The sequence below is a fragment of the Malania oleifera genome, chromosome 8, assembly GCF_029873635.1.
Source record: "Malania oleifera isolate guangnan ecotype guangnan chromosome 8, ASM2987363v1, whole genome shotgun sequence".
Lineage (NCBI taxonomy): Eukaryota > Viridiplantae > Streptophyta > Magnoliopsida > Santalales > Ximeniaceae > Malania > Malania oleifera.
Window position 1 is genome coordinate 21,715,326 of NC_080424.1, and position 72,089 is coordinate 21,787,414.

The 72,089-nt window shown below is 35.4% G+C and overlaps 1 protein-coding gene across 3 annotated transcripts; it reads left to right on the plus strand.

Annotated features, from left to right (window-relative positions):
• Positions 1 to 4,046: 4,046 nt before the first annotated feature.
• On the plus strand, positions 4,047 to 35,872 carry LOC131162051 (oxysterol-binding protein-related protein 1C-like). 3 transcript variants are annotated; one of them, XM_058118171.1, is made up of 11 exons: positions 4,047 to 4,984; positions 5,700 to 6,056; positions 9,017 to 9,116; positions 10,840 to 11,282; positions 16,509 to 16,664; positions 23,687 to 23,854; positions 23,927 to 24,067; positions 26,885 to 27,115; positions 27,379 to 27,492; positions 28,520 to 28,694; positions 35,508 to 35,872. In XM_058118171.1, the coding sequence occupies exons 1-10, from the start codon at positions 4,496 to 4,498 to the stop codon at positions 28,685 to 28,687; spliced, it is 2,367 nt and encodes a 788-aa protein (XP_057974154.1). In that variant the 5' UTR covers positions 4,047 to 4,495; the 3' UTR covers positions 28,688 to 28,694; positions 35,508 to 35,872. The 3 variants fall into 3 exon arrangements, with proteins under 3 accessions (XP_057974154.1, XP_057974155.1, XP_057974153.1); XM_058118172.1 differs by having other exon boundaries at positions 4,051 to 4,984; positions 10,843 to 11,282; XM_058118170.1 differs by lacking the exon at positions 35,508 to 35,872 and having other exon boundaries at positions 4,051 to 4,984; positions 28,520 to 28,978.
• Positions 35,873 to 72,089: the final 36,217 nt, after the last annotated feature.

The following is a 72,089-nucleotide window of genomic DNA, read 5'->3' on the forward strand; positions in this document are numbered from 1 at the left end:
CCAAGAAGTTCCTTGCAAGCCTTGCATACACCCTAAGATATTGCTTTCAAAACTCCTTGAACACCAGTGTACTCAGTTCCTGTTGGCCTAACAAAGCTTAATCTCAGGTTTTGATGATAACAAATCAATGATACTTAACATGTTTGTTTAAGTATAATTCAGGGCTCAAATGCTTTCATGTGATCAAGATCAAGTTTTGGAAGAAATTCAATAAAGCTTAAGCTAAAAAAGCCATAAGGAATAATGAAGTTTAAACATATTGAAGATGACAGTTCAAGCTAGATAAAAAGAGCAAGCCAAAGCTTGAAAACTTAAAGTTCTGATAGTTTAATTTTATAAAAGTCTCATATAAGTACTTCACAATTTCGATATGGACGTATGAAACTCTTAGGAAATTTCATTGAACTAGAGACCTGATTTAAAATTATTGAAAATGTTTTTATAAAGTCTCACTTACATTTTCCAAAATCAAAGTTAAAGTTTTGAAATCAAAATTTGAAGTACATATATGGTAGAAGTAGGATAGGTAACTGATGAAGTTGCATCAAGCGATTGACATTTTGTACTGATGTTTTTAAGCAAATAGAACCAAGACAGGCGACTGACCCCTTAATGTCCAGTCGATTGACTCCAGTTTTATGTGCCTAATTATCCCACACTTAAAACACCAAACGTCCTTCCTCTTCCTAGATTGCGACTGAGTTTTATCATTACTCAATTCACCTTAGAATTTGCCTCTCTCACGATCTTGATTACTTTCATCACGAGTCCTTCACCTTGTGAACTCTTATCACCGACCTTCTTCCTCTGATGGAACCCCAACAATCCACTTGTGATATACTCCAACTCCAGGGTTTTTGTTCCCCATTTTAGAGTCATAACCAGATTCTCGTATGTAGGAGATGTAGGTAGGGAATTCAGCAGCATCAATGCATTATCTTCGTCCTCGAACTTCACATCAACCTACTTCAGATTACTGATGATCTGATTGAATACGTTGATGTGTTGATTCATGTCTGAACCCTTTGCCATCTTAAGCTCATAGAGTCTTTTCTTAAGATACAACTTGTTCGTCAAAGACTTGGACATAAACCAACTTTCTAGTTTTAGCCAAACAGGTGCCAACAATTCCTCATCTTTAATATGATACATCACGTCATTGGCCAAACAAAGCTTGATAGTAGCCACAACCTTTGCTTCCAACTCCTTCCAACTCGTGTTGTCCAAGTCTTCCGACTTCCTTCCGTATAGTGCATTCACCATACCTTGTTGCACCAATATGTCCTTAACCCTTCTTTGCCAGAATTTGAAATTTCCCATTCCCTCAAACTTACCAATATCGAACTTCATAGAAGAAATCCCAATCATTGCAACCAATAGCTTTGATACCAATTTTTTTGTGCAGAGTGGTCTGAATGCCAATGCATAATGAAAAGCACAAATTGATTTCGAAACAAGCAATGCAAGCAACCAACAATGAATATACAGAAACACAATTAATCACAAAAAGAATAAAATAAAGCAATAAGAACACACGACACAAGAAATTACGTGGTTTGGCAATGTGCCTACATCCACGGGAGCAAGCAGCTGATTTTCACTATCAATTCATCAAGCTTACATCAAGGGTTACAAATATAGTTTATATATCAACCCTATGCGTATAGACGACTTAGACTATATCTAAAACATGACTATAGAAATCCCAAGAGGAAAATCCTCTGAAATCTCCCAATTTATTGATCTCCCAATTCAAAATCCGTGATCTTCGCCGAACAAAATCGTCGATAGTTTTAGCAAACCATCGATGATTATTTACTAAGGCTAAACCGTTGATCATACCGTGGACCAAACAGTCGACGGTTTCTTCTCGCAACCCCCTTCCTTGTTCTTTGTTTCACTATGTTTTCCCAGTGCATACATTCTACTCAATATGAACCACATATCCAACAACTTAGATATACCGATAGTTTGATAATCTATACTTATTTGATCTGAAAAGGTCATCAAATATTGGCAATTCAAATAGGTCTTCAAAATCCAATGTAGATACCTAGATTCAAGGCAGGAAAAACAAGCCCCCATGAATTTAAAGACTCTGATTATCGTACCTATAGGGGAGAATCATGGTAAGATCATTGCTTACCTGATTTTATTTACATCCCAACTAGAAGGAGTATGTTCTAGTAATAGTCTGGAATATTTGCTCTTAGCTACCCAATGTCACACATGTAAGCTACCCTTCCCCACTTTTTCAAAATTTTGATAGTTTTCAAAGTTTATTTTTTGGTTTATGGAAGCTAATTTTATGTTGATTAATTTAGGATTTGTTTGTTATCTTTGATGTTTTCTATTTTCTACTTCTATTTCTGCATAATGAATACACAAATTATAAAAATGCATTTGTTTATGTTGTCAATTTTCCATTTCTATTGCTGATTTTTAGTTATTTGCAAATAAATTGAAAACCAAAATTTATGGTTTTAGAAATTTTAATATCTAGAAATAGTTCTTTTCAATTAAATCAATCATTTTTATACACTTTAAAATATAATTAAAATAAAAGTATACATGAATTTCAAAAAATAATAATAAAGCTAATTATAAAATATTTTATTATTTTTCAGTTGTCGTGTCCAATAAAATTTTTGTTGTAAAGTGAGTTTTGAAATTATAACAATTAAGTAAAATAATTACAATAAATTTTTTTATTATAGTATTTTTTTAATATGTATTATTTTCTAATTTTATTATTTTAATCATATTTTTTTTATAATATTATTTGACTTAAAGGCACAAATGAGCATTTTTAATTAAGTTTTGAATTTTTTTTTAGTTTCATAAATATTAACGAAATAGGTTGTTGGTTTTTGTTTTTTCATTTGTATTTTTAAATTTTGGTTTCCGTTTTTTAATTTTTGTTTCTATAATTTTTGACTATGATACCAAACGACCCCTTAGGATTTAATTTGCAATTTTTCTTAATAAATTCTATAGCAACTTATTTCTTATTTATGACTACATTTGGATAGTCATATGACTTTTATTCCAATGGCCTATAAATAGTCTACCTCAAGCCCCTTCTAAAACAATCCATTCTCTCTTTAGTTATGTTCTTTCATTATCATTTTTCTTTGTTCCTTTTGTTTTAACCCAGTGACAACAATTGCATGCACACTTTCAGGCGACATATTTCCCAAAGCTTGTTTGTATTTTCTAGGGACTTTGCTAATATTGCTTTAGAAAATTGGTCGTTTTTGTTTTATCTGTCCCTGTTAGATAATTAAATACGTTTACTCTTATAGCTTTGATATTTGTTAGTTCAAATAAACCTGAGTCGATTGAATTTGAGATTTTTTCTCGAATTGAGAATTTAATTTTTGGTGTTCTTTTGAATCATATAGATTTTGAAGATTTTAAAAAAGTGTAATATAAGAAAGTATCATTCGAGATATTAGACACATTAATAATTCGATATATATTTAAATCAATTGTATATTTATTATATTTTGAAAATAATATTTAATTAGTTCTTATCTCATTATAGCTTTAATTTATGATGATTAGATTATAAGATATGTAAAATAATGTTAAATACATAAATGGTATTATTCCTATTTTTGCTCAATTTAAATGGAAGTGCTTTGTTGATCTTCAATTTTGCCTTCTCTCTCATAAAGTAGGGATCGAATAAAGAATAAGGTAAGTAATATTTTTGAGTGCTACTTTCCTTTAAATTAAATAATTCATCATCAATTCTTCTCAACAATATTTATAATTAGATATTTTTTTCTTAGAAAAAAGATTTGTAATTATCTTAAATTAAATAAAAAAGGAGAAGAATATATGCGTAACGCGTGAAGCGTGCGACTCTTTCTGACTAATGAGCCGCCCGCTAGCATTCTGCCGCTACGCGACAAATTGCAAGAAAACATTTAGGGACTTTGGGAAGAGAATCCACGTGTCACGATAATATTATGCAAGGTGGCAATATCGCATTGGTCATGTGTTCTTTGAGTTTCCTTCCTTTCACACGCGATCAAAATCTCCAGAGGGAAAAATTACCCGCTTCTCAGAGAGAGAGAGGGAGAGGAATTTTAGCAACCGCCGACTATAAAATCATCTCTTCCAGTTAGTTGCGTCTGCAGTCTTGACCGCGTTGTTGCTCAGCCACCGGATGCCGGTCCAAGCAGCCGTCGAACGCCGCCCTTTCAGCCGGATTCCTTCTCTTTCTGTCCACGCCATTCCTTCCGTGTGCCACCGGACTTCTCGCGGCTCCTTTCTCTCTCCTCTTGCCTATTCTCTTCTCGCTCTATTTTCTATTTTTATCACTAATTATCAGGTAAGTAGATTTTAATCATCATCCTATTCACGTAATCTTCGCCAGCAAAATCTTTTCCAAACCATGGAAAATCACCGGCGGCTTTCCCGCCCACTCGCCGCCGCCGCCGCCAACTATCATCTCGACTAGCGTTGCCGCGGTAGCTGAAATCCAATGCGCCAACCATTCTGCTGCGTCTCTATCGTCTCCCACAAGACTTCCGACATCTCCGACATGCCGCCTCTCCCGCCGCCACCTCCTCGCGCCACCAGCCAAGTCAACAACCACGCTACCGCCGACCACGGCTATCCGATGAAGAAAACTTTGTCGCCGATTACGGAGTCGGCCTTGCGGCCGTCTTCTGTGCGGGAGGCTCCGCTCGATCAACGTGAGGTCAAAATCAAGGACATAGTAGAAAATGGAGTCTCCGGGATCCTGTACAAGTGGGTGAATTACGGCAAGGGTTGGCGTCCTCGCTGGTTCGTGTTGCACGACGGCGTGTTGTCTTATTATAAGAGTCACGGCCCTCATAAAATTGTAGTCAATCAAGAGACCGAGAAGGGATTGAAAGTTATCGGCGAAGAGTCGATCCGGCTTATTTCTCGCCACAAGAACGGGTCCCCGCAGCTCAGGCGAAAGCCTCTTGGCGAAATTCATCTCAAGGTTTGGATCAATTGTACAGAAATTTGTTTATACCTCTGTGTATTTTGGCTGGTTTTTATTTATGAAGGAAATGACTACACATGAATAGACATTTGGTCCATTGGCAATTTTATATGAAGCTCTAATAGTTTTTCCGTCCTTTTTTGATTGCATTTTGAGTCATAGCTCGATTCAATTGTTGTTGCATTTTATATCTGCCATTCAGTGCAAGGTGTACATTTCTTTTTTGTCCCCCCGCCCCTGTTTAATTTTTAATTTTAGAGATGTGTGCGAATAACATTTTGATTTGTTGCAACTTGCAAGGTGCAAGCATTCTGGAAAAAGGAATTTATTATCATTTTTTTTTTCTAGCTAAAATTTTCGTTGATTGAAATTTGTTGTACCATCTGATTTTTATTCTTTACAATAAATCACATTGTCTCGTTCACTGATGTAATTTGACGAGCTTTCTTATAATCAAAATAAGATAGCAAATAGAACTACTGACCATGTCTAAAGTCTAATGCGGGAGTGGAGGCTCTGTAAACCAATATTGGAGTGAAAATTTTGATTGAGCAATTCTTCTTGAAAAAAAAAAAAATGAAAACCGGATTTAGAAGTTAGAACTCACATTTAGGATTTTTTTTTTTTTTTTTTAATTTCAGAAGAAAAAATATGCAAAATTCGAATATGTATGTATGAAATTTCTATTTGATTTGGTGGGGGTATTTGGTAGGTTTCTTCAGTTCGTGAGAGCAAATCTGATGATAAGAGGTTCTCAATTTTTACTGGCACAAAGAGGCTGCACTTGAGGGCTGACACACGTGAAGATCGAGTGGCATGGATGGACACACTGCAGGCTGTGAAGGAAATGTTCCCCCGGGTGTCTAACAGCGAACTAATGGCTCCTTTAGACAATGTTTCTGTGTCTACAGAAAAGTTGAGGCAGCGACTTCTAGCAGAGGGCATCAGTGAGACAGCAATCCAGGACAGTGAGCAGATAATGAGGAGTGAGTTTGCTGCCTTGCAGAGCCAGCTTGTGCTGTTGAAACAGAAGCAGTGGCTCCTCATGGACACGCTGCGGCAGTTAGAGGTACACGTAATGATTAGTAAAAAAAATCATGCCAATCGATTTCGCAACTTTTCTTCAGTTTCTCCTCAGAGTTCTGCAAACTCCAGTGCTTTCCAAAGCACTTAGTATAGGGGTAGTTGACTGGGGGTTTGTCATTCATGTGTCTTTTTTGGGTAGGCCTTATGCGTTTATATTTCAAAGAATTCGTTTAGTACAGAATAATAGGAATCAGATGGAAGTTGCTTTTGATAGTTTGTACATCCTCATTTAATTTTAATGTTTTTGTCTTTTTTTCATTTTTTTATTTTTTTTGAAATTTAGTTTAGCTCAATACTGTTTTTTCTAAAAAAGATATTTGATAAAGCAGTGACATATTAATCGATTTAGGGCGACTTCCTACTTGGTATGTACTTGACTCACCGTGGGCTGAATGCCTCCGTTTAGAACATACGTCTACAAAATAGACCAGCCTCCGAGCCTATAAACTCAGAGGTTGTACTGGTCTCATCTTGTTCTGCCCTTTCTGGGTTTCAAAAACTGTGGTGTAGACAATTGTCAATTAGTTGTTCTCATGATGGGCTTCCTATAAAAAAGTTTGGAGCAGTTCCTTTTGTTTTGGAAGCATTGATGAAATACTGTAGAGGGGTGTTTGTTTGTTACAGAAGCCCCTTTATGTTTATGTTCATGAGATCAATTATTCAATATACACGGTTGATGATTTAAGTTTTACATTTTAAAATTTGCTGATGTTTATACCCAAAATCAAAATATGAAAATTCTTTCTGGATGGACAGAAAAATCTGTACACTATTACACTCCGCATCTGTGATTGATTTATGATATAGTGTATGTCTTGTAACTCTTTTAAGACTTTGAAAGTGCTTTTATAAGTCATTGGTAACTTTATGGACGTAGAAGGTTTGATTCACACCAAGACAATGATGAAATGTTTTTTATCTTTTGCCAACCATTAATGGTTATTGGCGAATCCTTCTTCTTGAAGTGAGGAACAAAATGTGCTCCCTTCTTGTTTACCTTCGTATGGTATGCACGCATGCACATGTACAAACACATATCGTGATTTTAAATATAGTGGTAGTGGATAGCATGGCATAATGGTATGGATGCATTAGAAAGCGAGAGAGTATGTTACATAACGGGAAGTGGGCGTAATGGGCATGTCCTTTCTTTTTTTCCAAAGCATGCCCAACATTGTCTATATTAGTAGATTTGCTTGTTAAACCCCCTTGCCTTTCCTAATAAGAGTTTTAATGTATTTTAATTGAATCCTTTAGTTCAACTTACTAATGTCTAACATCATTTATTAGTTAACAAGTTATATTGTATACCATAAGTTATAAATTTATATTTACACTTGCAAATAAATTATTAACAACTTGAACATGACAAAAACTAGGAAAGAAAAAAAAAGTTAAAGCTGAACAATATAGAAAAGAAACGCCAAATGATTAATATTACCGAATCAAAATAAAAAGATAAAAAAAAAATTGATATCAAATTGGTAATTAATGAATTTCCTCTGAATATTAAAAAAAATATTTATCGTTATCATCCTCAATCTTCTTCTCTGTCTTCTCTTCAAATAGTGTCAAGTAGGATTGATTCACGAGAGGAAAAATGTGAGAAAATGAGAAGTGGAAAAAATGGTGCTCGAACAGTTGGTTGTTACTTAGCAGTAGTAGCTTACAGCGGCCTCTATGTCTATGATTTTATTCCCATCATTATAATGGTGTCTAATGGTATCAGGACCCCAAAATGTAGATGCTATTTAAAGTCATGTCTGTGTGTGCGATATTGCCTATCTCTTGGTCTTATTATCTCCCATGCATGCAGTGTATTTGTTTAGAGCATGTGCTTGTGAAAGCATTTGCATTGCTTTCTCTGTGCAGATCTATGGCTAGAGGTGAAGAACATTTTTTATTTTTTATTATCTGGAACAAGGACTTACATTTTCACTAAGTAAGCTGTCACCTTCTCTGCTCCATGTGGGTTCCGTGTGGCTGTCCATGTCCAAATCCAGAGAGAGGTCATATCAAGGATTATATTCCTGATGCCTCGAGCTCGGCCATATTTGTTATCTATTTGTCTACAGCCCATGATTCGACTCCTGTTGGTATCTTTCAGATGTCTGGGATATACATTACTGACTCCTGTTAGTCATTTTTCAACAAATCATTGATGCAGTGGATCTCTACCAGTCATCATCATTTATAAACCTGGCGGTCTTCAGTGAAATCATCTTGGTATGTGTCATCATTATAGTGGTCTAGGACTATATTGAGATGATTAATGATTGACTGGACTTAAAAAAAAGTGACTATTTGAAAGCGATTGACAAATTGTGGAGGTCCAAGACGTTATGTGTTATTGAGGCAAAAAATAGAGGATTTTCTAACTTTTTTAACTTCTCTAATTATGTTCCCTGATATATTTAAAAAGGAATTAGCAATCAAAGGAAAGCAAATTAAGGCAAATTATTCATCAAGTTTTGCATGGTTTGGATCATACTTTCTTGTGAGCAACATTTTAGAGTAATCAAAACCTAATTCTTGGTCTTTGTCTAATCATATCCAAATAATTTCATCCATTATTGGAATAGGCAATTTACCTGGAATATAACTTTTATCTGTTATCCAGCATTCAACATTCAGTGTGTGTTCTTGACTAATTTTTTCTATATTGTCCTATGGTGATGCCTTGTATATTATGTTTCATTTCTAATTTAGTTTCAACGCTTCATTTTGCTATTCTACACTTCATTCATTGACATATTACTGTCACAAGAAAATTCCATTTCCATATTAACATTGCCTTCTGAAGGTTTCTGTTTACTTTGGAATTTATGTGTCCATAATGTAGCATTAAAAGTTGATATTATGGACAGGTTGCTCTTATTTCTACTTTTTTTCTCCCCTCTTTTCTTCAGCTAAGAAACGGATACTTCATAATTATTTGTGTAGACAGAAAAAGTTGATCTGGAGGATACCGTGGTTGATGAGAGTCAAAGACAGTTGAAAGAGCGAGGGTTTTGCTCTAGATTAAGGCATGAAAAATACAGTGGTATGTTGTAACACAAACACAAGTGTTCGGTTGAATAAGGAACTTCATTATTGAGATGCTTTCTATTGGATTGTTGGTCTAAATATGCTACATATTTCTGGGTAACTGAAAGAACCTAAGTGGACTTGCATACTGTTTCATTATATTTTTGAAGTCTGATGTCATGGACTGCATTCCTTTATTTCATTATGTTTTTGAAGTCTGATATCATGAATTGCTTACCTTTACTCTGATCAGCTGCCATACTTGTTTTCTATTAGTATATGATCTTATCTGTTTTACATTTTTGTTAACGGTCTGACCAACACAAAAACGTATTGACAAAATCAGTTAAGAGGCTTGAAATGCAAGGATATTTGCTGGGTTCATGATTGTTTACAAACATGTGACTTTGGATATATTGTTTTAGTGTTTTGGGGTTGGGGCAGGGGGAATTCGAAGTGGGGAGTTTTAAAATTTTAAATTACAGTTTGTTAATCTTGTTGTCAGAAAGAAAAGTAATTCAAGCTTATGCATTCTATTTTTTGTTTTTTTAGGAGGAAATTAAGTATGGGAATCTAGTTAAGATCTCTAGATTTTTATGATACAGCAATGCATAAATGATGAGTTAAATGCACTTATATTTGGTGATTCCTTTTTTGATAATTTCTGTTTTGGTCACTGCAAGTTCTTTTCCTATTGTGATCACTGTACATTCTAAACTGTTGCAATTTTAGTCAATGTGCTTTCAAATTCGTTACAATTTTAGTACCATGTTTGCACTGAAATACGATGATTTAGAATGTCCAGTGTTCATATTAGGGAAAAAATTACACTGAACAAAATGGAAAATTTTAAAAATTAGTGACCAAAAGCGCATTTAACTCTATAAATGACCGTATTGTTAGTTTTATGACAGGACTTGATGATAAGAGGTGTAGACTAGATTCCATAAGTGGTGTGTGGTGCTTGAATGATTTTATTTCTTTGCAGTGCTTGAATGATTATTTCCTGAGACTTTTGCTAAATGTCCTTGTGATGCAATATTGAATATAGGATTTTTCACGAACATGGCAACAACCATTTATTCATTAAACTGCAGAGGATGGTTCACTGTGGTTTTGTAGAATCCAAGTTAGAGATACCATTTGTTGTTTTGCATTTTTATTTTTTTATTTTTATTTTAAAGAAGCAACAAAATTAAACAAAAAACTGAATGAAGAATTAAGAAGGCCTTCTATTATCAAGTGGGGGTGCTTATCTATACGATTAAGGGAACTAATTTTTAGTTTTTTCCTGCATTATTCCTAAAGCATCCGTGATATATATAGCTATCTATCTATCTATTTTTATAGTAAAAGATATTGTAAGCTAAATCTTTCAGGGTTTCACAATTTCACAAACGAACTCTTCCTTTTTTTTTTTTTGGGGGGGGGGGGGAGGGGGGTTATTCGACATTTAAATATATGTTTACAATTTTATTTGATATTGAAGGAGGAATGATAAAAATATCTGTGGCAATACTTTCATTGTAACTTTTGGTGTGCGAGGGCTCACCAAAATGGCCTCCTTTTTTAATAGAACGAGACTTCTCTATTTGTTGCTTTAGTTGCCTTTCATCGAATTTGGATTTTGTTTTGTGCTTTATTTTAACATCATGATCTTTTATTGAAATGCTTCTTATCTTTTCTTCTTCTTTTTCTTTTCTATATATATATATATATATATATATATTCTTTTTTAGAAGGAAGTGTTAGCGAATCTGATGATGACAATGAAAGAGTAGATGGTGCAGAGGAAGAAACTGATGATGATGACAATACTTTCTTTGATACTAGGGATTTTCTCTCATCAAGTTCTTTTAAGAGTAGTGGGTCTGATTTTCGGATATCTTCTTTTTCGTCTAACGATGAGGAATCTCTTGAATTTGAAGATGGTATTGATCCTTCAATTAGATCTGTTGGAACAAGCTACCCTCATGTTAAGAGGCGAAAGAAGTTGCCTGATCCAATTGAGAAAGAGAGAGGGGTTAGTTTGTGGTCGATGATTAAGGATAACATTGGGAAAGACCTCACAAAAGTTTGTCTTCCTGTTTACTTCAATGAGCCTCTTTCTTCTCTGCAAAAATGTTTTGAAGATTTGGAATATTCATATCTGATTGACCGGGCATATGAATGGGGAAAAAGGGTAAGACTGTCAATAAACTTGGTTTGTTTTTATTTTCATTATTTCATTATCCATGACTTTCATCAGTTATATATTCACAATTGATCAATGTTGTTGAGCAAGTTTAACAAGAAGCATGAGCTTTTGGGTTGCAGGCTAACAAGGGTATCAAACTTTGACTCCCCCCACCCAATTGCACATGGAGAGATGAACAAATAATAAATAACATCCATTATAGGAAATAAGATAATTTTTAACCAGCTCTGATACTAAGTTAAGCAACCTATTTACCTAAAAGGTTAAGTTGTGGGCTAACAATGTATATCAAACTGTAACAAATATCAACAGATTTTTTCAGGAATCACGTGTGTTTCTAATAAGAGCAGTTATAGTGAACTTATGCATTCAATTTCTTGGGGCTATATTGTATAATTTCATGCTTAGCTTATATTTAATGCTAAGGAATGGATCTTGTATCTGTATATTTGTGTGTACGTGTAATGGAAATTAAATCAGTTTGTTTTATGCACAGGAGCTGAATTATGTCCATTGTGTAGTTTATAGGCTACTGTTTTGGTTGAATTATGGTTGTTATGTTGCCTGTTTTTTCTTATGTTATTTTTGAACCTGGAATTCATAATTCAACCTGGAATCTCTCTCTTGCGCTTTGCCTGGGCTTATGACAAAGTGAACATCCTCCATCGATCTTTTGTCAAAGGATGACATTTCACATTGATGGAAAGAAATCCTCTGTGAAAGCAGCTTCAGATGGAAAGGAAATATTTTAATTTGATGCTAGAGAAACTTGGAGGAGTTGTTTGTGATTATTTACTAGAAGAATCAGATTTGGAATTGGTGGGTGAAAAATGTGTTGTCAGCTACTCAGTGGATTGTGACCTCAATTTGTGCTCTTTAGTAGCTTCATTTGTAGGAAAAGATTTGGTCAATTTGAGTGTCTAGTGGCAATTAGACCAACTCAAGCTGGAAAATTTCTAGAAGCAGGTTTTGTTATAGAGGTAAGGACTACTTGCTTCTTCCATGGGTCTGTAAACCGCAACGGCTTAGCTGGAGAAATTTTGTGGATGGACACAAGGGTTCTTAGCACCAAGGATTGAGCATCCCAGAATCGAAAAAAATTCTAACTAAATGTTGGAAGGATGTTCTGATGGGGTAAGATAATTTGAGGAAGGAGGATAAAGTTGTTTTGTGCTTCTTGTGGTGGAAAAGGGCTTATTCCAGGGATTAGTTTACCAAGCTGGCAGTGGAAATTAGCATGTGTTTGGCTGCCTTGATGAATAGAAAGGAGGAGGTGGTGGCATTGGATAATTTAGGATTAGCTACTTTGCAAGGGAGAAGGAAGAAGGGCTGGGCGGGCCCAAATTGGGTGGGCCACTGGTAACAAGTGATAGGCCATACTCCTGGTTACTAAAGATGGTCTAGGTGTACGGTGTTGGGCTTTTGTGGAGCCTAGTTGTGTTTTAATTTGGATGTCAACCTGACCTCTATTTAATTAGAGATTTATATCTTAAGGCTTAGTCCATGGAGCGAAGGCTTGGGCCGTAAGGCTCAAGGCTTTGCTCTATGGACTAAGCGGTACAAGCTGTACTCGTGGCATTGCCCCCGGGAAAATTTTGGAGCCCATTTGGAACGGAACCCTAGGCGCAATATATAAAAAGGATTGCTTTCGGGTGATTAGGGTTCGGGTGGTTGTACTTGCGAGAGAGCAAGAGGGAGAGCATTGTATCGCCGCACTCTCTGTGTTTTCTTCCTGATAATATTAAAATCCCTGCAACTCCGTGGACGTAGGCAAAATTGCCGAACCACGTAAATATTGTCTTGTGTGTGTGATTGATTTTTTTTCTTTGGCGTTATTTTTCTCTATTTTGTTTCTCACAGGTTTCGGGAATTTGTTCTTTATTCCCAACATGCCCGGTACACTTGAAGTGTCAACATGTTAAAAATAGAATCAACCATGGCAAGAGACTTATCAGCACAAGTCGGTCTCCTATGGAGATCCCAATGATTGAATGATTGTCTTTGTCATAACATTTGCAAATGCTAAGGTTTCCTTGACAAACTCCCCATCCTAGTACACTACCTCCAAGGTCTTAAATTTCGATTTTGACTCAAATTTCGAAGCTCCAAAAGTACGGAAATTTCGATGGAAATTTCAATTTCAATGTCAATTTCGATTTCGATTTGAAAAAATAACGGAAATTAGTAATAAAACATGGAATTCATTGTGAAGCTTTAGAAATAGTTAACAAACATAATAATATAAGTTTTAGGACTAATATATTAACATCTATGTTTTGTATAAGGTGGAAAAGTTGTAAAATAGTATATGTATCATATATATTTGTAAGATAATGTACATTAAACATAATTAGTTAATACAAATGAAATTCATAAATCATTTAAATATTATTTATTATAAAAATATCGATAATTTGACATGAATGGTTAAATAAAATGTTAATGTAAGTTTATTTTTTCATATAGTTTCAAAAGCATTTGTAATAATCTTTTGTCCCAACAAAATATATAAAATAAATTAAGATATAATTTCACTTCACTCCTAAATTTCTCTTTTGAATTCTGATAAAAATTTCATTGTATAGTTAAAATTTCAGCAAGTTTTGCTAAAATTTCGAGATTTCGATAAAATTCGGATGATTTGTTGAGATTTCAATGGAAATTATGCAAGACGGAAATCGAATGCCATTTCAATTTCGAGGGTGGCGGAAATCGGAAATTTCAACAATTTCGTGGAAATTTAAGACCATGACTACCTCTGCCACGACCACTATCCAAACCTCCTTCCTGTCTTTCACCCCTTTCCATCCACAGTTAGCTGTAGTGCTAAAACCTGGCTGAACTATTTTGGTAAGAAGCTTAGAAAAAGACTGAGAATCATTTTGGTGATATGTTGGATCCTAGCATATGCTTCATCATGTGTGGATTCACCACCAAGATTCCGACCATGGATGAATTGAAGCTTAGGACTTATCCAAGAAAGAAACTCGCCCCCAAGAACTCAGCTTGTTGCTTCTTGAACTCCTACATACCCTTCAGAGTGAATTAATACTCATTGATGGACCTACTTTCTTGGCCATACTAAAAAAAACTTCTCATGCAGGTCATGATATGAGTTTGATTTTTTATCTTGTGAGAAGATTTCATGAAGATCATCATCCCATATTGCCTTGGCTGTTCTAGGAAACATCATGTTTGCAGCAATTCGTGGCTCTATGCTTTTCGACAATCAAATGAGCACTATGTCAATTCTCTTTCATCCAACCTCTACAATCCTTGGAGTCTAGAGATGGAGGAGAGTACAAAAAATACTTGGAGATTCTTCTTGCATTAATACACATATGACTGCCTGAGACCACAACAAATAGTTGGCACATCCAATCAATTTAATGGCTGTGATCTGTATGTTAACAGTATCAGTCGAAGCACTCTCTGTAGAGGACATCAGAACCCTCAATACACTACAATCTGCACACACCAATATCAGGAGTGGCAACACAGCAACAAAGTTGGATAAGGCAGCACTCACTAACACAGAACAGCACTACAGAACTTCAAAGTTCCAGAACTTCAAGAGGCAGCTATGACCATGGAACTGAAGTTACTGTTTACTTGGAGGAATCACAGATCAGTAGTCTCCTGCACATCCTCTCAAAGTTGCTTTGATCACATGGAATAGAGCATGCCACACTTTTGACCACAGAGCAGGGAAAATCACAATGAAGCACTGCAGGCAATTAATAACCAACCTGGCAGAAGCTAGAAGCATATGCAGGCATGAAAACAGCCATCATGACATCATAACAGTATCATCACTCAAACAGCAGTCAGAGGAAACATCAGAACAGCAACAGCAGTCCGCGGGAAACAGTAGGGTGCTGTTGCAAACTACCATGAGCCACAATGGGAGTGGCTCATGGCTAAGAGGAGAAGGATAAGAAACCCTAAAAGACATTTTGAAAAAAAAAAAAGGTCCTCTTTTTTCAAATTTGACAAGAGAGAAAAAAAAGATGAAGAGAAGGGCTATAACTACATCAGATTAATCAGGTTCAGAGAAGTTTATTGCTCTGATACTATGTTGTAAATCTGAAATATTGAAGATTCAATTTCAAGAAAATACAGCACTTAGGGTGGAGAAGAATGAGATAAACCCCAGTTGGCAGTTTATTGGAGCTTATGTACAGATCTAGGTCTGCCTTCTTATATGTTAAGAAATAATAATAATAAAGACATACGGACAAAAATATCCCCATTCCCACCACTTAGTTATTAAAGTAACATATTGTCTTCTAAGTTCTAAATATATAGATAGATAGATAGATAGATAGATAGATAGATAGATAGATAGATATAGGAGAGAAGATTTTAGAATCTCTAGATGGATAGGGTTTGAATTTATGACAAACATGTAAATATGGAGACTGGTGTTTTAGAGTTTGAACTTTGTTCTAGTGTGGGAAAAAAATTGTATACATTGTGCATTTGGAGCCAAAAGATGTGCATTTTTTAGTGCTGAAAAGCATGATGATGAGAGAGAAAGAACAAAATAGTCTTCTTGAGCCTTTTTGGAATTTGAAATATTTGAAAATCTTTGGCATATAACCATTAACTGCTAATATCTTCAAAGGATTGCACAATAAGTCATTTATTAGAAAAATAAAGGGGCCTCATTAATTGCTCAAGCATTGTTACACAAATTTCCAAAAAAAAAAAAGAAGTGTGGGACCTTTAATGGGTACATAGAAAATAGTGCTTAAGCTAATGGATCTCGAAATGCACTTGAAACATAAGGGTGGATACCTGTGTCTTTATTCTTTCTTGTCCATGGAACTGAGTCCTCGAAGTCCTTCCTTTTCTGTTGTCAATTATATAATTTTATGTTCATAATTTCAACTTCTTGAAGATCCCCTCACCCTGAATCCCCCAACACACACAAGCAACCTGCACATACACACAAAAAGAGGGGGGGGGGGGGGGGGAGGGGGAAAGAAGTGGTGTTGCCAGTGGTGGGGATCCTTGGATCTACCTGAAGACAATTTTGATTGAATGAGTTCTTCAATATATAGGCATATCAACAAAACCATTTTGTAGTGAACTTAAAATTAGTGTGTGTTGATGGGTTAGCATTTCATCATTTGTCTTTTGATAAAACTTAAACTGGTACCATTCACTTTATCAACTTTTAATTTACACATTGATTATATCTTCCAGGGTAATAGCCTTATGAGAATACTTAATGTAGCTGCATTTGCTGTATCCGGATATGCTTCTACGGAAGGAAGAGCTTGCAAACCATTTAATCCATTATTGGGGGAGACATATGAGGCTGACTATCCAGATAAAGGCCTTCGTTTTTTCTCTGAGAAGGTTCAAATATTATTTTTAACACAGTCGGTTTTTCTTATCTATTTTGTAGATGTTTGCTTGTTGGATGTCTTTTATGTGAATATTTTTCAACATGGTTAAAATCAAGCTAAAATTTTCAAAGATTGGCCTGATTTGTTAAAAACAAGATAAACTTTGTCAAAGAGTGGCCTGATTTATTCCGGTTCATTCTCCTGTTCAACCTTATGTCACAACCTTCCCAAATAATTATTCAATGATGAACTTCATAAATGATTCTGTCATTATCTATGTTGAAAATCTTATATCCTAACATATCTCCAGGCAGCTGCGAAAAAACATGATCATAGTTTTTTTTCAGATGAAAAGAAGAAATTGCATTAGAATGAAAGAAACCAATACAACACAATGGAGGACAAGCAGTCCTCCTATAAAATCAAAAACAAAGAATCAAACAGGTAACCAAAAAAAAAAATTTTTTTAAAAAGAAAAGAAAAACAAATAAAAATAAAAAATTTCGTTTCACATGAATAAGCCGCACCTCTGAAACAAACCAGAAGCAAAATACCATAACGATGCCAAACATAAGACCCATACTCCACACAAAATCTGGTTCCATCATCCTTCCCATAAAAAATCTAGAGTTATGCTCCTACAAAATACACAATACCAAAAGCAGCATGTCTCCAAAGAATTTTTGCTTCTTTATGACTTCCAAACATAACTCTATTATATCTTTGATGGAAATAACCTTACAAAGAATCCTCAATCACACAAAAAAAACCTACATCAAATGCTCCAAGAAGAAGGACAATGAAGAAAATAAATGAGCATTTGTTTTTCTGCTTTCAAATTTTCTAACTTCAAGACAATCATTAGTATTGATCTTATCAAGATCAGAAGACCAAATAAAAGTCCAAATTTTGGATTGGGCCTTAGATTTCCATGTTGAGGGATGTATAGGAACATGAGAACTATTAGAACCTTTAGTCATCTGATAAAAAGGAAAAACAATTTGAGGAAAGCTCCCCCCAGCTCATCCAAAGGCTGAACACTAAATCAAGATGAGAACTAGGAATGATAATCAATCACCACAAGAGTTGGGTTTGCTCCATTGCTCCGATAGAGATGATAATATGAGGAAACATGAATGCAAAAGGGTTCTGCCCCAATCCAAAGGTCCTCTTAAAAATGAACTCTCTCCTCATTACCAACACCAAATCAAACCTGAGGAAGGAAAAAAGATATGCAAAATCAGAGAAGCAAACTCTCAATGACTCCCATGAGTACCATTCTTGTTAACTTTGGCATCCCGCCCGTTTTGTTGGATTCCAAATTTGCCAAAAACTACCATATGCCATAGGGATCCATGCTCCAAAGAAAATGCCATAACCATTTACCCGCCAGGGCAATGTTCTTGGAAACTACCCAAACCTAAACCATCCTCAAACTTTGGCTTACAAACCCTATCCCTGCTAATGAAATGGTCCCTTTTATCCTTATCCACCCTGACCACAAAATGTCTCTTGTCAACTTTTCTAATTTCTGAGCAACACTAGACGAACCCTAGAAAGAGAAGAAATAAAGAGGAGTAAACAAAAAAGAAGCCTCAATCAAAGTAATTCGCCATCGCCCACCTAAAATGAAAAACAACCATTTTTCAGAATCTAATCTCCTGGATAAACTTTCTTCCGAAAGGACACAAGTACCCAACTCTAGGATTACCATTTAAAGCTAAATAAGAAATGGGCCAACTTATGAATAAAACACGCTGCCAACTTTGAAAAAAGAAATCCTTGATTGGTTAATACCTGCTAAACTAGACTTACAAAGATTACCGTTTAAAAAAGGAAGAAAAACTTGCAAAAGAATGAGAAAACTAAAAAAAAGCCTAAGCTCCTAGGAAGGGGAAAAAAATAGTATTATCATCAGCAAACTGTAAATGAAAAGCAAACGCCTATTTAGAGTGCATCTTTAAGGTCCTCCTCTCTCTCTAGATCACAGCTAGTCATCCTACTAAGAACATTTACAACAATAGTGAAAGAAAAAAAGGAGATTATAGATCTCCTTGATGAACCTTCCTTTAAGTGCTAAACCATGATTTAGCTTCAATGTCATTGGTGTGGAGATCTAAATGGCCAAAAGGAATCACCCTTGCCAAGATCTACCTAAACTGCCAAGGATTCATGCCTGTGCATCGGCAAGACTACACCAAGTTCAGCCCAGCTGTACTCATCCTTATCCAAGGAAACACTCAAATATATAACCTAGAGGTCAGGTCTTACAGCTGGACAGCCCTTGATCCAACTAAAGTGATCACTTAGGAATCCAAACTTTAATGGTAAGGGAGATAAACTCGCATTTCACCAAAACTGAAGGTAACTATCATCCCCAGAGCACAACTAGGGTTTAGGATGACACCGCCTAAATATATAGTTGATGAACGAGAAGGGCGAATACCCAAACCTCCAAGTTGAGAGTATAAATGGATCATCCATGGGGTCCCCAATCCCAGACGGAAGCGCAGGTCACCCCTTGAGGATGTCAAGAGCTTTATCTTGAGACCTTTTTAGGATGCTCACTTAGTACCTAATAGGATAATTGCGGGGTTTTTTTTTTTTTTTTTTTGGTTGGGGGGGGGGGGGGTGGGGCTCACCTTGTGTTTCCCTATTTCCTTGAAGTATTCTCGTTCACATATGAGTAACTACTAAGGATCTAATGATCATACATCTTAGGTTTGAGAACATCACAATTAGCACTATTCGGACTAACCACAACATCACAAAAACATATCGGAACCATCCCCATGACAATTGCGCAGTTGAATCTAGGTTAACTGACCTTCCCTCCAAATTAGAAACATACACCAAAACCACATGTTAGGATTGCAAAAATTTTTAAGACCTTGACATTTTCCCCCACTCCATCTTATAAATGTTCTCGTTGATGATCATATACAATCCAATGTCCAAAACACTCCTAGAACCACAAAGCAGGAAGCTTCAAAAACCATCCACAATTTGGAGCTCTTCTCAACAACCAAACTTGTCTCTTATACCATGGTAGACTTAATTCCAATATGATCTGATGACGCTCATGGAACCATATCTCTAACCACAAGGTCTTCATCCAAATTTCAATTCCGAAACCAAATGCAGCTTCCTCTGATAACCACACTTAGATCTCTGACCCAACCTAGGACTTCTCATGTCCAAGACCGTAGCTCAACCATAAGCTGACTGCCAACCAACATACTAACAATTCTGAAGATGGTAGCGCCTTCTCGAAACTCAAAACTTATAATCCTTGATACAAATCCGTATTTCAACGTTGTCCCTCAAAACTCAAACTCTTACTTGAGCGCAAAGAGCATTTGCCACACATTCATTGATATCAAAACCTAATTTTGATACTCTTATAGTGATACCATTTTTTGATGATCAATATAGCTCCCTTTTCACAGTAGGAGGGTCATATTTGGAACCGCTTATCTAACCACAGGTCCATAGATCAATTGGAAGATTTTTTTTATTTCTCAAAACCTATAAAGGTTCTAATGTCCGAATACAAACTCAAGGTTTCATATCAACCTTACACTTCCAAGAATCGATTCCATCTCATAGGTTCTCCAAGTTTGACCAACAACCTGCTTTGTAGTTAACCAACAAGGTAAACATTCAAGCTCGAAATCAACATACCATTTCCAAAGTGAGTTCCCACGCATGAATCTAACAAAACACAACTCCAAAGATGAGTCTACACTCTAGAGTCTCTTCCAATATAGCCGATATTGAAACCATGGGGTTACCATGTCTAGCAAGACAACCAAGCACATTTTTGACACACCGTTCCAAAGGCGGGTCCCCACCCTAGGAGTCTCATGAAACACAACTCCAAGAATGAGTCCACATCAAAGGAAACTCCCAAAACACAAAAAATCTCAACATTTGGGGTTCACAACCCAATTCTTCATGGTGTATTTAACGTGTTCATGAATCCCGCAATTCTGAAGTTATAACCATTTGGTTTTAGATCTAGGTACACCATGACCACAAGAACTTCCTCAAGTTCTCAAGGCTCAAGCTCATATCACACCTCAAGTGACATTCTTTCCTATCCTTATACATTCCAAATCTTAACCTAAATCGATGCTCAAGATTCCCAATCACCTGTCTTTTAACAAACTGATCTCAACCATAGTTCGTCGTGGTTGACATTCTGATATCACTGCCCTCTAGCACAAACTCAAACTTTCATCTAAAAAGCGGTCCTCTGAATCAATTGTGCTACACGAACTTGCACAACAATAAAAAACTGGAAAGGCCCTCAGGGCATTGTGACTTGCTAGCATAGGTCTTAATAGGGCCAAAAGGACATGACGCAAGTGTGCTCTCGTCAATTCCACAATAGTGGTCTTCAACCTTGTTCCCCCTAGAACTCAAATCATTAAAACATCTTGGGTTCCAACGAAGTCTAATGAGCAACATTTGTGGTTCCATTCGAGTCCATACCCCACCAGGTAAACACTACCACTATGACCAACATAGAGCCACACTTGTGGCTCAAGGACTATGTGTCCAAGGTTCTCACAACTTATTCTTCTCCACAAATCCAAGGATATCACCTCTTTGTCTAGGTACGAACTTCCAAATTTTTGTGAAAGACACCCTTGGCAAGCTTCTCCAACTATCCACTTCCACTGGATCTAAGAGTACCACTTACGCATGTGGAACGAGGACACCACGAAGTCCCAACGGATAACCATCCAAACTCCAATGCAAACCACAATAGGACAATTCCCAAAGTGTAGTTACAATACCTGCCTCAAGGGCACAAGGTATTCTCATCTTCTTTTCCCTCATTCAATACTTATCCCTTGTCGAGGGCACAAGGCACAATCAAGTCTTTTGAGATTCACAAGTTAGACAACTATTCAAAGATAATTTGGTCCTTCCCTTACTCAATGTCACAAACGGAATTCCCACAATTGAGTTGATGCCAATAGTACCAATCTCATTTTCATGCAAGATCAAGAGATCAACTCTGATACCAAGTGTCATAGATGTGAAGATTCGAATGGCCAAAAAGAATCGCCCTTGCCAAGATACATCCAAAGTGTTAACGACTCATCCTTATCCAAGGAAACACCCAAATGTATAACCTAGAGGTCAAGTCTTACAACTCGACAACCCTTGATCCAACTAAGGTCATCACTGAGGAATTTGGACTTGAACAGTAAGGGAGATAAACTCACATTCTACCAGCACTACAGGTAACTCTCATTCCCACAACACAATTGAGGTCTATCCAACGGTATAGCGGATGACGAAGAAGGGCGAACACCCAAACCTTCAGGCTGGGAGTACCACGCAATATCATTCTCAAATGGATTGTCCATGGGGCTCCTAATCCCACATGTAAGCCCAAGACATTCCTCGAGGATGTCAAAAGCCTGCTCTTGAGTGCTCCTCAGGGTGCTCACTTAGTACCTAATAGGATGTTGGGGGAGGTAGGCCGCTCACCTGGTGTTCCCTCGAAAGTCATGTCTGCAAAGCATTCTTATTCATATATAAGTAACCACCAAGGATCTAATGATCATACATTGTAGGTTTGAGAATATCACCATGAATACTATCTGGACCAACCACAATGTCATATTGACATATTGAAACCATCCCAATGACAACCACATAGTTGAATCCAAGTTAACCGACCTACCCTCTAAGTCAAAAAACATATACTAAAATCATGTGTCAGGGTTGCAAAACCCTAAGACCTTCACACAGTATTAACTCACTGGAAAAAAATGGCGAAGGAAAGAAATCACCTAATCCAATTTTTTCAATCTAGGACCAAACCCTTTCCTTCCTAATGCTAGTCCTAAAACTCTAGCTCACCCTATCATTGCTTTTTTAAAACCCAGCTAAGTACAGTCCCCTTTCGATGACTATGCTTCACATCTAGGACAACTTCATTCACTATCCATGCTACTTTCAAAATCTGATGACCCCCCATATAAGGACACTTTGATAACAAGCAATAGTATCATCCAAAAACTCACTTAGAATATTATCCAATACCTTAGCTAAAATTTTACACACACTTGTACTAGGTTAATAGGTATAAAATCCTTTGCTTTAATGGATGGATTTATCTATATTAAGCACGAAGATAATAAACGACGCTCCTTTCCACATTCTTGTTATCGAAAAACGATCTAAAAAGCCTCAAAATATCTTCCTTTAATAATGTCCCAATAAGTCTGACAGAAACCCAAAGTAAATCCATGTAGCCTATATGCTTTCTCCTTATCTGTCTCAAAGAACACTCAACTAACCTTCCCCTCAAAAGATCTCTCTAACTAACATGCCTTTTCCACCAGTATAGGGGCGGATAAAGTCCTTCCACTATGGCTCGACCAAGAGCCTTCTCTGAATATAGATCCATAAAGAAGTGATCTCCTAAGCTTGATTCCCAAGTCCTAAACACTTTCCCTTCTTATCCTCAAATTGCTTAATGAAACTTTTGCATTTTATACCATTTGCAACTCTACAAAATAATCAAGAATTATAATCACCTTCTTTAACCCACTTAAATTAATTTCCTTCTTTCAAAGAACAAATTTTAACTCATTCAACAACTCCATCCTTGTAGCCTTCATTTCCTTGGACAAATTAACCTCTTCGTGCAGGAAAAATTCATCTTACATTGCATTAGGATCAAAGTTTGAATAATAAGGGTTAGTTTGTGGGTCAACCCATGATGGTACTGTTGGTAGGAAGGCCCAATTTCCAAAAGAGAATCTATTTTGGCAGAACTATAAATATATAGAGTAGCAATGCTTCACTGCATTTTGTTGGTCTCCTGTCCATTAACTACAAAAGATTTCTAGTCTTTGAAAATTTTTTTGAGGTGCATTTGATAATTTTTATATTTCTTGTCATTTTGTTTTATATATATATTTATAATATTCAAGTGTCAAATACCTAAGCCTCTTCTTCTTCTTCTTCTGTGTGTGTGTGTGTGTGTGTGTGTGTTGGGGTCAGGTTAGCCATCATCCTATGATCCTTGCATGTCACTGTGACGGTACGGGATGGAAGTTTTGGGGCGATACCAATTTAAAAAGCAAATTTTGGGGTCGCTCAATTCAAATTGATCCTGTCGGGGTTTTGACTTTGGAATTTGATGATGGGGAAATCTTTCAATGGAGTAAGGTATGGCATAACTAACTGGAGAACCGCTTTCTTTATCCTGTTCTAGTTTAGAAGTAGTGTTTCTTTTGTCAGGTAACAACATCAATATACAACCTTATATTGGGAAAACTATATTGTGATCATTATGGTACGATGTGGATAGAGGGAAATCGGGGATACTCTTGTAAGCTTAAATTCAAGGAGCAGTCCATCATAGATCGCAATCCTCACCAGGTCTCTCTCTCTCTCTCTCTCTCTCTGTTAGTATAAGCCTTGGCAGTAGGAGGATAATGATTCTTCAATATTTACCACTAATGCAGTTTTTGATCCTTATTTTTTGGTGCTAGGCCCCTAAAAAAATTAGGAGAAGTTAAAAATAAAGAAAAGGTTAAAAATTTCTTGCATTAGGAAGGGTGAAGATACAAAATGTTTCTTTCCTACTTTTTAACCTTCTAGTCCAAGTTGTTTTCAGTTCTGAAATATGTGGTTAAAACTTTTGATATGTGATATCCCCTTGTATGGCGATGGTGGAGAGTAAATTATCTGTAATTTTCTATATTGTACAAGGAGTATCAACTAAAGATGAAGAAAGTTAATCCATGCAACTGTCTTTATTAGGGAAATAGTGATCCTTGCCTTTCCATGCATTGCATCTATTCCTTCTATCACCATTGGTTAACTTTGCATCTATACCATATCTTAAGCTGCCACCAATGTTCCACAAGCCATTTGGTGTCTTTGTTTCAAACAAGAGATAGCTTTATGAGTAGTAATTACTTGTCCTAGTTTTGTGCAAGGTGTTTTGGTTTTGCTGAAGTAAATGATAGCTTCTGCTTTTTTATTTCTTTTGTCAGAACTATTTAAAATGTCCTGCATTTTATTAGGAATTTCTTAAAGATGTAAAATTTTGTGTTTTAAGTCTTGTATGTTGTGACTTGCGAAAGTATTTATGTTCCTTTCTGAGAATTAAGTATTGTTTTATTTTCTTTACGTGAAATATGATTTTTCTCGCTGCCATTTATGGTTTCATAAAATGAAATGTCATTTTTGATAGTGTGTTGTATAGCTGTCGCTGTTGCTGTTGCTATCGCTGTTGCAGTGGTAGTTGCCTTCGTATTTATTGGTGCAGCACATTGGAGTTTGTTTTCATATTTCTTCTACGCTGTTCTGACTTGTTTTATATGTTCTTTTCCTTATAATACACAACATCACAACTTACAAAAGATGGAAAATTCAGCTATTAATTTATGCTATCATTGTGGGTTATGATATTTATTTTCATCTCTAAGAGGTTAGAACTTGTTAATCTCCATATCTTGGTTAATTCTAATCAATTTGCCATTCAATTATAATTTTACTCGTTGAGAGTTAAGATGATGGATGTGGATTTTATTCATATCCTATGATATGTTAGAAATTTTATAGGTTGCCATGTCGATGTGTTCCTTATACAGACATGTCTGCCCATGTATGATATTTCTTTTGATTCGATACCTTTGACAATGTTCACCTTTACAAAAGATGTGCAGAAGTATGATACTTTTACCACTTTTAAATGAACTGTTATATCGTTATTAAAAAAGAGTAATATTATTTTATCATTGTGCTCTGTCTCATTGTTCTGCATGAACTCACACTTAAAACTGATAGTTATAGATGTTTGATGTTGTATTATAAACCCCACACATATGTGGACTTGACCAGATCTCTGTTTCCCATGCTTGACTACTTGTGTTGTTGTAGAAACTGAATACTTTGCGTTGAAGTCCACTTATGACATCATCTATTGTGTTGCTTTTGGGTGGGGGTGAGCGGCACTGTAAACCGTTACAATATTCTCCACAAAATTGATAGTGACTATTTTTGTCTTATTAGTTATCTGTGTTTTCTAACCATGAGAATGCTGCGGCCATAAACTACTGTTAGAATATTTTAGTGCAACCATGGTGGATACAGAAATTTCATTGTTCCATTCTCTCTTTTTTAGAAATGCTGTTTGCAAATCTACTATCATGAATGGGATGACAAATATGACTGTTGTCCCCACAGTTGTGGATGACAAAGGGTAATGATTGCATCCATTAAATTTTGGAATGATCACTTGTGATCCTGCATCCATCATCACTGATAGATATCCCAAATGATGCTCTTGTACTATCAAGCACCAAGTAAGATTTAGCGAAACCATTCAATTTCTGCAGGACATGCTCCATTAGTACCTTCCATTGGCATGTTTGTTAGATAGTTTCATTTATGAATAATTACTAACAACTAATTGTAAGATGGATTCCTTGCATATTAATAATTACAAACCAAGACTGATTCCTCACCAGCATGGGTAAGAATAGTAAAGCTTCATTTTCTGTCTTGAAAATTTGAAAATTTTGGGGTCTTAGTGGTGGCTTGAACATAGTGATCAGTGGTTAGTCCAGTGAAGCTAGTTGGATTGCTTTAGAGACTGGAAAATTGGTGACGATGACATTTTAAAAATTAGTGCATTAATGTACATAAGCAGTGCAAAAGTGATACTCTATTTAATATATTTTTAGCTATATAACCTTTGAGCTTTCCTCATTTATATTAGTTTGTGACTATGGTCCTATATGCACTGGCGGAATGGCTTAGGAAGAATCTGCCTTGCTCTGTATTTTGATTCTTCATTTAGATCCCAAAGCTACCTAAACAAGGTTGGAAATTTTTGTATTTCCGTGTGCAAAATTTTTTTACCCTGTGTTAAAGCGCGCATGTATTTTGTGCTTTGGATTTGTGGATTTGTATGGATTCAAACAAAATGTGGTACAAAATTGTATTGAGTTTCTTCCAAATCCACAGTAACCCAAATCCAAGCCTCGAAATCTATGCTCCCAAACACCTCCTTAGATTTTTTATTCTGCACATTTTATTTGCATTTCATGGATCGATGCAAAAAATTTTAAAACAACTCTGCTAAATGTTTAGGAAAATGAAATGCATAGCTGTTCTGTTGCTAACCAGAACTTTTATCCTGGAGTATAAGCATTAATGTTAAATAAAAATTTGATTTGTTTGTAGGTACATGGCATAGTTCAAGATAGGAATGGGAAAACAGTGGCAACTCTTTTTGGAAAATGGGATGAGAGCATGTATTATGTGGATGGTGACTACTTTAAGAAGGGAAAGGGATCTGAGGCATTGTCAGAAGCCCGTATGCTTTGGAAGCGGAGCAAGCCTTCCAAGTTCCCCACTAGATATAACCTAACACGTTTTGCCATCACAATGAATGAGCTCACTCCTGGATTAAAGGTGATTTCAAAGGATGAGTTGATTACTTTATGCAATTTTCCAACCTTGTGGCCATCTTCCTCTACAACTATTGGTGTAGAAAATTACAGTTTCAGCATAACAATTCAGTTGGATTTCTGTGCAAAGGGACCAATTTTGGTATCTTGAAGCTGTGTTAGAGGAAATTTAAGTTGTGAAATTGGAATAAATGAATGTAGTTTCCAAAGACCAATTCTTGCAATCTTTTTGGCATTACTGAATATTCAGTTTTATTTACTTCGCAGGAGAAGTTACCACCTACAGATTCAAGGCTAAGACCAGATCAAAGATGCTTAGAAAATGGGGAGTATGAAATGGCAAATGCAGAGAAATTGCGGCTAGAGCAGCGGCAGCGGCAGGTAAATTGTAGGCAATATGGCAATTGGTGTTTACTTGATATATGCAAATACATGCTTTGGCTCTATCTTACCTTCTGGTTGCCTATAGTCGTCTGTATGTTAATATGATTTTGATCAGGGGAGATTGTTTTGGAAGTTACTGCAATAACTTCTAGAAAGGATTCTGGGGCCTATGTTGAGTGGCTAAAGAGTAGGGGCTGGAAATATGAGATACGGAGTTCAAACCTTGTGAGCCGGAATAAAGACACGATTAATAAATAAATAGAAATCTAGAGTGCACTACTTCTTGTTTTATCAGCTGGATTGTCATGATACTTTGATTTGATTTGATTTGATTTGATTTATCCTGTTCTAGATAAATAAAAATCTCAAAAGTCACTACATTACATGTTTTAGCAGCTGGATTGTTATCCTACATTGATTTGATTTATCTAGCTTTTCCTCAGTTCATGCTTCATTTCATTGTTTTTCTTCCTTTATCCAGTTATGCTTGTGTAACTTCTCTAATTTTGTAGGCTCCACTAAAGTATTAAGGAAAGGAAAGGAAAATACTAAGAAATCCTTATTTTCGTGTATAAAGGTAATTGAGAAAGAAAATAAAAAATATACTAAATGCATGAACATAATTTTGATTTTACACGTGATTAATATTTTGATTTTTTAATTTTTAATTATATTAAAACTAACTTTCTATTTTAATAGTACTTTTTATTAAATGAAAATACAATGAAAAATGAGTTTCTTTTTTATTTTTCTTTACTTTACTTTTTTTTTGAAGAAAATTTATTGATTTTGAACGGATTGTTAATGGCTTTTTTTTTTTTTTTTTTTTTTTTTTTTTTCTAAAAGAACATATTTGTAATCGTAGTATTGTTGTTCAATGTGTACATATGGCATGTTAGAAATGTATGGTCATCAATTATTGTCTAGGCGTTGTCAACAGTATGCAGTGCTCTGCTCATATATATGGGATTATGATTGATAATAGTAAGTAAATAATATGTGTTCTGACATTGGGGGAATTCAGGCTCGGAAGATGCAAGAGAGGGGATGGAAGCCACAGTGGTTTGCAAAGGGGAAAGGAAGCGATGCCTACCGGTACGTGGGCGGGTATTGGGAGGCCAGGGAGCAGTCCATTTGGTCCTCCTCTCCTGATATCTTTGGTCATCTCTCTTCTCCTCACCTGTCTGACTAGTACCACTGTAAGTTCATTCATGTGCATCTGTCCAATCAAAAATCTTACAAATTCATTGGCGGTTGATTGTGCGCTTTTTGATTCACAAAAATTATACCTCCCGCCCCACATATTCCAATCCTTCGAGCCCAGTCTCACTGGTTTAATTGTTCCAAGGAAACACTATATTTGGAATGTTCTTGCCCACCTTTAAAATTGGGTTTATGTTTGAATCTTTAGAGTTTATAATGGTGAATTTGAATTTGTATACATTTAGATAAAATTTAGTACAGATAAATTCAAAATCTCAAATGCATCTTTTTAGAGTTTCAATTTTATTTTAATTTGCATATATTTAGAACAAAATTTAATACAAACAAATTCAAAATTTGAAATGCATTTTTTTAGAGTTTGGATTTTGAGTTTGTGTTTATTTAGACAAATTTCAATATGATTGAATCTAAAAATTGAAACTGCATCCCACAAGTTGAATCCAAACTGGGTGCTTGAATATTGATTTGTATTTGGCACGCTGCGCAAACAAGTAATATTCGAGAAGCTTACAAATTGAAACACCATTCTTGGGAACCCACTAATACAGACTGGAATTAATTTCATTACAACAGAATTTTTTATGCTTGCCAAGTGCTTGTTAAGATGTTTGTTCCTATCTGGCAACTTCTTCCCTCCATGCAAGCAGATAATATTTAAGCTTGACTTGGCAAATGCTACTCTCTCTCTCTCAAACACACAAATATAATAGGAAAATAATTAAATTAACTGATAAAAATATTATTATAGCTTAGCTGAAGTGTGCATGGGAGAATCACTATCCTTAAAATTGATTTTGCATTGATAAAAAATAATTCAGGGTGCAAATAGTTACTCCTTGGTTTTTAGAATTATTTAGGGAGGTTTAGTTTTGTGTGCATTTATAAGCTCCTAAGCTATTGGGGATATATTATTGGTTGTTTAATCAAGATGAATAAAATAAAAAATAATTTGTTTTTTGGGAATAGCTTCGGAACAAGCTTGTAGAAGGGTGTTGGAAAATTTGCAAGGATATAGGCAACTACTAGTACTAGATAATGAAAAAGAATGCAAGAGGAAAATAAGAGAGCTGGTTGTCTTGGAAGGGGCTAGAGCTAGCCCAATTATAGGCTACAAGAGTATCCTCTACTCTGGCTCTGATTCAGATAATGAAATTTGACTGTTTAAATATAATCATAAAATAATATAGCAGTTGCAGAAAATTTTGGATGAGAAAGTAGGGGGAAAAAAAAAAAATCCGTAAAATTGCTGCCATAAACATAAAATTAAACTAGGAAATTAATGGTTCAAAACATCACCTACAATCCACCACATGTTTCAAATTAAGAAACAAAATCAAAGAAAAAAAAAAATTGTTGGGTTACTGTGAAAATGATACAATGGGTGACAATAAAACACTCCACGCATCAAACCAAAAGAAAGAAAAAATAAACCTATACCAATATCAAAAGGAAATCAACTAAACATATCTCATATAAGTTGTACCTATCTTATCTAGTTTATTTTAAATTCTTGTTGCAACTTCTTTTACGTAATTGATATGACATTTATGAATACAAGCTTCTTGTGAGTTGATACAAATAGGCTATGTAGATTTTCACTGATCTAGAAAGTTTTAGCTGTACAACTTCTCCTAAAAAACAGTCCCACATTCATATTCACATTAGTGAATCCATCAAATGTGTGACTACAATTAATTGCAACAACTTAAAAAAGTTATAGATTTATTAAAAGATATACGCAACTTGACAACATTGTACTTACACTATTTCAACATCATAGAAATGAGTAAGACAAATAATAGTGTTCAACAAACTAGTCAATTACTTGTTATTACCCATTAAACGTAGTTAATAGGATTTTCATTCACATGAGTAGGGTTGTGATCATTAGCAGTATATGTTAAGAGTCTAAGATCCATTCCACTAAATATTTCTTATATTAGCTCTCTAGCTAGTCTATTTGTTAGAGGATTTATTAAATTTCTTTTTGACCTTGTATAACTCAATGTAATCACTATGAATGCAATTAATTCTTCTAGTATCTTATTATGTCTTACTGCCATTATAGGTCTTATTTGCTCGAGCTATTGTTGTTAAGCAATCACAATGTACAAACAAAGGTGGTTTTGGTTGGTCTTACTCATAAAGAAATATCCGCCAATTTATTCCTCGGCCAATTGATTTCATTAGTCTTTTTCTCAAGAGTTACAAACCCTGTCTCAACAGTGCACCTTGCTATACATGTTTATTTTTGAGATTTCTAAGAATAAGAAATAGAAGCATCGGCTAAACTAAAAAACATATCCACTTGTAGATTTGATACCACTTGTGCTCGATATCCAATCGGGAAAAGAAAATACTTCTATAATTGTATGGTATCCACAACAAAACAATCTATATTTAGAGTATTCTTAAGATATTTTAACACTCTTTTTAGTGTTATGCAGTGATCAAGTCCAAGACAACAATTATATCTAGTTGATTTACATACAATATATGCAGGGTGTATATAATTTATTAAATGCATTAAAGAACCCATTTTTTGGGCATATTCAATATTAGCAATAGGATTGCTTTTATTTTCCTTAAATTGTAAATTGCATCATAAGGAATTTTAAAGGGCGTGCGATTAAATGATAAAAAAAATTTAGGGCTTTTTCTACTGGACTTTTTCTACATAATGTAATTGGGATAAACAAATACCATTGTATTCATATGAAATTCTTATACGCAAAAATTACATTTGCTTGCCCCAAGTTTCAAAGTTTGAAGCAAAAAACAATTTGATTCAATTGACAATTTTTGAATTGGTACTAGATAGTAACATATCATTAATATACAAACATATTATAATTATCATCATCAAAATTTACTGTAAAAATATTTATCTAATTTATTAATTTTATACCCATAACTTAATAAGAATGTCATCAAACTTTTGTTGCCATTGTAAGAATGTTTGTCCAAGTCCATATAAAGATTTAACATATCAATTCTAATTGTTTTTTTTTTTTTTTAAAAAAATATCTATTGAAGTCACAACTTACTTTTTGTAAGTGAATCATCTTCAACTAAAAAAAATTGTTATAAAATTATATCCAAAAGTTGTTCCTGTTTATTTCTTTTACTTTTATTTAGGTTCAAAATGTTCTACATTGTCAACAATTTTTTTCCACGAAACGCGTCATTCTTAGTTTTATCTATAGTTTCTTCATCAAAGCTAAGTTATGTAATATTTTTATCACATCTACTCATTTGACTTTTAAAATTTGTAAAGTCGCTATTAATGGGTTCTAATAATTGTGTACTTTTAGTTGTCATACATTTAAAATGCCTTTTTTAAATTAAATTTAGCTTTAATACAAATTTCACATTTTTCTTTGTTAAAGTTAGCTACGACTTGTTGTTAGACCTAAATTATTATTTATATTACTTTAACAAAACCAAAGTTTATATGCCATAATTTACCAGGCTACAGATCTAAGGAATTAATCAAATAAAAAGAAGAACTGAGGTAACGTTTGATACACAGTTAAAATTGAAATTGGAATCCACTAGAATCAAAAATAGAAAGTTAGATTTCTCTCTTTTAGGGTGAGCACTGCCATGGCTGGTGTGTCTTTGGATGGCTGAAGTTAACCCTTTCATTTACAAGAAACAAGTTGATATTTATGTACGAACCCTTGGGGTTCATCCTGTTTGGAGGAAAACTTTTGAATCTCTTGCACACTGTTGAGCTGTGGTGGTAATTTCTATTCTGCAACTTGCATCCCACAACAATATATAAAGGCAGAGGATAATATCCTATTGATGAAGAGGATCATTCAAGCTCGTTCAAAAGAATAGATATGGGAGGAAATTTTTATCTCAACTGTGTTTGATTATGTATTTTCTCATGGTGTATAGCTTTGCTTGTGTTTGATGTTGTGATCCGCTCGAGATTATTGTTCATGCGGTTTGCATATCAGATACTCCAATTTGGGGTTCATCGTTCATGCATAACGCATTTTAAAGTTAGTTTCGTCGATTAAGGCATGTCAAATCACAATAGTAGTTCAATTTGGATAAATTTTATGCTCTAAGTGAAAGAATAACCCAATTTGGGTTATGTGGTGATTTGGGCCTAGTATGGCCCAATGCTCTTATTGCAACCCAATGTGGGCTTTTAGGTGATTTAAGGCCTCACCATAGGCCTTATTTTGAATTGGCAACCCACCAACAAGGCATATTTTGGGGTTTTTCTTTTAAGTTAAAGCTCAATTTAGGTTGAAGGTAGTCAAATACCCATTGTGGGCCTTCAATTAAGTCACACACATGGTTGCTCATGGGGAATAGTTGCGCTCTCTCTCTTCTCTAAGTTCCTCATTTCCCCATATGGCTGGTTCCCATGCCAGTCATACTCTACAGTCCCAAGAGAGCAATTCCCAATTCTAGCTTGCCTATAAATAGGGGCTAGAGAAAAAATTGAAAAAAACTTTGGATTGGTAGAATCCATTCATGGAAAGCAATTGAAGGACGACTTTTGGGCTATAAATCATCCAAAAAGTGGGGAGAGAACATTTTGGCTAGGAAAAATAGGGAGGTTGATAGAGAGACTAAGAGAAAAGGGAAGATTGAAACCATTCGTAGAGAAAGAAGAAGAAAATAGAAAGGAAAAAAAAAAAAAAATAGAAGAATCTAAAGAAGGGAGAACTATATTGATAGAGAACAAGCGTAGGAAAATAGAAGGTCTTAGAGGTAAGTACCATTTGTAGAGACCCGAAAAATTATAGTAATTAAATAATAAAAGGCAAGAGAGAAAAGGAATTTTATAAGAGGGTACAGCAGGGCCTCGTCGACGAGTGCAGAAGTGCTCTTCGACGAGCAGACTATTGGGCTCGTCGACGAGACACCGTCGACGGGGACATGTGTCTCGTCGACGAGAACTTACCGAGAGGCCTGTTCAAAGGTCTGAAACTTGTCAACGAGGAAACGATGTTCGTTGACGAGATCCCTTCATTGATTCATTGATGAGGCGACATGTCTCGTTGACAAGTCCACATGGACCAACTTTCTATATAAGGTTGAAAATCATATTTTCTACGAAAATTTCAGGCTCTTTTCTCTCTCTCTCTCTCTAGAAAATGCATCCTCTGCCTTCTCTCTAGGTTTCCGGCTCTGTCTCTCCCCAGTTCAACGATCAAAAGTTACCACGATGATCTTGGGGAGATTCTTTACAACATAACCAGAACGAAAATGTTGATTTGAGAAGTTTGGGAACCATCCAAAAATCAGGGTAAGTAGATTAATAGGATATTGTTAGTAATACCAAGTTCATTTGAGTCCAGATTCTGTATTAGATGCGAATATACTAGAATTTTGTAAAGTAAAATCAGGGTATTATATTTTTCAGGAATAAGGTATTTTGGGACTCTATAGGAATGCATTGAGGAACCCAGTGGATATCTTTTCGAAAGTCCAAGTAAATAATGAATAGTTTATAATTCCGAAAATGGAAAAATGAAGAATATTCAGGGTATTTAGTTGATTGATAGGATACATATATATATATATATATATATATATATATATATATAAATATTTTCAGGGTTATGGAATTATAAATGCTAGAGGTATAGTAACGTTAATAGGGGAGCTTAATTATTAGGTAAGGGAAATATGTTATTCTAAGAATTTTAGTATGTTTATCAATAGAAATTACATGTTTTATCAGATTATATTTATTTAGATTATCAATATTTGTATAGCAGAAAATACAGATTTCAGAGCATGTGAATCTAATTAATTTAATTGTGTGGAATGGGCTCATAACAGTTTAGCACAGTAATTATGCAGCTACAAACACCATGTTTTATAGTATATTAGTAAAACATATCAAGGAATATACATATTCTATAAAATGATAAATTTTTAGTGTACACAGATAAAAATTTTACAGAATATTAAGAATACATGATTTATATGATTTCCAAGATACTTGATTTACCGTATATATATATATATGTAGAAACATATATTTTCAGCATTTTCAGAATATCATGATTTCAGAACCATAACACTCAGATACTCAGATATTTAGACAGATAACTAGATATACAGATATTAAATATTCAGTCAATTATTCAAATTTTCAAATTATTCAGATCAGTTTTACAGTGTTTTGGTTATTTCAAAATCATGGTAAAATAGTAATATAGAAATATCAGTTAGATATATAATATCAGACCCTGATGGACCAGATTCAGTCAGCAGAGTATGGTACCGTAGCTACTTTCAGTTCAAAGTGCAACCACATAATTTAGATAGTATGTGAATATCAGTAGTCAATCATGCCTATGTTGTGGACAAGCTCCCCTTTAGTTAGGGTTGAGGAGGCCGATCTGACTTTAGGAGTTCAATTGACTTATTTTGGTCAGCCAGCTAGTGATAGGTCCTACCTACGGGCCGCACAACCCTATCATGAGGGGTTAAATCATGACTTTCAGTTATCCATCTAGAGAAATTTTTCTCAGTTATTATATATATATATATCTAGATTTACTGAAAACATAGACATACCTATGAATATTAGTAGTATTATGAATAAAAAATTGAGAAAAATAGTTTATGTTAAGTAACATAGGTATGAACTATATTGTACATTATTTATACGTATTTTCTTGGACTCAATTATTGCAATACTTCTAAATCAGATTATATAATTATGTAAACTCATCTGCCACACACTAGCAATAACATATTTCGTTCTATTGAGCGTTGTCTCATTCCAGTGATTTAACATTTTTCAGGTGATCCATCTTGGCGAGCAGATTAGGCTCACTGGTAGAGGGGACTACAGTACTGCCCTGTCTGTAGGGTGAGTGTTTTTGGGAAGTCATTTTTGAGTAGTCCTTAGGTCCACATGAGGGTATTTTGGAAATGGTTATGTAAGCATATTTTGGGAAAAATTCTGATACTCTGGTATTGTGTATATTGACATGGTTGTATGTATTCTGCTTTCCACTGCATAGGTAGTTTATTGTGTCTCAGATTCCACGATTCCTATCTGGACCGTGATGATGGTTTAATTGATATTTAAAGGTATCAGAACAGTAAAATTTTACAGTTAATTTATGTGGAAAAAAATGGCATGAAAAATCAGGTTGTTACACGCTTACTCTCTTTTGTATACATGAATATATTTTGGACATTTTGATCCTTCGTGTTTGATTAAATGAGTTTTATGGAGGGTTGCATGATTGTGTAAAGATCATGATTGAATTTAAGCTGCAGTATACTTGAATTGAAAATTTTCAATTTAAAATGAGCTTGATTCAAGAAAAGACGTGCTTTTTGGATTTGCCCTAGCATACATTTAACTACTTAAACCGAACCCCAAAATTGGAATAGATAAAGTCTTGATTTGGTTATTCAAACCCAAAAGCCTACCAAAAACCCTGTCAAAACCCCCAAGGGCCCTGTCAAAGTGACCTTACAATTTGGGTCAACTTGACTTAAATACCCGATTCAAACCACCCATGACTCGGGTCAAATGACCTCGACTTGAGTTAAACTAACCCTAAGATTTGAGTAAACTTGACTAAAATCCAAGTCAAACCAACCTTGCCTTGTCCCAGGTCAACTCAACTTGACTTGAGTCAACCTATCCAGACCTTGACCTAATTAAAACCCAACTAGACCTTATAAAACTCAATAACTAAAGCCTACTTAGATCTAAAGCCCAACTCACCTAAGTCGAATTATATATTAGACCTATAACCCAACTTGAACTAGTATCCAAGCTCACTAACCAACCTAGCCTAAACTGACCCAACCTATCCAACCCAAACCTAGCATAAGCCCAATCCCGACCCAACTTAACTCAAACCAGACCCTGGCCTAAATTAAAACCTAACTTGACCTAACCCAGTAGCCTAGAACCAAAACCAGACTTAAATGAGGCCTAAGACTTAAGCCTAAGCCCCAAACCAAACCTAGGTTAACTTAATCGAGAACTAAATCTAACCCAACCTAAGTTAACCTAACCTTAACCTAATTTGAACCTTAACCTTGGTCAACCCAAATCACCCTATTTAGCTTGCAAGAAAAAAAGAGAAATTGTAGGAGATGAAGGTAATAGAAAGAGAGAGATAGAGCCTAAGAGAAGTGAGAGAGAGATCAAACCTGACCCCTTGTGAGATTAAAACTAGCTTGGATCTGGTTGAAAAGTAGAGAGCTCGAAGTTTTCAACTCCTACTCCTTTCATTTGACCTACAAAAGAGATTCAATGAGAGAGAAGAAGTTAGAGTGAGAAATAAAGAAAGGAAAATAGAGTCAGAGATTGAGAAAAGAAAGTGAGAATGAGAGATTGAGACTAGATAGGGTGCGAGAGAGAGAGAGAGAGAGAGAGAGAGAGAGAGAGAGATAGAAAAAGGAGAGGTCAAGAGATTAGAAGAGTCGCAGAGAAGCAAAATCAGAGATTTAGAGAGAGAGAGAGAGAGAGAGAGAGAGAGAGAGAGAGAGAGAGAGAGAGAGAGTAATAGGTTTACCTGGGGTTGCCCCTAATGGTGGTGGCCATGGCAACCTAATAAGCTGCTGCGGGTGTGGGAGCATGAGAGAGACGAAAATGAGAAAAATAAGACAGTTCAAGAGAAAGAGAAAGAAATAAGAAGATAAATAATTAAAAAATACTTATATTTTTAATTAATTAATTATTTAAAAATTTTCAAGTAGTGGGACACGTGTCACCATCGAGTGGAGACACATGGCGCGTTGAAGACTGCACATCTTGGTTGACGTCACCCAATGACGTGGCACAATATAGGACATTCATTTTGTCTTTTATATGGACGGATGGATCACTGTCATATCAATGATTCATGTGTAACAATCTAAGTAGTGGTGTGACGCCACGTGGCAAGTGATGTGACAGGTGATGTCAGCATGACGTTACCTTACCATGTGTCACTTTCTTTTTTCTAATAAAAAATTTGGCCATCCATGACTGGCCACGTGTCACCATCGGTGGTTGATACATGACAAATTTAAGCTCTTCTTGCCTCTCTCCTTTGAACTAGGTCAAATGTTTGACTCGGCTCTACCTGAGTTGCTATTGTTGACTTGGTCAAATTGATTGAACCAGTTTGACACGGTTCAGCCAGATGACTCACTCCCCATATTTTCACATAAAAAAAATTAAAAAAAAATTTTTCTTTCAATATTTTTTAAACCAAAGAACCCAAAAAAATTAAAATTCAAAAATTACAAAAAAAATAAATTTGAGAAAATTCATTAAAAATTGTAGAAAAATCCTGAAAATAGGAATTAAAATTTTGAAAAATTTTTAGGACCCATTTTGCTTAATTTTAGTCATTATCAATTGTTTTTCTTGTGTGGTTTGCTTAATGTATGCTTTTTATTTCCGCATGAATGCGTGTTTACTCCTTTTTTTTTTATGCGTGTATGTGTCTGCAAGCCTGTGTATGCGTGTGCACTACTTCTATGAGGAATGCTTAGTGAATTGAGATTATTTGGTCCTCAATTATCTCTTGAGAGATGAATATTCTAACAAAATCACTTTGAGTCTTCTTGTTAGTGGTTCTATTGGACTCTTTGAATTTTGGTACACACCTTGCATGTAAATTTTACATGAATATTTGTATCAATTACATGCTTGTTTAATTCATTTATTTATATGTCTTGCCTATGTTTATATGTTGTTAAATTAAATTCGTAAGGAATTTTACTTTGGTTTGAAGGGCTATGTCTTTGCATGTCTTTGAGAATTGGAGGCGAGGGGTCTTTGTCTTATGTAAGCCCTCCCATAAACTAAATGTCAGGTAAATTGCACCCCAAAAATGATGAAAATTACACCAAATAAATAATTCTCAAAAGGATTGCCGGAGCTATGTATTTAGTACGCTTTTAAGAATACTTAGCTGAGGATAGTCTCTATCTTTCGTAGGCCTATCCAATATGAGATTATTTGGAACCACTTATGCAAAAGTATTTTGTAGAAAACATACTAAATTTAGTAAATACTAATAATAAGTGTTGAATTAAAAAAATATTAAAAGTTATAAGTGGTGTTTGATTGTCCTTAAAATAAGTGGTATCTAGATACTTACTTTTGTTATAGGGTAGTATATTTAAATTACAATTATTAATATTTTTTAATTAAAAAATTTATTAATAATTATTTTAAATATTTATAATTAAAATTTAAGTATTTACTATTAGAAAATAATATAAGATTATTAATTAAATTTATAGATGATTCTTTTGATTCATTCCAGAATTTAATTATATTTTATTGATAATAATAGGTTATAATACATAATAAAATAATCTATGATTATTTATTAATTAAAATTTTAATTAATAATTATATAAACTCTTATTTTTAATTAACATTGAAATATTTTTATTAAGTAAAAATAATATAATATTATTTTTTGGTTAACAATAATTTTGTTCTTAATTTTTATTTTTAACATATGATTATCATATTAGTTTATGTTAAAATAATATTATTAATTAAATTAGTATTTTAAATTTTTAACATTGATTTAAATTAATAGATGGTTCTTCTTAATCATTTCAAAATTGAATTATTTTTCATTGATAATTAACATATTATAATATATAATAAAGTAATATAAGATTATCTTCGAAAATAATTTTTTGATTATAAAATAATCACTAAATTTTTTTATATTTACAAAATTGACCCCACCTATGAACAATCTTACTTATAAGTGATGGAAAAACACTTATTGTAGTAAGTGTTTGTTGTACTCCAAGACAAATGCAACTTTTTTTTTTTCTTTTTAAAAAGTGTTTATTTTAAGTGATAAGTGGTATAAACACTTTTTTAAGTGCTCCCCGTGACTTAATGGTTGTGTTTATAATAATAATAATAATAATAATAATAATAATAATATTATTATTATTATTATTATTATTATTATTCTGGTCCAAGAGTCCCTAGAACATAGATCATTGGATTCTAGTTTTTTTGAAGTAGAATCAAGAGTAGCCATAGTTGATTTTAAGATTATAGAAATTAAAACGCAATATAAAATAATTAAATTGAACTAATAAGAATGTTACTCTAGCGGAGCTGAGGCGTGGAAGCAGCGTTGTACTTAAAATCGATTTTGCGCTTATGGAGAATAATTCATAGGGCAAATAGTCATTCGGTTCACATTCTTTAGAATCACTTAACGGGACTCGGGTTTGTGTGTGCTTACAAACTCTTGAATTATAGTAGTTATAGTATTTGATTGCCCAAAGAAGATGAATAAAATAAAAAAAAAAATATTTGTTTTTCCATAATAGCTCCAAAAGAAGCTTGCAGAAAATAGATAGGGTGTTGAAAAATTTGCAAGCTTGCTCCTAGAAGGATATAGGGAACCAGAAATGGATGAAAAAGTTAAGGAGATGAAGAAAAGAGAGTACTGATTGTGCCTTGGAAAGGTTTGGAGTCAGCCTATATATATATATATATAGTAGCATAAGGAGCAACCTCCTACCATTATAAAACCATATAGCTTTTGTAGAAAATTTAAGTTTAAAAAAGCCACAAACAAGTTTGTGTTTGCACCATAAAATTATTGTGTTAAAAACTAGAAAATTAAACTACGAAAAACTATCCAAAATCCGAAACATCGCCAACACGAGATAAATACAGCCTCGAGGAAATTCTTACAAAAATATAATAAATCGGGATTTCTGGCGTAACTATATTCAGTGTTGCAAACGAGCTAAGTTAAGTCAAGTTTTACAATGCTTATGTTTGTTTAGTAAAATTTTAACCGAACTCGAGGTTAAGTTGAGTTTATATATATTTGTTTAAGCTTGTTACTAGGAAGTCCTTATTGGGAGCTATTCACAAATGAATTGATTTATTTGGCAAAGAGAAATTAAAATAAAAAATACTAATAAGTGTTTGAGAGCTTAAACTTTTATCCTTAGATTTGGATTTGTGTGGATTTTAATGAAGTTCCAATACAATTTTACCGTGTAGTTTGTCCAAAACTATACAACATGGAGTTTAAGCTCAACAAATCCACGCATAGCTCTTATCAAGCTAAATAAATTTAACAAATTTTATTGAATTTAATTCAACCTTATTAAATGAGTGAATAAATAATTTAATCTAAATTTATTGAAAAAGATCAATCAAATTTGTAATTAAATTATTGACAAACCCAAATGAATGAAGTCTATAAATTTAACCGGTTTATCAAACGAGTCGCAAAATAAAACTTGGAATCACCATTTACGTAATAGCAGCACACTCTCACCCAAGTCCATCATCTCATCTCCATAATAGTACATATATCTGATAAGGGGTTTTTAATTATATATGAAGCTCACAAATCATAGAACCGTTATTTAAGGGAAGTGCTTAAATTTAAAGGCTCGTGATGATACAAGAAATGTGAATCTTATATTGTTCGAGTTTTGCTATTCATTTCAAACACTTAATAAATTTTAACAAATCATGTTATGCCACATCGCTTGTAACTTACTCTTACGACGATTTGACAATTGTTGTGCTTAATAATTATTCTTATCCCGTAGGCTCGAGATCGCGTTACACACCACTAGTATTATTATTATTATTATTATTAAAGTTTTATTGACTAAGTTTAAAATGGTGTGAGGTGATGAAATGAAAGAGGGGGATGTCATATTCCACACGGCAGAGGTCTATTGATGAGAGTGTGAGTGTGTACAGGACAGGCAGGTCCCTTCCCCTTCCTTTTCCTTTTTAATTTATGACTCTTTTTAGGTTTTTGTAGGGAGGATGTCCCCTAAATAGTAGGAAATTTCAAGCCCTTCTCACAAGTCTCTATCTCTCTTGTCTCCCTTCATTAATTAGTTTTTTTATTTTTTTAAAATAAATTTTCGATCTTAAATTTAGGGATCGGTTGGTTACGACCGTTAAAAATTAGAGAAACATAAATTAGAAATAAAAATTAAAAATTAGGAACGGAAACTAAAAATTAATTAGAATCTATCTATCTATTTGGTTAATATTTATAAAATTAAAATAAATTAAAAGCTTAAGTTAAAAAAATTCTCATTTTTGTCTTTAAATCAAATAATATTATAAGGAATATGATTAAAATTTCAAAATAGAACACATTAAAAAAAATGCTATATTAAAAATAAAATTATTACAATTATTTTACTTAATTGCAATAAAAATTTTGTTGATCATGAAAATTGAAAAATAGTAAAAATATTTTGTAATTGGATTTATTATTATTTTTTGAAAATTTTTTAATTATTTTTATTTCAGCTATATTTAAATTCATATGATCATTTTATTTTAATTTTAACTTAAAAGTGTATAAAATAAATGGTTTAATAAAAAAAATTATTTCTGGATATTAAAATTTGTGGTAATAGGTTGTCAAAACAATTGAAAATCATAAATTTTGGTTTTTAAAATTTTTTTTTCCGCAAACAGCAAAAAACTGACAACACAAAAATAGAAAAATGACAGCATAAACAAACGCGTTTTGATAATCTGTTTCTTAATTATACATAAATAGAAACAGAAAACAAAAATAATACCAAACAGACCCTTAAACATGAATAAAATTTATCTTGTGATTGGAAGTACGAAATTTTAAAGTTTGGATTTGAATTTGTATACAATTAGATAAAATACAATAAAAAAATTATTTTTTTCCAAATTTGGACAGCTCTAAATCCAACCCTAGAAATCTTGATTTTTAAATATTATTTTAATTATAATTTTGAATTATTTTTTATCCAAATTCGCACAAATCTAAATCTAAACTCTCTTCCAAACATAGGGTTGGTATTGTTCAAGCTAATGATTTCCCTTCCCATTTGCCTCTCTCTCTCTCTCTCTCTCTCTCTCTCTCTCTCTCTCTCTCTCCATTAATTAATTAGTTTTTGTTTTGCTGCACTTGGTACCATAAATTTAGGGTCTTAAATTTGGACTTAGGCAAATTTAGGCAAAACTTATCTTGTAGTTGAGATTAGGATTTTAAGATTTGAATTTGAATTTGCGTGAATTTGGATAAAATACAATTTAAAATTATATCTAAATTTTTGCCAAATTCACACTGATCCAAATCTAAGTTCAAAATTTCTAGTTCCCAAATACTACTTTAAAGTAGTTTTGTATTATATTTCATTCAAATCTATACAAATCCAAATTCAAGGTATCTCCGAGAGATAGGGGTTAGTGTCATTTAAGTATATTTGCCTTCTATATTTGTTCAATTAATGTATACGGATCAAAATAGGCAAATTGTTAATGACTTATTTATACACTTATATTTAGTTATATAAAATAATTCCATTCAGTTATTATCCTACCAATTTAAATATGAATAGATTAAATGAATGAGTATGAATTAGAGTAGGCCATGTCAAAATGTATTAAGTCATCATTGACTCTTGTAAAGTAATTAATCTATTTATTCATTTACTTTTAAAAAATGTTCAGGTGTTTATTAGAATACTAACTCTAGGTTGCATATGATGGTTATATGCACATGCACCCACACATACGTTAGTTAGTTTGGATCATTATTAAACTTAGCCCGATTTAGCTCATCGAATTAGAAATTTGATGACCTGGATCAAAAGTCGGGCTAGCTAGGTACTTCTCAAACTAGAAATGCAAGACTCGGATTGACCCGATCAAACTTGGGCAAGCCTAAGCAAATTTGATTAAAGCCCCTACAACCAATATTTAATTCTTATATACTTTCTTAATAGAAATGAAGCAATTACTTACATAATTAAGTAATAATCAGCCTGCGATTTATATAACCAAATAAGTATTAAAATTATAGATATAAATTAGTATAGCAGTCTATTAACTTATTAAAAATTTTTAGCTTCTAGGGATACTAATTTTCGAGTTAAACTCCTAATAAATTTAAGATTTTCTCTTTTGTCTACATTTTTTAAAAATATTTTGAACGAAGCAAACTATGTGATTATGTACATACATATATTAGTTTGGATAACTTATATTATATACATATATAATTACGTAATTGTGTACATGTTCGAATTGAATAGTCCATAAGTATGTAATTATATGCATTAGACGTCAAAAATATTTTATTAATTTCATAATCATATTTTAGTTTTAAATGAAAGGAAAAATCAAAAGTATAATTACATACATATCTAAATTGAAATATACATAATTATGGTATTATAGAATTATATATATATATATATATATATATATATCCAAATTTTGTAATTAATTAGTGGTTGAGTTTCAAATGAGAAGTTCAAATACTATGAATTTTATATATACATATCTTAATAGAACGAATTATCTAATTATGTGTAAACTAAGTACTACTATGCATTTGCAGATATAGATATCCAAACTATAGCATTAATTATGAAATCATAGACTATTTTCAAATTAAAGCTGCAACCAATACCATAATTATGTACATGTTCAAAATATGCAAGAAAGTTAAATAGGTATACGTCAAGAAAAATCACCTTTCGACCTACATAATTATATGTGTGCTTTCCCATTATTTATATTTGAATGAGTGGATTTTTTTTTTTTTATACTAAAAGAGGGCAGCACCTCCATTTATTTATTAATATACTTTCGCTTTTTGCGAAAAAATACCGTGATTACAAGATAAGTAAAAAGGAGATTACAGAAAATCCTCCCAAAAAACAACATCAGTAACCAATCTAATCGGGACAACAAAACTAAACATAACTAACAAAGAAGTTAAAAACATAAACACAACCAAAAACAAATCAAAATTCACCAAACAAAACTTTAGAGTTGAACTAAAGACGAACGGAAACAAGACCCTACCTATCCATTCGAAAAATACCTTTCAGATAACGTGGTAGAAGGTGTTGTTCTTCGTAAATTATATTATTTTTCATTTCTCCTTCCTTAGTAAGAAAATGAGTGAGTTAGTGAGTATGAATTTTAATTACCACCTTTAAACATGGGTTGCTCTAGTAACTTGTATAATTTTAGAAAATAGAGATAGTTTTTTTTTCCCATTATTTGTCCTTTTTTTTTTCTATTATTTTTCCAATATGCTCATACAACTTGCATATGACCAATTCTCAATGTCGGATTTTGCCTAGGGGTGCCAATTAAGAGTTAGCATGGTGCTTCTAAATGAGAAAGCTTAAGAAAGAGGAAAAATATAGTTAAGAAGACAAATATAAAAACTAGAAATAGAATCACTATTTATTTTTTTTTAAAAGAAAGAGAAAATAAAGAAAATTGTAAAGATCTATGAAAGAAAGAATTAGTTTAGGCATATATTTGTGTGTAGAGAAGGTAGTTAACTAAGCATCGTAACGGGAATTAGTTAACCAACACCATTATCGACACATCGAAGAATGATTACCATTGTATATTTTGTGTGTGACTTAATAAGAAGAAGAAGAGAAAAGAAACTAATTCCCTTTTGATTATCGGTGAGATAATTATCGTCATAGATTTCTTTGGACAAGATTTTTTTTTTGAAACCCTAATATTACTCTTTTAACAAAGGGATAAACTTATAAAACACTAATTCTGAGAATTGAAAAAATAAAAAGATGTAAGATATGATTTGTTTGAAATCGTTGAATTTATAGAAGATTGGATTTGAAAATTACTGTAAACAGATACATATTTGAAAAAGATGAGATGTTAACAGGAGATATTGGATTTTGTTGCTGCCAAAAATGTCGAACTGACCTCCGACGAGCTTTCCGATCCTGATCACCTGAAAAGGACGAAAACAATTGCGACTTGGAGGACCCGAAGTGTATTCCGGGGGATCTCTTCGATGCCCAAGTAAGGGAGTGCTTTAAGAGGTTATAAACAATAGTGAAATTGGGTTAGAATGAGATACCTTAGCCTCTTAGCAATACCTCTTTTATACTGGTCAGGTTTGACCCTATTAGATCTATCATTTATAGCGCTTGGTGTGTATCACTCTAATCAATATAACGTGAGCGTGGATCACTCCAGTCAATATATGGCCGACCTCAATGGCTCTAGTTGAGCGATTGACTTTGTAGGTGATTTCCCCCATTAATGCTGAGCACATGCCTTCTTTTTAGGGTAGGTGATATATTTGGGGTATATCAGTTGCCCCCCCATAGTTTCGAAGTATTGAACCATATTTCCAAAGTTCAAAAGTTACTCCTGTTGGGCTTTTGTGGAGTCTAGTTGTGTTTGTTCCAAGTGATGAATCGATGTGTGGTTTCTTAACGGGAGATTTCTCACTAAGGCTTAGTCCATGGAGCGAAGGCTTTGGCCAATAGGATTTGGGGCGTGCTCGGCTTACTCGAGCTGATCTTGTGGTGCTCTTGGCTTTGTTGAGCCAAACTCGAGGGGGAGTGGGCTAGTCTGAGCCAAGATGGAGGCGTACACAGCTTTTCTGAGTCGGATTTGGGTGTGGTTTGCCAAATCGAATGTACTAATATGCCAGCTCATTTGAGCCTATGATTTTGTGTGCGAGTTGTGCCGAGCCAGGTTTTTCGGCTCACCTGAGCTGAGGATGTCATGCCCCAAACCCCGAAATGGGACCCAGGGGTGAAAATGTAATCTAACCTGTCCCTGTATCATACAACTCATCATAGATACAGTACAAAGGATGAGGGTCCAGGCCTGTGGGGTTCCTAGGCACCCTAAACACATCCAAACACAATCATATACGTAGCAAAAAAACAATACATACATATGCAGTACCATACCAGAGTCTATACAAGAGCAGAACATGGCTCTAACAAAACGTACAAACGGGCGCCCAATACATCCCAAAATGGCAACCCAACAAAAATTACAGTCCTAACACTTACCCAAGTGCTAAATGCAGTACACTGGCCACTACGTTCCCTACACTAGGACGCTAGTTCCGGTTACTCGAAGGACCTGTAAAAATGTACGTACAGCAAGGATGAGACACCTCTCAGCAAGGAAGAACACAGGTTATATTGGTGTGTGGCATTTGAGTGTTATCATGATACACTATATGCATAGATCAATAGTCAAAACAATCAAAACAGTTACAGTATTTTCACAAACCAAGCAATACAATCTGGTGTTGTCACACCCTTCGGCTCGAAGCCGAACTGTCTGGTGGTATTTCACACCCTTCGGTAAAAACTGGTGATCTGGTGGTATTTCACACCCTTCGACTTGAAGCCGGATTGTATGGTGATATTTCACACCCTTCGGTAAAAACCGGTGATCTAGTGATATCTCACACCCTTCGGCAAATGCCGGTGCCCCTGGTAACTTGGCATAGCATCAGTGTTGAACCGGTGCAGATCTGGTGTTTGCACACCCTTCAGCTCGAAATTCGGCCCATCTAGTGGTATTGCGCACTCTTCGGCAAAAGCCAGATTTTCACACCTAGAACAATTCGGAACCCCGTTCCTATTTCACAAAGATACAACATATGCATGCTCATATAACCAAACAAACCACACCCATTTGGTAATCTAAATCATGGTTTTCCAACAAATACATTTTAAACAAAGTCAAGGCACCACCATCCCAATATCACAGTATAAATCAACATATACCCACGGTTTTCAACAAAACCCGGGATGCAGCCCGTCGCCCCCTTTTTCTCAAAACTGTAATAATGAAAAACTCATAGTTTTCCCCGTTAGATCCCCCCAAATGAGTAACCAAAACACACATAGGACCATGAACCACAGTTCCATCGAGTCCGATTTCAAAAATAACCAATATAACACAGTTTCCCCTTACCTTAACCCCATATACCAAATCCCGAACTCCAAGGCCCCTAAACAGTGAACCGAGTTCCAAAACCTACAAATCACAGTACAAAAAATACACACAAAACTACCAGATCAGAAATGAAAACTGAGTCTTACCTTGATTTTATGCTGAAACCCAAAAATCTCTGAAACGAGATTCCAATCCGTAGAAATTGTAGACAATCCTTCCAGGATCCTCACAGTAACTTTAGATTCCCGATTCCATAAACGATCAGCGAAGAAATCTAGAGAGAGAGAGAGAGAGTAGGGAGAGGTTTAGAGAGAGAGAGAGAGAGAGAGAGAGAGAGAGAGAGAGATTTGAGTTTTCTTAATGGTGAACTAATGAAATTTCTATTTATAGGCCTTTGCCCCAGGGGATTTCGTCAACAAAATGTTGCCTTTGTCAACGAGTCTTCCACTGACTTCGTCGACGAATCGATGGCCTCATCGATGAATCTTAGACCACCGATTTTTTTGAGACTCCTCGACTTCTCCTCGTCGACGAGTCTTTGAATATCGTCGACGAGAAGAACAAATGCTTCGTCGACGAAATCTGCTTTTTACCAAAAATGTCACTCTTTTTAAATATTTATCCCAGTTTCCATGGTTCGGGTTCTTACAATCTCCCTTGCTTACAAAAATTTCGTCCTCGAAATTTGTCATCTCTCATAAAAAAACTCATTCATACAATCGAACACGTAGACATAATTCTAGAGAAAAACTGGCGACCACTACAGCGTTGCCCCATCATACATATACATATACATTCCCTCACTTATGGCGGAGGAATACCGTGATTACATATACAACGGTCTCAGCAGTTACAATAAATACACACTCCCGACGACTAACCACTTATCCCAACCCACAGTAGGATCATGTACAAGTGCTCAAAAATAACTGTGGATACTTCCGGCGTATTTCTGTTTCCAGTTCCCAAGAAGCTTCCTCAATCTCGTGGTTCTGCCACAATACCTTCACTAACTGTATCTCTTTGGTACGAAGCTTCTGAACTTTACAGTATAGAACCTGAACAGGTATCTCCTTATACGCTAAAGTATCTCCAATTTCCAACTCATCATAACTAATAACATGTGAAGGATCCAACACGTACCTCCTCAACTTGGATACGTGAAACACATCATGGACCCTCGAAGCGCTGGAGGTAACACAACTCTGTAGGCTATCGGACCCACTTGTCCAAGTACCTCGAATGGTCTGATATACCTCGGGCTCAACTTGCCCTTCCTACTGAATCTCATCACTCCTTTCATTGGAGCAATCCGCAGAAATACCTTACCTCCCACTTCGAACTCTAAATCACGACGGCGAACATCTGCATAACTCTTCTGCCGACTCTGAGCTGATCTAATCCTCTCCCGGATCAAACCCACCTTCTTAGATGCCTTCTGCACAAGTTCAGGTCCTAAAACCTGACGTTCACCAACCTTATCCCAACACAAAGAAGATCGACACCTCCGACCATACAAGGCCTCGAACGGTGCCATCCCTATACTAGACTAGAAGCTGTTATTATAGGCAAACTCCACTAGTGGCAGAAACTGAATCTAACTACCACTGAAGTCCAACACATAAGCTCACAACATATCCTCCAAAAGTATGTATCGTCCTCTCTGACTGTTCATCAGTCTGGGGGTGGAACGCTGTACTGAAAGTAGGCTTCGTCCCTAATGCCTCCTGCAAGCTCATCCAAAATCGAGAAGTAAACCTCGGATCCTGATCCGATACTATGGACACCAGTACTCCGTGTATTCTCACAATATCATGCATGTACAAATCTGTTAGCCTACTCAAAGGATAGCTAACCTTCATCGGTATGAAATGAGCAGATTTTGTCAATCTATCCACAATCACCCAAATAGCATTTTGCCCATGAAGTGTTACTGGAAATCTAGTAACAAAATCCATGGAAATATGCTCCCATTTCCATACCGGAATAGGCAAAGGCTGCAACGGCCCTGCTGACCACTGATGTTCAGCTTTCACCTGCTGACACGTCAGACACTGGTCCACAAAATGAGCAATCTGCCTCTTTATACCTGACCACCAAAAGGTCTCGCGCAAGTCCCGATACATCTTTGTACTACTAGGATGTACTATATACATAGAACGATGAACCTTCTCCAGAATCGTCCTTCTAATCTCATCATCATTCGAAAGACACAATCTGGTCCCAAACCTCAGTACACCTCCGTCAAAGATGTTAAACTCTGTAGCCAGTCCCTGCTGTACCTTTTCCCTGACCTCTGCCAACTCTGCATCAGTAGCCTGTGTGACTTTTATATGTTCAAAAAAAGTTGGCTAGATCACCAAGCCAGCAAGATAAGCCTAATGATACCAACCACCAAATCTATACTTGAGCTTTTCAAATCCCGTCTGATGTGACACTGAGTTACAATCACAGATACAGCCGTAGGCCCTGACTTCCGAATCAACGCATTAGCCACCACATTAGCCTTTCGGGGGTGATAACTCATCGTGCAATCGTAGTCCTTAATCAACTCTAGCCAACACCTCCACCTCATGTTCAACTCCTTCTGTATGAAGAAATATCTGAGGCTATTATGGTCAGTGAAGATCTCACACTGCACCCTATACAGATAATGTCGCCAGATCTTCAGTGCATATACCACAGCAGCCAATTCCAGGTCATGCGTAGGGTAATTCTTCTCATACTTTTTCATTTGTCGAGAAGCATACGCCACTACCTTACCCTGTTGCTTAACCACACATCCCAAGCCTTTCAGAGACGTGTCGCTATAAATCACAAATCCACCATCCCCTAAAGGAATGGTCAATACTGGAGCAGTAACCAGCCGGTGCTTCAACACCTGAAAGCACTGCTCGCAATCACTGGTCCACTCAAACTGCACTCTTTTCTTGGTCAATCGTGTCAGAGGTCCAGACAGTTTAGAAAAACTCTCTACGAACTGACGATAGTAACCCATCAGTCCCCAAAAACTCCGAACCTCCTGAACATTCTTCGGCCTTACCTAGTCGACCACAGCTTCGATCTTGCTAGGATCAATTGAGATACCATCCCTAGTAACCATATGGCCTAAGAATGCAATCTAACTTAACTAGAATTGACACTTCTTCAGCTTAGCATACAACCTCTTCTCCCATAGAATCTATAACACTAACCTCAAATGTTCCACGTGCTCTTCCATACTCCTCGAGTAAACCAGAATGTCGTCAATGAATACCACTACGAACCGATCTAGGTACCCATGAAAAACCCTGTTCATCAAATCCATGAACACCACCGGAGCATTCGTTAACCCAAAAGGCATGACTAAGAACTCGTAGTGGCCATATCTGGTTTGAAAAGCAGTCTTCGCTACATCCTTCGCTCTAACCCTCACCTGATGATATCCTGACCATAAGTTGATCTTCGAAAAGACCCGCATACCCTATAACTGGTCAAAAAGATCATCTATACGAGGTAAAGGATAGCAATTCTTCACAGTTACCTTGTTAATCTCACGGTAATCAAAGCACATCCGCATCGACCCGTCCTTCTTCTTCACAAACAATACTGAAGCTCCCCAGGGCGAAACACTAGCTCAAATGAATCCGCTATCCAGTAATTCTTATAATTGCTCATTCAACTCCTGAAGTTCTACTGGAGCCATCCGGTATGGAGCTTTAGAGATTGGCGCCTTACTAGGCAGCAACTCTATCACAAACTCCACCTCACGATCTGAAGGTAAATCGGGTAAATCATCTGGAAACACATCTGGGAACTTGCTGACTACCCGAATGTCCTCGAGTCTCAACTCATCCCGCGGCGGTTCCTTCATACAAGCTAGGTACCCCTGGCATCCATCCAAGAGTAACCTCCTTGCCTATAATGCCTACAGAATCTGTGGCACTGGACGCACACACGATCCCTGACGAGATCCTGTTTGAGAACCAGAAGGTATTGTGCTCTTCTTCGATTCCTGATCATCCTTATCCTCTCGGATACCAGTCTCGATCACCGTGGCCTTATCCACCAATACCGAGAACTCACGGATCTGAAGCATACCCACCAATATGCGGATATCCTTTCTCAAACCCTTCTTGAACCTTCGAGTCTTCTCATACTCACTTGAGATCATACATGATGCAAAGCGGGATAGCTCTACGTACCGAGCTGCATACCCTTGCATCGTCAAACTCCCTGTGTCAGAGCTGAAAACTCATATGCCTTAGCATCACGTACAGAAGTCGAAAAGTATCTGTCAAAGAACACCTCCTTGAATCGGCTCCACGTCATCTCCTCAAGACCGGCTCTATTCTTCTCTAGTAAACTCACCGTAGTCCACCATTGACTCGCCTCCCTAGACAGCTGGAAAGTAGCATAGAGGACTTGCTGTCTATCCGTGCAGTGCAAGACTTCCATAATCCTCTCAGTCTTCTCCATCCAGTCCTCCGCTGTTGTCGGGTCAGGTCCTCTAGAGAACATTGGAGGATGCATGTGTGCGAACCTCTCTATGGTGCACCCCACAGTGGTAGGAGAGCACTCATCACTCGCAGTATCCTCGGAGCCACTTCCCAGGTCATTATCCTTGGGCTTCATTCTGTAACACAATAGGAACCTAACAGTATCCCTACAACACATACAGTTAACACAATGATCTATACTAATCATGTTAACTACTCCCTGTCAGGTCTAGGTCTGTCCTATTACACCGACACGAAAGTCATCAATGATCTACCCTGCTTTTACTAGAATCGTCATCCTAGGAAAAACACAAAATACAGTTGACAATTCCCGATCTAGTAACCAAACAACCCTTAACCAACTTTACCCATATCCACATCCTATACTCTGGTATGCACTCATAACTAAGGCTAACCAAGTCTACAAGATCTAGTAACCTAGGTAGCTCTGATACCAAGCTATCATGCCTCGAATCCTGAAATGGGACCCGGGCGTGAAAATGTAACCTAACTTGTCCCTGTATTATACAACTCATCACAGATACAGTATAAAGGATGAGGGTTCGACCCCGTAGGGTTCCCAGGCACCCTAAACACATCCAAACACAATCATATTCGCATCAAAAAAACCATACATACATATGCAGTACCATACCAGAGTCTATACAAGAGCAGAACATGACTCTAACAAAACGTACAAACGGGCGCCCAATACATCCCAAAATGGAAACCCAACCAAAATTATAGTCCTAGCACTTACCCAAGCACTAAACGCAGTACACCGGCCACTACGCTCCCTACACCAGGACGCTAGTTTCGATTACTCGAAGGACCTGTAAAAATGTACGTACAATAGGGGTGAGACACCTCTCAGTAAGGAAGAACACAGGTTATATTGGTGTGTGGCATTTGAGTGTTATCATGATACAGTACATACATAGATCAATAGTCAAAACAATCAAACAGTTACAGTATTTTCACAAATCAAATAATATAATCTGGTGTCGTCACAGCCTTCGGTTTGAAGCCGGACTGTTTGGTGGTATTTCACACCCTTCAGTAAAAATCGGTGATCTGGTGGTATTTCACACCCTTTGGCTCGAAGCTAGACTATCTGGTGATATTTCACACCCTTCGGTAAAAATTGGTGATCTGGTGATATTTCACACCCTTCGAAAAATGTCGGTGCCCCCAGTAACCTGGCATAGCATTAGCGTTGAATCGGTGCAGATTTGGTGTTTGTACACCCTTTGGCTCGAAAGCTGGCCCATGTAGTGGTATTGTGCACTCTTTGACAAAAGCCGAATTTTCACACCTGGAACAATTCGGAACCTCGTTCTTATTTCACAAAGATACAACATATGCATGCTCATATAACCAAACAAACCACACCCATTTGGTAATCTAAATCATGGTTTTCCAAAAAAATACAGTTTAAACAAAGTCAAGGCACAGCCATCCCAAATCATAGTATAAATTAACATATACCCACGGTTTTTAACAAAACCCAGGATGCAGCCCGTCGCCCCATTTTTTCCAAAACTATAATAATGAAAAACTCATAGTTTTCCCTGTTAGATCCCCCCAAATGAGTAACCAAAATACACATAGGACCGTGAACCACAGTTCCACTGAGTCCGATTTCAAAAATAACCAATATAACATAGTTTCCCCTTACCTTAACCCCGTATACCAAATCCTGAACTCCAAGGCCCCTAAACAACGAACTGAGTTCCAAAACCTACAAATCACAGTATAAAAATATACTCACAAAACCATTCTCTACAAAATTATCGGATCAGAAATGAAAACTAAGCCTAACCTCGATTTTATGCCGAAACCCGAAAATCTCCGAAATGAGATTCTGATCCGTAGAAATTGTAGAGAATCCTTCCATAATCCTCATGGTAACTTCAGATTCCCGATTCCATCTACAATTGTTGAAGAAATCTATAGAGAGAGAGAGAGAGTAGAGAGAGGTTTAGAGAGAGATATTTGAGTTTTCTTAATGGTGAAGTAATAAAATTTCTATTTATAGGCCTTTGACCTGGGGGATTTCCTCAATGAAATGTTGCCTTTGTTGATGAGTCTTCCACTGACTTTGTCGACGAATCGATGACCTCATCGACGAATCTCAGACTACCGATTTTTTCGAGACTCCTCGGCTTCTCCTTGTCGACGAGTCTCTGAATTTTGTTGACAAGAAGAACAAAGGCTTCATCGAAGAAATCTGGCTTCGTCGACGAAATATGCTATTTACCAAAAATGTCCCTCTCTTTAAATATTTAACCCAGTTTCCATGGTGCGGGTTCTTACAGATGCCGAGCAGGTCTTCATCAAGCATTTTGTGCCATGCTAGTCTCCATAAGGCATTTGTACTGAGCAACTCATCATGGGGCATTCGTGCCGAGCTGCCGCCGAGCTGCTCTTCATGGGGCATTCATGTCGAGTTGCCGATCTACTCTTCATGGGCATTCTTACCAAGCTGCTGAGCTACTCTTCATGGTGATTCTTACCTAGCTGCTCTTCATTTTGAATTCTTGCCGAGTCGCTGAGCTGCTCTTCGTGGGCATTCATACTGAGCTGCTCTTCATGGTGATTCTTGTCGAGTTTCCGAGCTACTCTTCATTTGGAATTCTTGCTGAGCTACTCTTCGTGGACATTCTTGCTGAGCTGCTCTTCATGGGCATTTTTGCCAAGCGCTCTTTATACACATTCTTGCCAAGCCGCTCTTCATGGGCATTCTTGCCGAGCTTCCGAGCTGCTCCTCATGGGGATTCTTGACGAGCTGCTCTTTATGGGCATTCTTACTGAGCTGCTGAGTAGTACTTCATTTTGAATTCTTGTCGAGCTACCAAGCTGTTCTTTGTTGGCATTCTTGTCGAGCTGCTCTTCGTGGGCATTCTTGCCGAGCAACTCTTCATGGGCATTCTTGCCGAGTTGCTCTACATTGGAATTCTTGCTGAGCTGCTCTACATAGGCATTCTTGCCGAGCTGCTCTGCATGAGCATTCTTGCTGAGCCGCTCTTCATGCGCATTTTGCTAAGCCACTCTTCATGCGCATTCTTGCTGAGCTGCTTTTCATGGGCATTCGTACTAAGCTGCTCTACATTGGCATTCTTACTGAGCTAATATACATGGGCATTCTTGCTGAGCTGCACTCTATATGGGCATTCTTACCAAGCCGCTCTTCATGCGTATTCTTGTTAAGCATCTCTTCATGGGCATTCTTGTCGAGCTGCTCTATATAAGCATCCTTGCCGAATTGCTCTTCTGGTGGCATTTTTGTCGAGCTGCCATTAGTGGGGCATTTTTTCCAAACTGTTGTTCATGGGGAATTCTTGCTGAATAACTCTTTTGTCCTCATGAGTGTTGCTCATCAATTGGGCCAATTTTTCTTGATGAGCTGTGCTCATTTGTTGGGCAGTCTTGTGGCTTCATGACCGTTGCTCGTTAGTTGGGTCGATTTTGCTTTATGGGTGTGCTCATTTGTTGGGTAGTCTTCTGGTCTCATGAGCATTGCTCATCAGTTGGGACGATTTTGCCTAATGAGCTGTGCTCATTTGTTGGGCCATCTTCTGGCCTCATGAGCCTTGTTTGTCAGTTGAGCCGATTTTGCCTAATGAGTTGTGCTCATTTGTTGGACAGTCTTCTGGCCTTAGGAGCGTTGCTCGTCAGTTGGGCCGATTTTGCCTAATGAGCTATGCTTATTTGTGGGGCAGTCTTCTGGCCTCACAAGTGTTGCTCATTAGTTGGGCTGATTTTGCCTAATGAGCTGTGCTCATTTGTTGGGCAATCTTTTGGCCTTACGAGCATTGCTCATCAATTGGGCTGATTTTATTTTACCTAATGAGCTGTGCTAATCTATTATGTTGAAATCGAGTAGCATAATAGAGAATGCACTTATAGATATGTACGCAAAGTTTGATAATTTAATATTACAGAGGCACAAAAAATGTTTGAAAAAAGGAATCCTGAACTTTTGGAAGGTTTCCATTCTCCTTTGGAAGATAAGGAATTACTCCCTTATCACTTCCAAACAGTCTCTGGGTGCAGAATGAATGGACTAGGGTGATTGATCACCCGCAACAGGGTCAAACCTGGAATTGGTGGTTGTTGTCATGATGCAAGGATTAAGGATCGAAATTTAAAACCTATCAGAAGCGTTCCCACAGACAACACCAACTATTGCTGCCAAAAATGTCGATCTGACCACCAACGAGCTTTCTGATCTCGATCACCTGAAAAGGATGAAAACAAACGCAACTTAGAGGACCCAGGGTGTATTTCGGGGGATCTCTCCGATGCCTAAGTAAGAGAGTGTTTTAAGAAAGGTTGTAAGCAACAATGAAATTGGGTTAGAATAAGATACCTTAGCCTCTCCACAGTACCCCTTTTATATTAGCCAGGTTTGACCCTGGTAGATCTGTCATTTATAGTGCTTGGCGTGGATCACTCCGGTCAATAAATGGCCGGCCTCAATGGCTCTAGTTGAGCGATTGACTTTGTAGGTGATTTCTCCCATTAATGTTGAGCACATGCCTTCTCTTTAGGGAAGGTGATATATTTGAGGTATATCAGATTTGTATGCAAATTCCGAAGTCAATTGAAAAAGATAGGGATTTGCACCACAGTACTTAAAATAGGGAAGATTTTTTTAAAAAAATATTTAGGGTATCATCATTGGCCAAATGGAGAAAGAAAAATTTGAAATCATTTGTTTTGAAAGATTTGTGAAAATCTAGTTTCAAAGATCAAGGAGGATTTCATCCTAGCCTCTCATGGCTTAATCTCGGATAAGATTATATACTTCCCTCAAACATCCAATCTTAAGGAAGAGTTATCCTCATCGTCCCCAGAGAGATAAAAAGAAACCACTAACTATGAGGATTTTTCTGAACAGTTGGAACCAACATTGGTGGACACTTAATGTAACGACCTCAAAATTTATATCATTTTTTTCCCTCTTCATATTATATATATATATAACTGTTCTAATACCCTTCGCTATGAGACTCGGGTCTTAGCAGGCACCGGGGTAATCCTGTATACAATATTCATACCTACACAACGGAACCATAAACCATACATTCATACATACTATACAATACCAAAGTTCAATACATTCAGACCATAGTCATATAAAACAACTCCCTCTAGTATCACCTATCCCAAAAATACAAAACTCAGTCATAAACTCATGCTAAACCAGGGCTATCAAGAAATCACTCTATTTGCAAGTCTAATATGCTCGCCTAGATGGTTCACCTGAAAAATGGTAAAATAATAGGGTGAGACGATGCTCAATAAGTGGAAATATGTTATTACTAGTGTGTGGCGATCGTGTCGTAAAACTATAATAATAGTATGTAAAACTGCATGATAAGGTAAATCTGTAAAACTCATATATCACATGTACAGTAGCTTAAAATATATGTATCATCTAAACTTTCTATCATTCATACTGCTAATATCATACTATATACAACAAAAGCTGTAAAACTGTATACATATACATAACTATGCTTTATCCTTGGAACTCTATATGTCATGATTTGACACTTTATGACAGGGTTACGCAACATGTAGGCAGGACTTAACTTGGTCGGTCCTCCAGGTAAGTCACTATACTCTACACTACCTCAGATCGACCAAACGACATACTCTCCTAGGCGCAGGACTGGCTGCTACCTCGTCAAATCGGCCCCCTCAACGGGGAACTGCATACTCTCTGAGCACGGTTGATGGTACCCACACACCATCTGAGATATATGTGTGATACCCCATGGATGAAAGACTTAAAAGGATTAGATGTTACTACCCATATTAACAAGGTGCACCTTTCTTTTCGGGAGCTTTCCCATAAGAACTCCATATTTAAGTGTGCTTGGCTTGGAGCAATCTTGGGATGGGTGACCACCTGGGAAGTTTTCTCACGAAGTGTGTGAGTGAGGACAAAACACACTGAAAAGGACACGCGTTGGTTTATGGGGCCAGTCATTAGTCTGATAAGGCCCGCCCCCTGTTGTTTGGTCTAGGTGGAGGAGGAGAGACGCAGTGCTCCCTGGCAGACCCAGGTTTGGGTGTTACAAATGGTATCAGAGCCAACACCCAACCGGAAGTGTGATGAGATTCACATCGCTTGGGTTTGGAAATGTGGGTTCGCAATGAGGACGTTGCGTTCTGTAAGTGGGGGAGAATGTGATACCACGTGAAATAAAGGCTTAAATAGATTAGATGTTACTACCCATATCAATAAGGTGCACCTTTCTTTTCAGGTGCCTTCCCATAAGAACTCCATAGTTAAGCGTGTTTGGCTTGGAGCAATATTGGGATGAGTGACCACTTGGGAATCTTGGGATGAGTGACCACCTGGGAAGTTTTCTCAAGAAGTGTGTGAGTGAGGAAAAAACACACTGAAAAGGACATGTGTTGGTTTGTGGGGCCAGTTATTAGTTCAATAAGGTCTGCCCTCCTGTTGTCTGGTCCAGGTGGAGGAGAGACGTAGTGCTCCCTAGCAAACCCAGGTTGGGGCGTTACAAAATGGTTGCACTCTATCTATATTAGCAACAGTACTGTGCTCTGTATTCTGTATCTGTACTGTATCTGTCTGTAATCTTTCCACAGGGATCTGATATCATATATATAGTATACTCTTTATACTATTTTCATTATGTTTCCAAAATAACCATAACACCATAACTTTGTACTATAAATTCTGTAATATTTGTAGCATCTTGATGCTATAACTGTATACTCAGTCAGTACTTTCTATCTGTATAATTTGTCTGTACTTTCTATCTGTATAGTCTGTCTTTAATCTCTAAGTGTTATGGTATTTAGGAAAACATAGCTTTCTATATACACCAAATATATACTGTTCTATCTGTATACTGTTTAATATCTGTCTGTGTAATCATTTGAGTAAAACTGTATATGTATACATATTTTGTCTATATAAAAATCAGTAAAATATCTAACTATATCTGTATAGCTTGCTATACTGAAAACTGTACAAAACTTCATATCAGGTAATATCTACTCCGACCACACATACTTTGAAAATTCATATTCTGTAATATAACTGGTATACATGCATATATATAAATGTATAAAATTTCTGATAACATAAATGAGTCTCTTAGCATAGCATATTTCCCTTACCTTAAATCTGAAAAAGTCTCTCACTAAACTCTAGCCTTACACTAGCAGGGTTCTCTACTTAACACCTTAAAAACAACATCCTCCAGAACAAAACATTAGTATTTTCTTACCTACAACATTTCTTATAACTACAAGGAAGGCATAATCTGAATAAAATACCTTACCCTGAATTTGGGATGATTTTCAAAACAACTTCTCCCACGATCAGTTCCAGTAGACTAGCAGAGAACTTCGCCAGGAGTGTCGTGGTGGCCTCAGATCTTCAATCCCGCAAGAAAAAGAGTCGGAATCAAAAAGAGAAAGGGAGAGGGGTGTAGAGAGAGAAAAAGGAAGTGTTTTGCGCCAAATAATGCTGAAAAATATGAGTTTTCACTATTTATAGGGCCGAATTCGTCGACGAGACACGTCACCTCGTTGATGAGTCCTGTAGAAATTTCGTCAACGAACCTACACCCTCGTCGACGAGTTTCAGTCAGCCTTAAACCCTCTCTCGGTAACTTCTCGTCGACGAGAAGTGGCTTCGTTGATGAGGTCTCCTTATGCCCTCATTGACGAACTCCCTGTGTTCGTTGACGAGGCCCTGTGTAAAATTTTTCGGGCTATTACACTTAAATTACTAAAATAATACAAACAAGGGATACCTAAAGTTATAAAAATAAAACAATCAAATAAAATGGACAATGAAAAGTAAACACGAGGAAGCAATATAACTAAGCATGCATATAATTAGGCAGCCTTGGTTTTCGGCCTTTTAGTGCTTTCTCTTTCTACTATCTTTCTTTCTCTAAAGCTCTCTCTAGATTTTCTCTCTCTAACTTTATTTATCTAAATTTCTCTCTTTAAATCTATCTCTCTCTCCAACTTCTAAAAAAAAAAAAGTTTAGCCATTAATCTTAATTTTGATGTGATAACAATAAACAAAATCACATTTATACACGGTCAAAGCAACTAACAACCATGACCAAAAGACCCATTTCAAAAGAACTTCACAAAGAGCAAAACACTTAACATTAACCCCTTATTATCCTAGGGTTTTACCTCTTCTCTTCCCTAAAAAAATTGAACATGGGCTTCTTCCCTTTTTTGCTTGTGCTTGCTAGTGCACATCTACCCTCTATTTATGAAGAAATATAATTAGGATTTTCTCTAAAATTACCTATTTTTAAAAATATCCTTAACGATAAGGGAATTCAATTCCCACTTTGTCCTAGAGGGTGTTTGGACACAAATCCTACCTCATTCTAAGCAAAAAATGCTTAGAGTAGGCTAAGGATACCCAATTAACCTTGAAAAATTGGCCTCCACCCACAAAACATGGACTTAGAGCCCACAAATTAGACAAAAATGCTTTAACTTTTCTAGACAATGAAATATGGGCTATTCTCAATATTTTAAGGAAAATGCTAATTTGTAACGTGTCTAGTCAAAATGACCATCACACATACCTATTTACCTAATGTAAAAATTGAACTCTCTCTCTCTCTCTCTCTCTCTCTCGCGCGCGCGCGCGCACACACACACACACACACAGAGTTTTTTGGCACATTTTAGGGTCAATTCCTAAATGGTTTTCAAATTAACCTTTTGAAGTGATTGTAGCTAAATTGCCACCCACATGTTAACCTAACAAATTGTGTAGGATTGTTATTAATTTACCTTTTTTTTAATTCTTATGATTTTCTTGTCAAACAAGAAGAGATTAAATAGACAACATTAATAACATAATAAGATACCCTCTATAGTTATTAGATCATGTAGAAAACCATTTTAATTGGATTGTGCTTTTCAAGCCCACAAAAAAAAAAAAAAAAAAAAAATGAAAAGAAAAGAGAGAGAACATGATCCAAATCTGAATAACAAAAAAGCTTAACTCCCGTTGGTTTTGGAAAGCAGAATTAATAATTATATAATGTATTAAGTATAATGATTCAAAGCACGAGAACCAAAAGAAAGTCATTACTTGCGACATACTATTTGATGAAACATTAAAGTCATTGAAGGAATTTAGTCTTGTTTGAATTTGCCATTTGTTTGGGAAATGAAATTGCTATATTTCTTCTCCAATGCATAAAATCATTTGTGGAACGGAATTATGCAATTGGTTAAAAGAGGCAAGTAAATTTTCACTGAAAAATTACTAACTAATTTTTTGAACATTCAATGATTATACTATGAGTAACGAACCACATTAGATGTTTTTCATAAGCATTATTAGCACATTCTTATAACTTATATCAGACTTGACTGTCCAACCATTGTTATAATGAACTCAACTTAACATGTTAATATGTTCTAGCCTGTTAATCTATCCTAGCCTCAAGTTCTATTAACCGAATGAACTATTATTGATTAATGGTTTGTGGAAATGTTTGGCTAAAGCCATTAGTAGTAGTATTGTTAATGCTTGATATACATTTTTGGCCCACAACCTAATAGCTTAAACTTTTAGGTAAAGTGGTAATCTAACATGGTATCAGAGCTAGTTACCAGGAGGTCCTGGGTTCTAGTCTTGTTGCCCGCAAATTAAAAATAAATAAATATTGCATTCCTTATTATGGGTGCTATTTATCATGTGTTTATCTCTCTCCATGTGTTGTCGAGCTGCATGTGCGAGGGAGTGTTAAAACTTGATATACATTGTTGGCCCACAACCTAACAGCTTAAGCTTTTAGGTAAAGTGGTAATCTAACAAGTATAGAGACACAACCATCCATGCTTATAACAAAATCACTTTTCTTTAACAACTTAATTAAGCCATTATGAAATGGGCCAATGATGGAAGATAGTGAGAGATAACACACACACACACACACACCAATTAAAGGGAAAAAACAAAGAAGAAAAGAAAAAGAAAGAATGAAAGAAGAAGAGTGGAGGAGATAAAATGTTGTAGGCAGAATGTGGGATTACAGAAAAAGTAGAGAATAGAAAGACCCAAAAACAACAAGGAAACAAAAAGAGAGGAAAAATAAAGAAAGAAAAGGAAGAAGAAAAGAGGAGGGGGAGAGAGAATAGACGTGAGGATGAGGGATTGCCGTGAGAGAGAAAAAAATATGAGATTCAATCAATCATCAAAAGCTCCTTATTCTTACATCATAAGCTTATATTTATTTGCAACTAATAACCTTAAAGATGAACTATTAAAAATTATAAAATAACTGCAAAACAATAAAATTGATCTAATAACCACAAAATAATCTCATAACTCTTGCCATATTGTCTATCATCGCCTCCTACAAAAAGTCATTTCCCAATGAGTCATTGCTTAGATCTTCTAAAACACACACACCAACACACACACACACACACACACACACACACATCTATGAAAATAGAAAGAAAAATGTAGAATTTCCCATGAAAATTTAAAAAGTGATAGTGAAAAATGGAGCACACTCTAAGTCATCCCAATAAAAACACCCCAAAGTTTATGTAGTTTCTCCCACCATCATTGGCTATGAAGCCCACCATTCCTACTTCCTACTTAAATCTAACAACTCTCCATCTGGAAAAAGAAGAATATAAACATGCATAAGAAAAGGTATAACCAAATGCATTGGGAAAAATTCTAGCCAACACCATGAACCTATAATTTCCCCTACAAACCACCTCTTCATCACTAGCCAACTACCAACATCCTTGCCTTGTCTCTTAACTTAAGCTTTTGCCTTGGTGCCCAACCTCTAAAAGAAACATGTTGCTTATTTACAAACTTCGGATGGATGACCTTTTTGAATATAATCCACAACTCAACAACCTCCATCTTAGTGAATATTTACCTCTTTAGTGGTTACAAGCATGTGGCCCCACATGAAGTTGTAGATTGATATTTCGACTAGCAACATGGAATAGGTTCACACAATGCAAGAACTTTTCCTTAGTATGAGTCTCTCCTATATCTTGCAATATTTGACTGCAATATGCTTTGTCCTAGCATGATAGACTTGATTTTTATCGCTAAATGGATGACACTATCATAATGTAGATGAATAGCTTGTTGTCCTATGCTAAGTTTAGTTACTGATCTCTTTAGTGTAATAGCCTCATTTTGTAGCCTCTATTACTACCATATATTCTTCCACCATGTATGTATAGCCTATGGTGGGCCTTTTGTCTTCTAAATCTCTTGTAAAGTTAGCATCAATAAACCCCTCTATTAAGGTTGAATCCTACCTCATACCAAGATTGATTCTGAAATATGCAATACCTTTTTATGTACGTAAGGACCCAGTTCAAGGCTTTCCAATACTTTTTGCCTAGCTTTGATATAAACCTACATGCCAAACTAATCCAAGTACAAGATTTGGATGAGTGCATGCCATTGACACATCAAACATCCTATAGGATTGGTGTATGATACTTTTACTATCTCCTCCATATACTCCTCAAAGAATGGACATTATGCTGGAGATAACTTGAAATAATTTGTCAATGGCTAGGTTAGATAGCACCTTATAACATTACTCATGAAGAATCTCTCCAATACCGCCTTTACTATGTCAGAGAACCAAAGCTTCCATTTCTTTTCCATTTCTCTAAATTTCTATCAAAAGGATCTTCTTTGTAGCATTGAGATCTTCTTCTCAAATTCCTTATTAAAAATGATTTTAAATGATTGACATCACTTAAATCATTTATAATAATCAACATTTGGTCCACATATAATAGTAAAAAGATAAATGAATCATTAGATAGAACTCTAACTAATTGACGTATAACTTATCCTCACAATTGGTGTATATGAAAATCATGCATTATGTATGAATCGAAATGTTTGTACCACTCCTTTGGTGACTATATCAAACCATATAATGACTTTCTCAACCTATACTCATGGTTTTCCTTCTCAATTTTCGTGAAATCTTTCAATTAGTCCATCTAAATATTCTTCTCTAAATAACCACAAAGGTAGGCTATTTTAACATTCAATACTCTTAACACTAGCTTGAATTGAGCTTCCATGGCTATAAGACTAGAATCGAGATATTGTTTTCCCTAAAGCAACCCAAAGTGGGGTGAATTGGGTTTAACAAAAATTAATTGTGCTTGACACAAAATTTATGACAAATTAAAACAATCAAGTAGACCACACAATATAAAAGTAATTAAAGAAAGAAGGGAAAAGAAATTGTAAACAAATTTATAGTGGTTTAGTAGTCAACCTACACCCACTCTCTTAAGATCAATCGTCTTGAGGTTCCACTAAAACCTCTTGTTTTCACGGCAGCAAAGACACCACTTATACCCCTTTGTTTTTTAGGAGACCAAGGAAACTAAATTATAATCTTTGTTTTAATGGAGACATGACAACCAAAACAATATAACTAACAAAGAAAATTCCTTACAAGGAAGGATTTACAATTCAAAGCGTAAGAAAAACTCTCAACGAGTGATCAAGATTAAGGTTTAAGAGTTTTTATCTCAAAGATGAACAAATGAAAGCACACAAAGAGATTAAGAGAGAATGAGGGCAAAAGCACTTTGTAAATCAATACAGATAGATTTTTAATGTGCTTAAGGCTTACGAGGGTACATATATAGAGATTGGATGAAAATTGATCGTTTTCTTCTTGTTAGAGCCTTTGCAGGCAAAACCTACTAGATCGATGGGCTGCCTTCAAGGGCTAGTCAATTGCCCTTGGTACAGAGGCTAGGTTAGGTATACTTTTGTTCCCATTTTTTAAGGGTGTAATCGGTTTGGTAATGGGCCAAACTGAAAACCGAACTGAGCCATGTGGTTTTTGAATTTCCCGAACTAAAACCCAAAATCAAACCAATTGTTTTAGCCCACGGAGAACCAAACAATGGTGGTTCAGTTATGGTTTTTTTTTATTTAACCAATTTTTTTTAATTATTTAAAAATTATTTTTCACAAGTTTTGGGGTAGAGTCCTAGAGGGTCGAGAGGCAGTCAGGCAGAGTCGGCGGCATGTTGCAGACACAGAGAGCACTCAAAATCTCAGATACTAGAAGTCTGAATTGAAACCCTAGCCTAGCCCTCGACGACTCCATCCCAATCCCCAACGCAAATTTATATATATTAAGTTATTATCTATTAATTACTAATTATATTAGTTTTTACATATATTTGCTATTTAAATCAATTTATAGGTTTTTTTTGGTTCAGTTATGTTTTAAAATCGAAATTGAAATTGAAATCGAAAATTTATAATTTTGAAAATTGAAACCAAAACAAAATACCAAAAAAACCAAACCACTTGTGATTTTGGTTCAATTTCAGTTCGATTTTTGGTTTTTTGGTAATTTTTGTACACCCCTACCATTTTTCCAATTTAGGTCCATATGTGGTATACCTTAAATTTTCTAATGATTTTACAATTTAAAGTGCATAAAAATTGAAAGAGAAACACTATAAATAAATCAAATAAAGTCTTCAAATTCTTCTCTCAATTTCCTCAAATTTTTCTACTTCAATGACTTTAATCCTATAGAACACGACTTAAGCACCAAACCATTAATACTCAATATTTTGTTATTATCAAAATCGGGTTAATAAAATCGTGGGGCATAGATATGTCAATCAATGAGAACACGAAATCATTATCTCATATCTCTTTATTCCCTCTAAGAGTACCATTTTTCTATTTGCTTGGACTTAAATCGTTTTCATTCTCTTTTTGAAGCATCATCTTTCTTTTTGAGCACCTATTTACAATCTTTCCTTAGAAAGCTCCACCTTATCCTAAGTCTAATTTTAATGCAAAGACTCGATCCTTTCAATCATAACTTTTATTCATTTATTTTTTTAGGCCTAAAACTACATCCTCGAAGGTGTGTGGAGATCTCCACTACTAGTGACGGAAGCAAAAGAGATCATATTCTTAAGACCATACTCTGTGGTGCACAGATAGTATGTCTAAATTTGTCTATAACTACATAATGATTTTCTAATTATATTGTACTATTCAATAGGGGACACCTTTGCTTGCTACTCCTATTGTATACCCAACTCCCACCCACTTTTGGTTCTTTGATCTTTAGTATAGACACTTAATCAATGGCATATCTTGGCTTATCACCACATGCTTGTCCTTTGGATCTCATATGTTGGACTTTTTAAACCTTTTTCATGGACAATGGAAATGCATCTCTCTTGAAGCTAACTAGGAATGTGAGTGTATGCTAGACAACTAAAGATCTTCTTGACCACTTTGCATTCTAGCTTTGAAGAAGGTGGCTTTCTTAGTAAAATGTGTTGGCTACATATACACCAAAACTCTTAAGGCAATCCAACTCGTAGCCTCATACTTATAGCTTTCTCAAGTAGGGTTATGTTCATCCTTGGAGTTATTCCATTTAGGAATTGCAAAAGGAATAAAAAAATAAAATGGCCTTAGAATCGCTAAGAAAGACACTACAAAAAACTAGTTTTTAGTGATGCTTCGAATTTCGTCACTAAAGGTAGAGTATTAGTGATGATTTTGACTCCTAAACCGTAACTAATAAGTGACTATTAGTGACAGATTAGTAAAACTATCACTAATAGTCTTGTATTATTATAAATCGTCACTAATAGTCTTGTATTAGTAATAGTTTGTAGAACCATCACTAATAATGCATTTGTTGACTGAAAAAAGGTCAACAATATTAGTGACGGTTCTCATAAATCATCACTAATAGTCTATTAGTAGTAACGGTTCTCAAAAATAGTCACAAATAGTCTTGAATTAGTGACGGTTCTAAAAATCGTCAATAATAATGCATTTGTTAATTGAAAAAAAAAAGTTAAGAATATTAGTGACGATTCTCATAAACCGTTACTAATAGTCTATTATTTGTGATAGTTTACAATAACCATCACTAATAGTCTCATATTAGTGATGGTTTTTAGAACCTTCACTAATAGTTTGTAATGAAAATTTTAGTGATTTTTTTTAAATGTAATAGAGTTTAAGAGTTCTTTTGAAACTTTTAATCACAATAAAAAGGAATGGGATGTACGAAAGAAACATCTTGGTTCAAATATCTATTCAAAGGTGGGTTGCTCAGGAAGATGATTACAATTTAGAAAGGCGAGCTTGTTGGAGACTCTCGTCGTAGCAGTGGACAGATAAAAACAGTTGTTGATATTGTCCAGGAAGAAAAACAGGATAGAAATAATGTTGTGGCCAACCTAACTAGCTAGTCTACTTGATACCACAAATGAGAGTCTAGATAAGTTGAAGATAAAATACAACGAGAAGAGTATGTCCTTAAATAGAATGCTTGACAAGAAAAACCTTTAGTAATAGTCTTATATTAGCTAGTGACGGTTCTCATAAACCATCAGTATTCATGCATTTGTTGACGGGAAAAAAAAGGTAAAACCTATTAGTGAAGGTTTTTGTAATTACTTGGGCAGTGTGCTTCAAATGCAGTAGCCAAAAACCATTTGCAAAGATTTATTCACAAATTAAATACTTGTAATGGAGCAACAAAAATGGCCATCAAGAACAATGAGCAACGAAAACTGACTCACTCGAAAAATGAGCAGCTCGAAAGCTATCACAAGAATAGGAGTTCTGTCATGTAATATTAAGCCCAAGGGCTAGATCGTCTCCTCAGGGAATGCGTTTTAATCTCAGATTTTATGTTCTTCCAATTGAAATTAAAAAGGTACTGAACTCAGTTCAGATTCGAGTTTTCAAGATTGTGGAGACTTAAACGAAAACACAAATTAAAGTCCTAAAACTATCACGCACGGAATTAAATAACAATAATGAAAACCCTAGTCTACTTAAGGAAACACTAGATCATACTAACTAAAAATGGAAACTTTAAACATGGAATTAAAAATACAAAATGGAAACTAAACTAGACACACACTAAAAAAAAACCGAACCTACTAAAAATCGAACCTTAGTACAATTAAGAGATCAAATCAAGACTCACAATTTAAATGCAAACATGAACTCAACGGAAATTTAAAAGACGTAAACAATAACGGAACACAATAAAAACACAACTTTTACTAATCATAGACCCTAACTAAATCGAATTTGGACAAAAAAATATCCGAATTTAATTAAGAATGCTAAATTAACATAACTATCAATTAGATAAACAAAGAGATTAATTTAACAATAATGAAATACCCAATGTAGACACCCCATTTTTACCCAGGCCCGATATGATTATTATTATTATTATTATTATTATTATTATTATTATTATTTACATTGTTATTATTACTTCATTTTTATTTTTATTTTTATTTTTTGCTATAATTATTATTATTATTATTTTATTATTGTCATTTTTACTATTACTATTAGTATTATTATTATTACTAGTCTTATTATTATTATTTTATTGATAGTATCTTTATTATTTTTACTTTTACTACAATTATTTATTATTATTATTATTATTATTACCTTATTGATTTTATTATTATTATTATAATAATTATTATTACTATTACTATTTTCATTATTACCATAATAGTAAAAGCAAAAAAAAGAAAAGAAAAAGAAAAATAAAATCAAAAAGGAAGTTTTTTTTAGGGTTTACAGAATTTTTTTTATAAAAGGGGGGCATAGCCAAGCCAAAGGGGAGGAGGCACAGACCAAAGAAAGAAAAACCTTACCTTGCAGTCTCGTGCGGCGGCAATGGAGTCGTTGGCATTTGCGCAGTCAACTAGATGAAACCAATCAAGCAACGATTTCTTATCCGATTAATGCAAAACTTTATGAGCTCTTTCCTAACCCTTTCATCTTACTTTTCACCGTTCAGATTCTTCTTTTGCGTTTTCTCCCTTTGTGTTAATCTCTTGCACAGCCGTATCACCGCCGCAGCAGTGGAGTCATTAGCGTTTGCGCATCCAACTGGACGAAGCCAATCGAGCGGCGATTTCTTATCCGATCAATGCAAAATTTTACACGGTCGTTTCTTACCCTTTCTTATTAATTTTCACCGTTCAGATTCTTTTTTTGAGTTTTCTCCCTTCGTGTTAATTTCTTGCACATCCGTATCACCGCCGCAGCAGTGGAGTCATCGGCATCTGCGCATTCAACTAGACGAAGCCAATCGAGCGGTGATTTCTTATCTGATCAATGTGAAAATTTACGAGGTCTTTTCTAACCCTTTTTTCTTAATTTTCACCGTTCAGATTTGTCTTTTGAGTTTTCTCCCTTTGTGTTAATTTCTTGCAAAGTCGTATCACCGCCGCAGCAGTGGAGTTATCGGCGTCTGCGCATTCAACTAGACGAAGGCAATCGAGTGGCGATTTCTTATCCGATCAATGCAAAATTTTATCAAGTTGTTTCTGACCCTTTTATATTAATCCTCACCATTCAGATTATTATTTTGAGTTTTACAATTTCATTTTAATTTATTACACAGTTGTCTCACCGCCGCAGCAGTGGAATCGTCGGTGTATGCGCATTCAACTAGATGAAGCCAATCGAGCGGCGATTTCTTATCTGATCAATCTGAAACCTTACTCGGTTGTTTCTAACTCTCCCTTGTTAATATTTACTGATTTTATTAATTTCTTTGAGTTTCATCTCTTGGACAACTTGTCCACACACACACAAACACACACATGCACGAGTGATGTTTTTGTAATTTGTTTATATATATTTTTTTCTTCTTAATGTTATTTGGTGTATATATTGTATTATTATTGTTTTATTTGTTTTAATATCTAATGTTTGGGGTTCTTTTTCTTTTTTTTTTCTTTTTTTTTTGTTTTGTAATCATTGTAATATACTTATTTTTATTGTTACATATTATTTAGGATGTTTTATCGTGTAGACATTATTTAGGCTTTTTGATGTATTTAGGATATTTGTCATATTTATTGTTCATACGGTATTTAGGGATTTTGTTTATTATTTATGATTGTAATATTTATGCACATCTAGGATTTTTGATTATTTACATTATTTTCATAATACGACCATTTAGGGTTTTGGGTTATTGTTTTATTTTAGGGTTTTGGCTATTTCACGTTATTAGGGTTTTGAGTAGTGTTTTATTTAATTTACTTTATATTGCTATTGCGTATATATTGATGTTCATTATTGTTTATTATTTATTTATTTCTTGTATACGATTGTATTATCATTTTGTCGTGTTCATAACATTGTTGTGGAATTTTTAATGCTATAATATTTATTTGAATAAATGATATTTATATTTAGCAACTTAGAATTGTAAGTAGCATTATACATTTAATTTAGTATTTTAGGTGACCGTGTACATTTAGTAATATAGCATTTTAGGTAATATTATATATTATTATTATATTTTTAGTTTGTTAATATACAAGGTATTAATTATTATGGTAAGTTTAATATTTTAGGTAATATTTTTGGTGTTTTGGTATTATGCTATTATATGGTATGTTTAGTATATATAGTATTATAGTAATCTATTACGTATTATATTATTTGTGGATATTTATTATTATTATCATAATTATGTGTATTATGGTATGTTTAAGTATTTTTGTTTATAACGCACATGTAGTATTTTAATATTTGCTCATTATCTTAGTCTATATTATTGTTTATATTCTACTATTATTGGTATGTTAGATATTTTAGCTTCTATTATATATGTTGATTAGTACGTATTTTGGTATCCTAATATTCTAGTTTATTACTATTTTATTTATTTATTTATTATGTTTAAATTATTATATCTATTATTAAAACCTCCCATACTAATATTTTGCTATAAAACTTTTACTTACAATTTTAAAATGTGGGAGCGTATTTTCTTAAATAATTTTGATTTTATAATCCCTATGATTTTATTGCGGGGGTATGAGCCTTCGGGCTTCACGTATCCTAAGCTCTGAGGGATTATATATGTATATATTATCTTTATTTATTTATTTATTTTTCACATTTATTTATAAATTCATAAAATAGGAGTAATTTGAAGAATTATTAAATTAACTTAGGGATAATTTCAAATTAATTAGGTACCGTTCGTAAGAACGGGCGCGTAGGGGGTGCTAGTACCTTCCCCTCGCGTAACCGAACTCCCGACCCCAACTCTGGTAATGTAGACTGATTCTACCCCTAACGGGGTAGTAATCATGTGTTCTAACCGCACTAAAGGTTAGTGGCGACTCTGACATCCATGTTTTTCCACACCATATTAAAATTGATTTTTAATTTCGCCGCTCGGGGCACACGCGCTCCCGGGACGTCGCGACACCCAACATTACTCAACTTAAACAAAAAGAAAGAAAACTCCAATAACATTAAAAAAAAAAAAAAGAAACTTTCTTCAATATTCCAAGATTCAAAGAAAAGTAAATAAAAGAAAGAAAGAAAGGAAAAGAGAGAGAGAGAAAAACAAATCCACGGAGCCGTGATAGCAGCTGCAGCTGTGTGTGGGTTGGTTCACGGCTGTGGCATGGAGCAAGGAAGGCAGCTGGCTTCTTGTGGAGTCGTGGAGTTACAAAACTGCTGCCATACCAGAACAGGGGCTAGAGTTGCTGCTGCCGTACCAAAACAAGGGCTGGAGTTGCTGCTGGTGGTTAGACGGCTGCGGAGTTGCAGAGTGGAGGAGCTGCTGTGTGTGGCCGAAGGGACTACTACTGCTGCTGTGGAGAGAGGGGCTGCTATGGAGAAATAGGGGGAAGGGGAAGAGCAGAGAGGAGAAGAAAAGCAAGAGAAACAGCAAGAAAGGAAGAAGGAGAGAAGAAGAAGAAGTAGAACAAGGTTCGAAGAGAAGAAGGAACAGCGGAAGAGAAGCTGCGAGAGAGTGAATAGAGAAGGGAAAGAGAAGGAACAAGAGGAGGAAGAAGAAGAAGAAGGAGAAGAACAGAGGAGAAGAGTGGTGCGCTGGGCACACCCAGAACAGGGGAAAAAGAAAGAATAAATAGGGGAGGAGGCTTGCCCTAACCCATGACCTGGATAGGAGACCCGACCCGAATTGTTATATTTTTTCATTTTTTTTATTTTCCGTTCATCGCAAATTTGACTCTTCTAAAATCCGTTTCTCGCAAAACTAAAAACACAAAAATTGTAG

What these genes read in the sequence shown, in the direction of transcription:
- LOC131162051 (XM_058118171.1), top strand. Translation starts at nt 4,496, where the DNA reads ATGCGCCAACCATTCTGCTGCGTCTCTATCGTCTCCCACAAGACTTCC. An exon ending in ACACGCTGCGGCAGTTAGAG is followed by an intron (nt 6,057 to 9,016) that starts GTACACGTAATG and finishes TTATTTGTGTAG; the next exon opens with ACAGAAAAAGTTGATCTGGA. An exon ending in CATATGAATGGGGAAAAAGG is followed by an intron (nt 11,283 to 16,508) that starts GTAAGACTGTCA and finishes TATATCTTCCAG; the next exon opens with GGTAATAGCCTTATGAGAAT.